We start from the raw sequence: 71,463 nt of genomic DNA on the forward strand, positions 1-71,463 counted from the left end.
GCATGATTTGCCACACTTGTGCACATTGTGATATAACACCTTGCTTGCTATGGGTTTTGATTTTTTGGAGTTGGTGGCATGGTGTCCTCATGGTGGACATGTGTCGAACGAGGGGTTTTCGGACGAAAAGAGGGGGAAATCGCCAAAAGCTGACCAAACCACCATGGATTTGGGGCATGATTTGGCACCCTTGTGCACATTGTGATATCACACCTTGCTTGCTATGGGTTTTGATATTTTGGAGTTGGTGGCATGGTGTCCCCATGGTGGACATGTGTCGAACGAGGGGTTTTCGGACGAAAAGAGGGGAAATCGCCAAAAACTGACCAAACCACCATGGATTTGGGGCATGATTTGACACCCTTGTGCACATTGTGATATCACACCTTGCTTGCTATGGGTTTTGATTTTTTGGAGTTGGTGGCTTGGTGTCCCCATGGTGGACATGTGTCGAACGAGGGGTTTTCGGACGAAAAGAGGGGAAATCGCCAAAAACCGACCAAACCACCATGGATTTGGGGCATGATTTGACACCCTTGTGCACATTGTGATATCACACCTTGCTTGCTATGGGTTTTGATTTTTTGGAGTTGGTGCCTTGGTGTCCCCATGGTGGACATGTGTCGAACGAGGGTTTTCGGACGAAAAGAGGGGAAATCGCCAAAAGCTGACCAAACCACCATGGATTTGGGGCATGATTTGGCATCCTTGTGCACATTGTGATATCACACCTTGCTTGCTATGGGTTTTGATTTTTGGAGTTGGTGGCATGGTGTCCCCATGGTGGACATGTGTCGAACGAGGGGTTTTCGGCCGAAAAGAGGGGAAATCGCCAAAAGCCGACCAAACCACCATGGATTTGGGGCATGATTTGGCACCCTTGTGCACATTGTGATATCACACCTTTCTTGCTATGGGTTTTGATTTTTTGGAGTTGGTGGCTTGGTGTCCCCATGGTGGACATGTGTCGAACGAGGGGTTTTCGGACGAAAAGAGGGGGAATCGCCAAAAGCGGCCAAACCACCATGAATTTGGGGCATGATTTGGCACCCTTGTGCACATTGTGATATCACACCTTGCTTGCTATGGGTTTTGATTTTTGGAGTTGGTGGCATGGTGTCCCCATGGTGGACATGTGTCGAACGAGGGGTTTTCGGACGAAAAGAGGGGAAATCGCCAAAAGCCGACCAAACCACCATGGATTTGGGGCATGATTTGGCACCCTTGTGCACATTGTGATATCAAACCTTGCTTTATATGGGTTTTGATTTTTTGGAGTTGGTGGCTTGGTGTCCCCATGGTGGACATGTGTCGAACGAGGGGTTTTCGGACGAAAAGAGGGGGAAATCGCCAAAAACTGACCAAACCACCATGGATTTGGGGCATAATTTGCCACACTTGTGCACATTGTGATATAACACCTTGCTTGCTATGGGTTTTGATTTTTTGGAGTTGGTGGCATGGTGTCCTCATGGTGGACATGTGTCGAACGAGGGGTTTTCGGACGAAAAGAGGGGGAAATCGCCAAAAACCGACCAAACCACCATGGATTTGGGGCATGATTTGGCACCCTTGTGCACATTGTGATATCACACCTTGCTTGCTATGGGTTTTGATATTTTGGAGTTGGTGGCATGGTGTCCCCATGGTGGACATGTGTCGAACGAGGGGTTTTCGGACGAAAAGAGGGAAATCGCCAAAGACCGACCAAACCACCATGGATTTGGGGCATGATTTGACACCCTTGTGCACATTGTGATATCACACCTTGCTTGCTATGGGTTTTGATTTTTGGAGTTGGTGGCTTGGTGTCCCCATGGTGGACATGTGTCGAACGAGGGGTTTTCGGACGAAAAGAGGGGAAATCGCCAAAAGCTGACCAAACCACCATGGATTTGGGGCATGATTTGGCACCCTTGTGCACATTGTGATATCACACCTTGCTTGCTATGGGTTTTGATTTTTGGAGTTGGTGGCATGGTGTCCCCATGGTGGACATGTGTCGAACGAGGGGTTTTCGGACGAAAAGAGGGAAATCGCCAAAAGCCGACCAAACCACCATGGATTTGGGGCATGATTTGGCACACTTGTGCACATTGTGATATCACACCTTGCTTGCTATGGGTTTTGATTTTTTGGAGTTGGTGGCTTGGTGTCCCCATGGTGGACATGTGTCGAACGAGGGGTTTTCGGACGAAAAGAGGGCGAAATCGCCAAAAACTGACCAAACCACCATGGATTTGGGGCATGATTTGGCACACTTGTGCACATTATTATATCACACCTTGGTTGCTATGGGTTTTGATTTTTTGGAGTTGGTGGCTTGGTGTCCCCATGGTGGACATGTGTCGAACGAGGGGTTTTCGGACGAAAAGAGGGGGAAATCGCCAAAAACTAACCAAACCACCATGGATTTGGGGCATGATTTGCCACACTTGTGCACATTGTGATATCACACCTTGCTTGCTATGGGTTTTGATATTTTGGAGTTGGTGGCATGGTGTCCCCATGGTGGACATGTGTCGAACGAGGGGTTTTCGGACGAAAAGAGGGGGAAATCGCCAAAAACTGACCAAACCACCATGGATTTGGGGCATGATTTGACACCCTTGTGCACATTGTGATATCACACCTTGCTTGCTATGGGTTTTGATTTTTTGGAGTTGGTGGCTTGGTGTCCCCATGGTGGACATGTGTCGAACGAGGGGTTTTCGGACGAAAAGAGGGGAAATCGCCAAAAACCGACCAAACCACCATGGATTTGGGGCATGATTTGGCACCCTTGTGCACATTGTGATATCACACCTTGCTTGCTATGGGTTTTGATTTTTTGGAGTTGGTGGCATGGTGTCCCCATGGTGGACATGTGTCGAACGAGGGGTTTTCGGACGAAAAGAGGGGGAAATCGCCAAAAACTGACCAAACCACCATGGATTTGGCACACTTGTGCACATTGTGATATCACACCTTGCTTGCTATGGGTTTTGATTTTTTGGAGTTGGTGGCTTGGTGTCCCCATGGTGGACATGTGTCGAACGAGGGGTTTTCGGACGAAAAGAGGGCGAAATCGCCAAAAACTGACCAAACCACCATGGATTTGGGGCATGATTTGGCACACTTGTGCACATTATGATATCACACCTTGGTTGCTATGGGTTTTGATTTTTTGGAGTTGGTGGCTTGGTGTCCCCATGGTGGACATGTGTCGAACGAGGGGTTTTCGGACGAAAAGAGGGGGAAATCGCCAAAAACTAACCAAACCACCATGGATTTGGGGCATGATTTGGCACACTTGTGCACATTGTGATATCACACCTTGCTTGCTATGGGTTTTGATTTTTTTGGAGTTGGTGGCTTGGTGTCCCCATGGTGGACATGTGTCGAACGAGGGGTTTTTGGACGAAAAGAGGGGAAATCGCCAAAAACTGACCAAACCACCATGGATTTGGGGCATTTAACGTCACCACATTACCCTACAACAGAAGTTTCACTTCGAAAAAGGTTTGACAACCTCTTAGTGCAATTAGGTCAACCTAGGTTTCACCAAACACTCAAACTTTCATATAAAATTGAAAATTTGTTGAAATCTTTCCAAACCTTGTGTATTGGCCAATGTGTGGCTAACACTTTCCATGGAAAATAACAAACTAGAAATTTTTTTGGCATAAGGGTGCATCAACATGTGGGTAATGACGCTAGCATGCTATCTTGGCAGTTTGGTTTGAAAATTTTCAAAAATTCATCCCCTAAACTCAAGAAGAGGCTATGTGTGATCACTAATTCGTATTTCAAATATTTTAGAGTTTTTAATACCCATACTGAAAATTCTGTGCCAGCCCATCCGTCATGCGTGGGACCCATGTCAAAGTAATGGGAAAGTGGACTCGACTACATGCAGCAATCCACGTTTTCACACCCACGCGTCAGACAGAGGAACCCAAACGGCTGCACGTACTGTATATCCATCGGCCCCATCGTCTCTCCCACCCGCAACTTCTATTCCCCAATCTCTGGCGAAAAACCCTGCTTGCACCTCCACCAGCGCAACACCGACCTCCCCTTCCACCGAAGATCCCGAAGATGAAGCGTGTTCGCGGAGACGAGCCGGAGGCGAGTGCGGTCGTCAACGTCGACAGAGGCGACGGCGATGGTCCGGTAGTAGTCGACGTCGCGGAGGCGGGATCTTCTTCCGCAACTGGAGCCGCTCTTCGCCGCGCCGTGACCGTGGAGGGCTCCGCCCAACCGGCCGTGGTCGCCGTCGCTGATGAGGCCACGGGAGACGTCCTCGCTCCCGCGGCACAAGCAGATGACCAGGGCTTCGATCCGAATGACCCGTTCTACCGCCACTCCAGGCGGTACCGCGAGCTATATGGCCCCGAGAGTGCGACGAGTTCGAAGAGGAGGCCTCCAGGCAAGCTGCAGCGAGGTACTCTACTATTCCGATCGATCCCCTGTTTTTCTTGATCTTCCTGTTCACCATAGGGTTTGCTCATAGGGTAGATTGATTTGCCCTGTCAACGACTTCTTGTACAAATTGATGATTACGGGGTTCTTGCTCATCTGATTTATGGTTTGTAGTTAGTAGATCTGTAATATTTGATGCCCATCTTGATTCAAGCTGTAATGATTCCTTTTGTGTGATGAATGATACCTGCTTAGTGTAACGCTCATTGCATTTCAAACTTAAATTCATCCGAATATGAATCATACCGAGTGATTATGATTACAAGAATTATATTATAGGTACTATTAATTGATCTGATACATGGATTTTATAATCACCATTTGTCTTAAACTGGTGCTTATTTATACGATGAAAGCATAGTGTGTACATCATTTTAATTTGGGGAACAAGTGAATTATCGGTTGCATGTAATTTATGACCATAATTTTTGTTCAATTCCTGCTTATTGACGTCATGAATCCATATTGTTTTATGAATCGAGTACATCTTCGGGGAACAAATGATTGATCCCCGATCCATGAAATTTATAATCACCATTTTCTCTTAAATTGGTGCTTACTTATAATACTGAAATAATGATTGGACTACCCATGAACAAGTTGTGACAACCGTTTAAATTGGTGGTTATTTATATTAGTGAAGTAATTATGTATGGTTGGATCTGGATCATAAATGTTGATTCTACATGATTAATTCTTAATAATGTTCATACAAAAATATTTAATGCTTCAATTGTATTTCGAGTTAATTTCCTTCTCTCACTTCTTCTTTACTTTCAAAATCGCAGGAAGACTACGAGGACGTTGACGAGCGACAAGGAGGACCGGGACCGGAAGAGCCGCTTCGTTCGAAGAAGGCGAAGGCGCGCGGATCCCTTTCGTCGTAACGGAAAGCCACATTGCCCGATACTGCGGCGGGGTTTTCCCGAACGATCTCGTGTGTCCGATCCGGCACGCGACGGGAGTTGGAAAAGGTAGCAAGCGAAGCACAATCCTGCTAGCAAGGCGAAGCACGCTGCCTTTGGCAAGTTCCTCGGGGACTACGTCGGGGCCGGCCTCATCCCGCTCGTCGGTCCGAGCTGTTGGCCCTCATGTTCTCCACTAAATTTAGTTTCTGTTTAGTTGTTCCCCTGGAGGTTCATGGTTAAACTATGTCATGTTTCAAAGACTATGTTCTACTTTTGTTATTTGGAACCTGGGCAATCATACCCAGTTGTTTAACTTCCGGCCTAGTGGGCTTGTTACTGTTTTTCCCAAGGCCCGGGGAAGTACATATTAATTTGCAAAAAATGAACAATCCCTTCACACTATACAATGCAGGACCAAATCAGTGAAAATTGAGCTGCGGTAGAAAAAATGCGGGACCAAATAGTCAATCGTAAAGTTTACCCCCTACATAATCCCACTATACAATCCCTTCACACAAGAGCGGCCGGGGTAGCGATATGACATAAACACACAATGGGCACACACAAATTGTAGACTAAAACAATTATATCATATGATAAAGATTATATCATAGGATATCAAGCTGAAACTTCAATACCACCACGGCCGCCCTGGTTGAAAAGAATGAGAACAACATTCCCAGATTCAAAGTTGTACTCCTTAGTAAACTCCGACCAGCAGGAATCGAACTTCATCCTTCCATCAGTAGTAGTGTAGTATGCACCATGAGGGTGGTAGCCATAGTCATCAACAAAAAAACATGCCTCCCCGCTTTCGAGAGATATTCAAGGACCTAACAACTTCCTTCGGTATACGCTGAATAATAAAAATTAAATTATATATGGGAAGGATATAAAGGATAACTAAGATTACATAAAGAAAACGAGAATTATACCGGTCCATTGCCCTTCAAATCGGTATTCGTCAAGGTGTGCACAAAAACAACACCAAGACCAAGACCACGCTCACGGAGAAGTTGTTCCTTCTTCAATGTTTGAGCGGTAGTAAGCATAACACCTTTAGTGTGGACAAGCTGCAGTTGGAATTTCTGCATACAAATTTAAAATTAATAAAAGAATAAAAAAAGAGGAGATATAACATCGAGTTATATTAAAAAAATGGGCAACACATGGTAAAAGATAAAACAGAATTACCATCGACACGATGCTTTTCGGTGCCATCGGGACCCTACTGCAAAAATCCCAAACAGTTCGGGAGCACTATCAAACCCAAACATGATACGGTCACCAACTTTCGGGTCGTAGTCATGAAGAAATTTTTGGTATCCGGTACCAAAAACACGTGTCTTCGAACTGCCTTTCTTAACATGAAATTTGTACTTCACTTCATCCGATGTAACGACAAAGAAGATATTACCAACAAGGTTGTTGAGCTGCCTCCTCACAAAACAAGGCACGGTCTGAAAAAACGAGTAGAACAAAAATGCGAGAAAATAAGGATATAGTCTAGAATGCTGTCAACAAAAAAGATACATTCTAAAAAAGGATATATACCATAAAGTCATCAAATCTGCTTCCAAGATAACAACGAAATGAGCGAGAGTCTCCCGCCTCTGTCGACAATGATTGCCCATCGAACCACAAACAACACGGTTCATCCTGTGTATATTTAGCAATTACCAAAGCTAGTAAAAAATACAGGTAGGTAGGGCATATTCATAGAAATCTATCCATAGATGCTGAAACCATACACACATATATCCATAGATGCTGAACAAACAAGATTATTCGAGAGGACAAAAAGGATTTTCAACAAACGAGAGAAAAAGGAGGTGAGGTGAAGTAGTGACATGTAAAAACATATTTTCCTACCTCTCAAAACAAACGAAAATCTTCGAGAGAGAAAAGAGTTTTTCGAGCGAGAAAAGAGAGAGAAAGAAGATGAAGGAGACTTGCTTCACCGCATGAACAACGGAGGGCGGAAGGCAAAACCAACCAGGGGCATTATAAATACAATAAGTAGTAGTAGCTGCCTACAACCGCTATTTAATGAGGTCTGTGGGGTAGATGGTGGTTGCTATCCTTTAAGTTATTCAAAAGTCAAACACAAAGTATCTCATGCAAAAATACATTGAATCATAAAGTTGCACTTCAAAATTATTTAAAACCATATGATTTACAACTTCAAATGTACAACAACATGTTGACTACATGCCTTTGTTCGGACTATAGGTTAGGTCGGAACAATTATGGCATGTTAGTCATTTTTTCAACATACATAAAAAACAAATGCTCATTTGTGGACGAAGTGCACAATTATACCAAAGTAGGCATCACTTCAACACATCAAACTACACCAAACCTCATGAAAAATTTAAATTTGAATTTTGCACATGAATGTCACAACATTTACTCGGTCCCACTAGTTACTGATGATTTTACATTGAATTTAGCATTTATTATGAGTTTTACTCGTTTTTGTCATTTTTTAATAAAAAAATCAACAAACACCTAAAAATGTCAGAAAAATCTGAAACTCCTTAGGCACACATACCTACCCTTCATGACCACTCACAAAAATTTGCAGCTCAATCCGAGTATTTGAAGTGCGAGCTTGCTTGAAAAAGAGCCCTTCACCGACATGATCGATGTGGGTCCACACATGGATCGACCCAACCAACATGAGGTTCCACAAGTGTTTTCGAGACAAAATCTCACATGTGTGAACAATAACATGTATATGTGGGATGTGTTCTCACATATACCTCACATGCAAAAGGTTTTACAACTTCGGGGTCGACGATTCGACCAGTTCTGCGAAAATGTCCTCACTTGTGTAAATTCACATCAAACTACACCAAACCTCATGAAAAATTTAAATTTGAATTTTGCACATGAATGTCACAACATTTACTCGGTCCCACTAGTTACTCGATGATTTTACATTGAATTTAGCATTTATTATGAGTTTTACTCGTTTTACGTCATTTTTTAATTAAAATATACATGTACGAGTTCCATTTTCGAGTAATATTTTTTCTTTCACGGCAAAAACTTGTTCCCTCCAAATTGTAGTACGCCGGCTGCCAAAACGCCCAAATTTTTTGTTCCCTCCATTCCTCCCGGGCACCCCACCTATCAAATATTTCGCCCTCCCTTATATACGTCGTGCCTCTACCCCATGATTTACGAGCATCTTAACTACCCACACACCCGACCTCATCCTCTCGTGCTCACCCCGATCCGGTGTCTTCGCCGGACGTTCATCCATCTCGCATCTATCTCCCGGCCGGTGGTCGCCATGGCCGGCGGTCGTCGAAACGTCGGGGTGAAGGAAAATCGCACACACACGCCGAAGAAGGCGCCGGCTCGAAGAAACGCCAAGGTAAATCTGTCGGTGATCGGCTTGTTGTTGTGTTTTTCGGATGGTTAGATCCGAGAGATCGGTTTTACATGTCTACCACGCCGTTTGACCTATATCTAGATCTTGCATATTTGATAGATCCAATCCCGACATCATACGTATAGGGTTTATCGTTTTTATTGCGGAGACAATCATGCCGTGCTATACAATCTTTGCCATCCCGCTGCTTGTACAATCTTTTGCATAGACAATTGTTTGCCGAAACACTTAGCTGAACTAATTCCAGCCGTTGCCGAAAACAGCCTGACGAGCTACAGTGAACAACGACATTGCTTCGGACTTTTATTCGTCGGTTTCGGAGGAAGCAGAGTTTGATCTAGAACAATTGTTTGCTTGTTTTCTATGGAACTAGTTAGTTTGCACGTGCAATGCACGTCTTAACAATGTAATGAAGTTTTTTTAATCATGTACTTTGTTTCATCGGTCTATTTATTTCCACAATTTTTGTTTATCTATGTCTTTCAAAAGTCAAAAATCAATTTTCAGCACATATCTGAACTTCTATCAGCACATATCTGAACTTCTATCAGCACATATCCGAACTTCTATCGGTATAGGACTGAACTACCGATACCTCATTATGTGTCAATTATTTGTTACGAGTAGATATCTAAAAGCACATGATGTCCCTTAGCCTGCCATATGCCCCCTCTTATGTTTTGTTCGCCGACATCATACGTAGACTCTTATGTTTTCAATCATTTGCTTGCTTGTACAATATTTTGGAAAGACAATTATTTGCTGTTTTCTATGGAATTGGCGCCCTCTTATGTTTTGTTCACGCTCAGCTCTTCCGATTATTTCAGCGGAGACACAAAACCCCGTCAAGCCGGCATATGAGCTTGCCAAGGAGAAACAAATGCAAGAAAATGTAGTACGCATGGAAAAAAATTTCGCTGAAAAATATGGACCTGCCCACAAATTTCAGAAAGATTTCTCTGGTTTTGCACGTACATTAGTGTATGGTGGGGTACAAATAGGAACTAGTAACAATCTAAAGGACTCAGTCTGCGAAGAGATGGAGGTCGAAGAGGACCCTTCGTATGAACCGAATCCAGAAGAGATAGCTACTGCTGATGATGATCTTCATTCAGATGAGGATCAGCGCAACGTCGGCAAAACTTCGGCTCAGGTCCGTGGAACTATGTCCGAACTATGATAGGAAATACGTACATGCTAAATGTTTCCTACTAATGTAGCCTCTACTTTGCTTGCGAGATAGTTGCTTCTTCCGCAATAGTTGCACGGAAGAAGCGATCCATACCTCAAGTTGCACCATCCAACATTGCAACAAGATCAATGGCAACAAGCCGAACTCGAAGCTGGGTCATCGATGAGCCGATGGCCACTGCTGGTCCGAACAACGAAGGAGCACCCTCACCTAACCGGATCATGACATCCGGAGGCAGCACCTCATCTCCCGAGGACAATCAAATTGTAAACTTTGAGCGGCAAGGTATGAAAGTTTGTAAAAACTAAACAACCGTACCGCATATTTTCATATAAAAGAGAATCATTTCATATCTCTTATTTCGGAGACATTGACAACATGCGGCGGTAGTAAGAGAAAGAGAGGTGGACGCGGACGTACCATGGGCCATGGACTACATGAGTACACAAGAAGAAATGGTGGCAATAAGATGCCAATTGAATTCACTCCTGGTGTCGGGAGACCCAAGGATTATGTCCGGTCGGCAAAGCTGAGCAATGAGGTTGGTATTCACATCCGTGAAAAAATGCCGCTTGCAACACAGCTGGACACGAGTACAAGAAAGATGACACTCTCAAACATGTCATTCCTCATGCTATAAGTACGATAGCGGTGAGTCCTGTACAATCTTGGTTTAACCTAATTAGTATGCTACATGATCATCTATCTAAGAATCTACTTGATTAATGCATCACTATTTTGAAGGGAAAGTTTAATATGGACAAAAATGATGAGGTGGCTCAAGATGTGTGCACTCGATATGCTTGCAAGTTAGTATTCGGCGGTTCCGATATAGGCTTAAAAAGGAGTATTGGCCGAAAATTAAAAATCTCACACTGGAGCAAGCATATCTCAAGAAGCCAGGTCATGTAGAAGAGAATAGCTGGAAAGAAGCTGGTGAAAAGATGGTTTGATGAGAAGTACCAGGTACATAAACGTTATTGCTTTCGATAACAGCTCATCGAATTCTTACATTTCTACGATCCGGATAAATAAAATGCATGTACTTGAACATAGGAATCTGTGTGTAATAAATGGAAAGAACAGAGAAGGCTGTGAAACGAGTTCCATACCACTCGGATCTCGAAGCTATGTTGCTCACTGGGAACATCTAGTAAGTGTTCGAATTTCCCAATACGAGTTCATACTTCGTCATACACGGTGTACAATGGTAATGTGCATTCTACATTTTTTCAAGCGAGAAGGCTAAGCGACGGGAAGAAGAAACCTCTCCAATTGAATTTTTTAAAATCACACACACTAACAAGGATAACATTATGAGTGCTTGAAGCAAAAAGTGCATATGTAAGAAATATTTCTTATTAGCACAATATAATATAATCCAGTTTTGTATGTTGTCCATGCAATGATTGTAATCTTTATGCAGGATCAAATGGTGGCAAAAAAGCGGCGCCACGCAATGAAGATGAACCTGATTTGAGCTGATTTGCAAATTGTTCAGCTAGTTCGAGCGAGAAAAGCCCATCCACCACCCGCAACAGCACATTCCTACCAAGATTGGGCGTCGCAACAAGTTCCGGGAAGTCTTCTGTCTCGGCTACACGCATCGAGAGCTACAACAAAGGCGGCGAGATCAAGAGCGAGAACTCCATACGAGCGGTGAAACGTACCACGGTGACATGCGGGCAAGGCTGCAAGAACAAGATGAAAAATTTGAAGAGATCGGGGAAGAAGCGAGGAGGAAGAACTTGAAGGCTGTGAAGAAAGCCCAAGAAGAAAAGACTACGGCTTATGAAAAGAGGTGACGAGAAATGGATGCCGTGCTTAATTTGCTCTTGAGGACATCCCAGCCACCATCCATGTCTCAATCCCGGGGCAACTAATCTATTGCACCACCGTCCTACAACATTATTAATCATAGGTCTTTTAATTTCTTTGTGTTCCAATTGTAATTTTCTTATGAATCTTTCGGTTCAGTGAGAGACATATATACTTCTTGTGCCACCATTTAAGTATGATATTTATTGTCTACTTTTTGATATTTCGCCGGTTTTTTGTTTCCCAAATTTCGCAAATAATTCAAATGCTCTCAAATTTTGTCAAATTCAAAAGGTGACGGAAAATGTCACAACGTCACTATTAAATGAAACCACGTGGCACCAATTTCTGGTCCCACTTGTCGGAATTTGTGGGTCCCACCGATCGAGCATTATTGGGACCCATATGTCGGCAACAACCTGGTCCCACTTGTCTGAATTTTGTGGATCCCACCGGTCGAATATTGTGGGTCCAGACTTGTCATAATATTTTGTGGGTCCCACCGGATATCCATGTCAGCGCCGTCGGACCCATGTTGTCAGAAGCCAAATGGACCCACATGTAAAGCCACGTATGCTTTTTTTGGACCAATCGGAAGCTTCCCAAGATTTAGATATTGACGAAAGTTGCAATTTTTCGTGACAAACCTGTCTATCAACAATGAACCTTTGATGTTGACGAATTTGTAGGTCGTCACCATCAAACATTTGACGTTGACGAAAAAATGCATACCGTCACCCCGATATTTTATGACGGAGCTTCCTTGACGAACCCCATGACGATCAAATTTTGTCACCGCGAAGTAATCCTTGACGAAAATTGGCCTTAATATGACGAAAGTGATTTGTCAAAAAAAATGTCTTCCTTTGTAGTGAGAGTCTAGATATTTTCTGGTTGAGGTGTTTGAACAACAAGGAGACAATGTAAAGTCTTATAATAGCTACAATATGTTTATATGTGAGCTTTTCTGCACCTTTTATACTTGAGTTTGCTTCAAACAACCTTGCTAGCCTAGCCTTGTATTGAGAGGAATTCTTCTCGTGCATCCAAATCCTTGAGCCAATAACCATGCCATTTGTGTCCACCATACCTACCTACTACATGGTATTTCTCCGCCATTCCAAAGTAAATTACTTGAGTGCTACCTTTAAATTTCCATTCTTTACCTTTGCAATATATAGATCATGGGACAAATAGCTTAAAAACTATTGTGGTGAAGAATATGTACTTATGTGTCTTATTTCTTAATAAGTTGCTTGTTGAGCGATAACCATGTTTTCTGGGGACGCCATCAACTCTTTTACCTTTGTTGAATATCATGTGAGTTGCTATGCATGTTCGTCTTGTACGAAGTAAGGGCGGTTCTCACAATCAAATGGTTTGAGTATGCATACTGTTAGAGAAGAACATTGGGCCGCTAACTAAAGCCATGATTCATGGTGGAAGTTTCGGTGTGGACAATTAATCCTCAATCTCTTATGAGAATTTTAACTGTTGTTGTATGCTTATGCATTAAAGAGGAGTCCATTATCACGTTGTCTATGTTGTCCCGGTATGGATGTCTAAGTTGAGAATAATCAAAAGCGAGAAATCCAATGCGAGTTTTCTCCTTAGACCTTTGTACAGGCGGCATAGAGGTACCCCTTTGTGACACTTGGTTGAAACATATGCTATGCAATGATAATCAGTGTTAACCCAAGCTAATTAGGACAAGGTGCGAGCACTATTAGTATACTATGCATGAGGCTTGCAACTTATAGGATGTCTTATACATAACACATATGCTTTATTACTACCGTTGACAAAATTGTTTCTTGTTTTCAAAATGAAAAGCTCTAGCACAAATATAGTAATCAATGCTTCCCTCTGCTGAAGGGCCTATCTTTTACTTTATTGTTGAGTCAGTTTGCCTATTCTTTCTATCTCAGAAGCAAACACTTGTATCAACTGTGTGCATTGATTCTTACATGTTTGCTTATTGCACTTGTTATATTGCTTTGTGTTGACAATTATCCATGAGATATACATGTTGAAGTTGAAAGCCACCGCTGAAACTTTATCTTCCTTTGTGTTGCTTCAATACCTTTACTTTGAACTTATTGCTTTATGAGTAACTCTTATGCAAGTCTTATTGATGCTTGTCTTGAAAGTATTATTCATGAAAAGTCTTTGCTATATGATTCATTAGTTTACTCATTATCTTCATCATTGCTTCGAATCGCTGCATTCATCTCATATGCTTTACAATAGTATGATCAAGATTATGATAGCATGTCACTTCAGAAATTATCTTTGTTATCGTTTACCTACTCGAGGGCGAGTAGGAACTAATCTTGGGGATGCTTGATACGTCCCAAACGTATCTATAGTTTCTTATGTTCCATGCTACTTTTATGATGATACTCACATGTTTTATACACATTATATGTCATTATTATGCATTTTCTGGCACTAACCTATTGAAGAGATGCTCGAAGAGCCGATTCTTTGTTTTACTGCTGTTTTTGGTTTCGAAATCCTAGTAAGGAAATATTCTCGAATTGGACGAAATCAACGCCCATGGTCCTATTTTTGCACGAAGCTTCCAGAAGTCCGAGGGAGAGACGAAGTGGGGCCACGGGGCGCCGCCACACTAGGGCGGCGCGGCCTAAGGGGGGCCCGCGCGGCCCTAGCGTGTGGGGCCCCCGTGACTCTCCCGACTCCGCCCTTCCGCCTACTTAAAGCCTCCGTCGCGAAACCCCCGGTACCGAGAGCCACGATACGGAAAACCTTCCAGAGACGCCACCACCGCCAATCCCATCTCGGGGGATTCAGGAGATCGCCTCTGGCACCCTGCCGGAGAGGGGAATCATCTCCCGGAGGTCTCTTCATCGCCATGATCGCCTCCGGATCGATGTGTGAGTAGTTCACCCCTGGACTATGGGTCCATAGCGGTAGCTAGATGGTTGTCTTCTCCTCATTGTGCTATCATGTTAGATCTTGTGAGCTGCCTATCATGATCAAGATCATCTATTTGTAATCCTACATGTTGTGTTTGTTGGGATCCGATGAATATTGAATACTATGTCAAGTTGATTATCAATCTATCATATATGTTATTTATGTTCTTGCATGCTCTCCGTTGCTAGTAGAGGCTCTAGCCAAGTTGATACTTGTGACTCCAAGAGGGAGTATTTATGCTCGATAGTGGGTTCATGCCTCCATTAAATGCGGGACAGTGACGTAAAGTTCTAAGGTTGTGGATGTGCTTGTTGCCACTAGGGATAAAACATCGATGCTTTGTCTAAGGATATTTGTGTTGATTACATTACGCACCATACTTAATGCAATTGTCCGTTGTTTACAACTTAATACCGGAAGGGGTTCGGATGATAACCTGAAGGTGGACTTTTTAGGCATAGATGCATGCTTGGATAGCGGTCTATGTACTTTGTCGTAATGCCCCGATTGAATCTCATAGTACTCATCATGATATATGTATGTGCATTGTTATGCCTTCTTTATTTGTCAATTGCCCAACTGTAATTTGTTCACCCAACATCTGCTATCTTATGGGAGAGACACCATTAGTGAACTGTGGACCCTGGTCCTATTCTTTACATCTGAAATACAATCTATTGCAATTGTTCTTTACTGTTCTTCGCAAACAAACATCATCATCCACACTATACATCTAATCCTTTGTTTACAGCAAGCCGGTGAGATTGACAACCTCACTGTTACGTTGGGGCAAAGTTACGTGATTGTGTTGTGCAGGTTCCACGTTGGCGCCGGAATCCCTGGTGTTGCGCCGCACTACACTCCACCACCAACAACCTTCAACGTGCTTCTTGGCTCCTACTGGTTCGATAAACCTTGGTTTTTTTCTGAGGGAAAACTTGCTGCTGTGCGCATCACACCTTCCTCTTGGGGTTCCCAACGGACGTGTCATCTACGCGCATCAACTAGTATCAACGTTGTGGTTCATGTTCGTAGGTGGATTGGATCTTACTCGAAAATCCTAAACCACGTAAAATATGCAAACCAAATTAGAGGCGTCTAACTTGTTTTTGCAGGGTTTGGTGATGTGATATGGCCATGATGTGATGATGAATATGTATGAGATGATCATTATTGTATTGTGGCAACTGGCAGGATCCTTATGGTTGTCTTTATATTTCATGTTGTAGTATTATTTCAAAGTAGTTGTAATAGTTGCTACATGTGGTGAACAACCATGAAGACGGCGCTATGGACCTTGACGCTACACCGACGATGATGGAGATCATGCCCGTTGATGATGGAGATCATGTCCGTGCTTTGGAGATGAAGATCAAAGGCGCAAAGACTAAAGGGCCATATCATATCACATATGAATTGCATGTGATGTTAATCCTTTATGCATCTTATTTTGCTTAGATCGCGACGGTAGCATTATAAGATGATCGCTCACATTAATATCAAGATAATAAAGTGTTCTCCCCTCGTATGCACCGTTGCTACAGTTCGTCGTTTTGAAGCATCTCGTGATGATCGGATGTGATAGATTCTATGTTCACATACAACGGGTGTAAGCCATGTTGCACACGCGGAAATACTTGGGTTTGCTTGACGAGCCTAGCATGTACAGACATGGCCTCGGAACACAGGAAACCGAAAGGTTGAACACGAGTCATATGGATGATATGATCAACATGTTGATGTTCACCGTTGAAGCTACATCATCTCACGTGATGATCTGTTTTGGTGTAGTGGATATGGATCGTGTACCACTTAACAACTATCAGGGATGTTGTATTAAGTGGGAGTTTATTAGTAATTAGATTAAAACATGAACTAATTATCATAAACATAGTCTGAATAGTATTTTGAATTAATTTGTAGAATTGGCATCCATTTTCTACCATGCGCTAGTCTTATAATTGAGATAGAAATATTGTTAAGTCTGACAAGTAAATTTACGGACTGGTACCGTATAATTAAAGAATCAAGAAACTATTAAGTCCTATTGCAAACTTTTAGTAAACCTCACATTGTTGATTCAAAGAGCAATGGTTTCAATTAGTACCTAAAGTCATCTTGTCTCCGTGAAACTTGAAGTTCAAATCCGTTTGAAAAGTAAGGAGCTGGAAATTTTGTTTTCAGAAATAAGCAAGGTATGAGATATATGTGATATCTAAGACCTTATTGCAAGATGATAGAATATAATTTAGTGAGACTACATGAACTCATAAGTTTTATGGGAATGTACGAAGGTTGAAGACGCCAAGCGTCCCAATCCTCCAACTAGTTGGGCACTAACGATATTCGCATATCCATGAAGTGATCGTCCTTAGTATGCACCGTTGCTAAGACTCGTCGTTTCGAAGCATCACGTGATGATCGGGTGTTATAGATTCTACGTGTACATACAACGGGTGCAAGCCAGATTTGCACATGTGAATACTGAGGTTAAACTTTACGAGCCTAACATGTACAACATGGTCTCGGAAAGTCGTCATGATATGATGGATAAAATTATGAGTGAAATTGTTCATCATATTACAAAGTTACTAATAGTGAAATCTGGAACACTTGTCATATGATGATCAACTTCAAAGTAAGAACCTCAAGGTTATTGGTATTTTACCAATGGACCTAGAAGTTATTGAAGGTGAACTGTTTTCTGAGAATGAGGAAAGATAAAAGAGAAACTACAAAAGATATTTTGGCAGAAAGAAAGAAAAGACTAGAAAGTCTAGCTCAGGCGTATATAGATGATATACATGTTATGGATGTATTCCTTGTTTGGTCACATAATGAAATTCTTGGGTATTTGTACCAGATTGGTTGGTATGAGATGTCATACAACACAACGCAATACAAGAATACAATATCCTAAGTGACTGATAAGGAATATGGTAATAATGCACGTCTGGAACATAATAAAGTGTTGTTATGGTTATCGTTGGCATTCTACCTAGCCCTTAGGATTTATAATAAAGAACTTAATAATTATTATTTTGCTCTGGTCAAATGAAAACAATGATTTGTTCAAATTATGACCATACTCCATGTACATGGATAAGTTATTGTAAATCTTAATGGTGAAACACACATGCATAAACACTGACGCTAAAATGCCATAAGGCAAATGATTTGAATTCCACTCATTTGTGGAACCGCCATTTAGGTCATGTTAGAAAGGAACGCATGAAGAAACTCCATGCAAATGGATTTTTGGAGTCATTTGATTTTTGAATCGTTTGGCGCTTGCAAATCTCTTCTTAAAGGAATGACTGAAATACCGTTCATAGGCCAAGAGTTGAATGGGAAACTGTTATCACCAGATTTTGGCCAAATCAGGAGATAGGCCGTAAGTGAGATGGGCTTAAAGGATCTACGCGTGGAGGATCTCTGAAGCGGCCTTGCACGAGACTTTGGGCTAAATTGCCCGTGTATCTGTATTATAGTAGATCGTATCTTAGTTTGGAAGTTAGAGTTTAACCCGTGCACGGTTCGGTGCACGCCTGAATTAGAAAGTCCCCGGACTATAAATATGTATCTAGGGTTTATGAAATAAACAACAATCATCGTTCAACAAACACAAACCAGGCGCATCGCCACCCCTTCTTCGAGGGTTTCCTTCCGGGTAAGCATCATGCTGCCTAGATCGCATCTTGCGATCTAGGCAGTACACGTTTATTCGTCTACCTTGTGCTACTCGTGCTGAAGCGTTGTTGATGGCGAGTAGCACTACCTATCTTAGGTGTCTTGGGGCTTGCATTGATGCTTTTCTTATGCATATCTGCTTAGCAATGCCGTCCCTTGACACCTAGCTGCCCTTACGCCTATCTGGGCGTAAGGGCAGCATCTTGCTTGTTCGGTACTTAGTAGATCCGATCTGTTATAGTTGCTCCTTGTTCTGCAAGGATTAGTTTAATATCCGCATGATTAGGCCTTATGTTGGGGTTGGAGGATCCGGTAGTGCGTTAGGTGTTGTTTACCGTTCCTAGAAGGGATGTTTCGGGAATTAACGTAATGTTGGTTTTTAGGCCTCTTCTAGGGATAGTTTGCATCATCTTTCGTATCTGCTAGGCCCAACTACGCGTAGGATGTTCCGGTTATGCGGTGAAAACCCTAAACTGTCGTAGATTGGTTTAGCTTTGTGTTGATCAAGCAGGATCCCCATGTCATTGCAAATCCAGCGTGAACCATGGGGCGATCGGCTCTTTGAGCCGATCCACGAGGCAACCTCGAGAGCCGATAGGGCTCGTATTTAATGTTTACGTGTCTACCATGCAGGAACAATCGAAGCAATCTAACACCTTCCCGATCGGGTCTAGGTCGGGTGGCACGCCCTTGCAACCGCCGGGACGTGTGCAGGAAACTTGCGGGACGACGCGAGGTGCCGGGGTCCACTAAGCGGCCTTGGGAGCCTCCCGGCTCTTCGTGTTGCTTAACCACCGCTCGCCGGTGAGTTTTGGCAGGCAACACATTCTGGCACGCCCGGTGGGACAATCTTCGACAACATCCACGTCAACACCTGCGTCCGAGATGGCGGACGAACCGATCAAGTACGAGGATCTCCCTGCGGAGCACAAGAAGAAATACGATGAGCTGAAGGCCATCTGTGAAGCCGAACTCATCGGCTCCTTTGAGAAGACTCGGTCGCACGGCATCAAGTTTAAAGGATTCACTCCCCAAGGCGTTCTTGACGGTATGGATCTGTCTCTCCCTTCGGAGGAACGTACCAGGGCCCTGCGGCAGGAAATCAACTACGTTGTGGCTCATTCGCTGCATCGGCATTCCGAGATCCTGGTGAATACTTTGGAGCGCGTCGCGCTTCATGTGGTCCAAGAAATCATGAAGCATCAGTACTCCCCCTCAGGACCTGTGCTAGGGACTCACCAGGGAGAGATGCAACTCCACACCAGGCCACCATTGCCGTACGCGATGGCAGCTCCACAACAACAAGGTTCACCGGCATACGTTGTCTACAAGGTTGGAGGTGATCCTGGCGACTATCAATTCCTATATGAGCCGCCCAAGGAGACCCCACATGGATACGTGTGCACATACGTGCCGGACTGCAACAACTGGACGCAAGCGATCCAGACTCCAACAGGAGGGATTGCCGGAGCAGGAGCAATTGTTACGGCAGGAGGGATGGCTGCAGCAGCAGGAAGTTTGGGAGCAGACGCTGAGAAACAAGCGTGGCTAGCTAAATACGCCACTGCACCAAGTCCTGAAAGCTCAACTGCTACAGCTTCCACCGTGGATCAGATCAGTGCAGTCTTGAGAGACCAGTTCGGCATCCTGCCGAAGAAGAAAATAATCGGCTATTCCAAGCCGTACCCCAACGAGTTTGACCTGATCCCGCTGCCACCTAAGTATCGGCTCCCTGACTTCACCAAATTCGGTGGATCGAAGGATCTAGCTCCATCGAGCATGTGAGCCGATACTTGGCCCAACTAGGCATGGTTTCAGCATCGGATCAGTTGCGTGTGAGGTTCTTCGCGCAATCTCTCACCGGTCCAGCTTTTGGGTGGTACACCTCGTTGCAGCCAAATTCAGTTCGATCTTGGAAGCAACTGGAAGAGCAGTTTCACACACAATATCATTCGAAGCTATCGAAGTCGGCATTGCCGATCTGACCCGAGGTTCGGCAAAGGCGAGGAGAGACAGTGTCTGAATACATTCAACGTTTCAGAACTGTCAAGAACCGATGTTATTCGGTTCATTTGTCTGAGAAAGAAGCAGTCGAGCTGGCCGTGGCAGGCCTCGCAGCGCCACTCAAGGATCTGACGTTCCAAGTGGAGTACAATTCGTTGGCGCACATGGTCCAGAGACTAACGTTGTATGAACAGCGCCACCCAGAACTGTACCAAGACAAGTACAAGCGCACGATAGGCCTGGTCGATCGTCGAGGCGGATGAAGATCCTTCCGAAGATCGGAAGTCGCGGTGGCTGAATGGGCTCGGCCGGCAGTACCTGTGTCCTGCAAATGGGTGAATCAACCAGGGCCGCCAAGAGGGTTTGACTTTGACTTGAGCAAAGCTGAGCAGATTTTTGATTTGCTGCTGAAGGAGAAACAGTTGAAGTTACCCGAAGGCCACAAAATCCCCACGTCACAGGAGGTGAACGGTAGGCCATACTGCAAATGGCATCACACGTTCACTCACGCCACCAACGGCTGCAAAGTATTGCGCGCACAGATTCAAATGGCGATAGAATCAGGCCGATTAACTTTCGGACAATTTGCTATGAAGGTTGACACACGTCCGTTCCCTGGCGTCAACATGGTGGATCTTAGCCACTCCATAGGGCGCAAGCCGAGTTTTCCTTTGATGTCAACATGGCAGGGCTTGTGAATCGCCATAGCAAAGAAAAAGCGAGAGCAGCCACTCCCATGGCAAGGATAAAGAGGAGGCCGATCCACGCGACCGGCCCCATGATGATGATAGACGGTACCTGACCGAGGAGGAAGTGAGAAGCGTGCGGTATCAACGTCCACTCTCCGCGCACCTCCTTAACAAATATGAACAGCAGTATGACCGACGTCGGCGCTACGACGTAGATGATGAGAGACATCGTCGGTCTGATGAAGAGGTCAGGAGGTATCGTCGGCATGACAGAAACAACAACGGGTACGAGCTTCACGCTAGAGGGAGGTCAAGGGAGCCAGATGACATGGATAGGCATTGGGACTGTCCTTTCTTTAAACATTGCTGGGACTCAGGAATGAGCCGATTGCCAACAATCGAGAATTGCCCAGAATGCAGACAGCAAAGGAAGAGGACAAACGAGGTTTCAGTGTTCAAGCGTCTAGGGCCTCTCCCACCTCCGAACAAGCAAGCTGAGTCATCTCAAGAAGAAGACTTTGAGGAGTCAGATGGTGAAGAAGATAGGTATCACCGGCCAAGGTGGTGCCCTGATGGACTCAGCCATTCTCAGAAGCGTAGGGTGTAGCGGCTACGAAACCTGGAGGAAGCCGAGGCACGCACTGCACACGTTGAGGAAAGCACGGCCCGATCTGGCCGTGAAAATTCAGCAAACATTGGAGACGGTGGTGCGCCCACCGAAGAAAGTGTGGCGCCCTAAACAGACAAAAGCCGATACAGAGGCATCGGCTGATACAAACATAGTGTCCATGAGCTTAACAGAGTATCAAAGTCCAAGACAATGGACGTACGTGGCGAGGCCGATCCCAGCGATCGGCCCCAAAAAAAATGGAAAGCAGAAATCTCATCTCAAGCATGCCACGTAGCTACAGTAAGAAATCAAGACATGGTAAAGCTTCACTAAGCATTGCACATGAAGAAGGAGGCCGTTTCTAGCAATCGGCCAAAATTATCCTCACCATACATTCTGCCTGGGTTCAGCATTGATCTAACAGGAAGGCCTGAAGAGCCGATACCCTCAATTACTTGAAAGAATCGGCTCGGGGGGCACATAGGTGGATAAAACACGAGGATATGAAGTTTGAAGTGGCTTTCAAATGCCCAGCAGCCCAAGATATATTCTTTGATGATGATGGGTATTGAAGTATGGGGGCCGATACATAAATCGGCCGTAAGAAATTCAAAAAAATTTAAGCACAGCTGATGCGCAGACATCGACTTAAGGATAGAAAGCCGATGCATGGCCATCGACTCAAGAGGAACAAACTGTTATAAGCAGAAGCCCAATGGAGCAGGTATCGAGTTACATGAAGAGGCTCCACTGGAAGAACTCCTTAATGGAATTGTTTGGTGGCTCAGATCCTCTCTTCAAGGACCTCCAATTTCTTTTGCAAGTCTTCAAGTTCAGCGCTGGGGCAAGGTTGAGGGATCACAACCCTGACCAACAACAAGGACAACATGAACATGCAGATCAGGTTAAGGGAGGGTTGCGTCAGTCTACTAAGATGATGAGCCAATCTGAGCAGCAAGGCGCAAGAATTAAACTAGGAGGAGTTGGAGAGCCATTATAGTTGAGGCTTCTTAGTTCAAGGAATGGATTTGTTGATCCTTCCAAACCCTTTGCGGTGCGTCGGCCCTTTGGGCGTAAGTTTTCTCGCCACGTTTCGATGGGGGCTGGAGAGACTCAGGGGGGCAGTTCACCCGGAAAGTTTTCCGCTTTGGGAAGCCGATTTTGTTGGAATCGGCTGGCTCTGCGTTGCAACTTGGAAGCCGATGGTGGCACATTCGGCTGTCTCACTACTTTTCTCGCCTTGACTGAGGCTCGGGGGGCAACTGATTTGGTAGATGCTCTGCTCTTGAGAAGCCGATTGAGATTTTATCGGTTGGCCCTCCATTATAATCTTCTTCAAAGGAACAGAGCGGTTGCGAGCAGGTAACGTCTGTTCTGCGGAAGTATCGGCTTCAGTGTCGAGTCGTTTCAACAACGGTTCTGGGGCTCTCTTGAAGGCATTGGTCTTCCACATTGTCCACCAGAACTCAAAGTCATCGGTCGAAAAAAAAAGAAGGACTGAGGCGTTGACATCGGCTTATTGGACATTGACCGAGTTAACGGTCACTCCTTAGTCAAGAAGATGGAGGGCGGATTATGAGGGACCGATGCGTTGCCATCGGCTCATTGAGCATTAGCATGAAAGAAATCGGCAAAATCAAATTGGGGAAATTCTTCATTGATAAACGAAATTTCTTACAAAAGAAGAGCCGATTGCTCAGGGACTATTAATCCTACATCGCTAATCCTCGCTAGCATCATCGTCGGCATCGGAGTTGCCGTCGGCGCTACTTCCGGAGAAGTCCTCGTCGCTGCTGCCCAAGCCTTCGGCCGGAGCTTCTTCTTCCTCGTCATCATCATCATCCTCGCTGTCCGCCCAAGTGCGGAGGCGCTTCGTCGGCGGATACCCAGCGGAAGAGGAGGAATCATCCTCCTCCTCTTCTTCTCCTTCCTCGTCCTCATCATCGTCCTCGCTGTCCGCCCACATGCGGGAGCGCTTCGTCGGCGGGTGCCTGGTGGAGGAGGGGGCCTCTTTCTTCTCTGCTTCTTCTTCGTTCTCCTCCTTGTTGGAGGGGATGGGGTTCGCCCCGGAGTGGAGGTCGTCTTCACTTTTGCTCTTCGGCAAAGATTGGAGGGAGAGGCCTGAGGAGGTGGAAGAAGGGGAAGACATTGCTACAGGGGAAGAGGGTTTTTTGGGTGCTGGTGGACAGAACAGAGAAGGGGGATGAAGCGGCGAACCGTTCGGCGCAGATAAATAAAGGGGTTGTAGTGGAGATTTAATGCCATAACGGTTCTCGAGGACATGGTGCCAAAACTGTCAAATCGTGCAGAGAAGTTGGGAAGGCAAGTCGTCATGATGAAAAATACTGCGACGGCTCTGCTCTGCCATGACATGACCCTTCGAAGGAAAAACAGAGTGGTTTTGAAATTATCATTACCAAAACCAGGGGGGCATGTGTTATCACCAGATTTTGGCCAAATCAGGAGATAGGCCGTAAGTGAGATGGGCTTAAAGGATCTACGCGTGGAGGATCTCTGAAGCGGCCTTGCACGAGACTTTGGGCTAAATTGCCCGTGTATCTGTATTATAGTAGATCGTATCTTAGTTTGGAAGTTAGAGTTTAACCCGTGCACGGTTCGGTGCACGCCTGAATTAGAAAGTCCCCGGACTATAAATATGTATCTAGGGTTTATGAAATAAACAACAATCATCGTTCAACAAACACAAACCAGGCGCATCGCCACCCCTTCTTCGAGGGTTTCCTTCCGGTAAGCATCATGTCGCCTAGATCGCATCTTGCGATCTAGGCAAGACACGTTTATTCGTCTACCTTGTGCTACTCGTGTTGAAGCGTTGTTGATGGCGAGTAGCACTACCTATCTTAGGTGTCTTGGGGCTTGCATTGATGCTTTTCTTATGCATATCTCGCTTAGCAATGCCGTCCCTTGACACCTAGCTGCCCTTACGCCTATCTGGGCGTAAGGGCAGCATCTTGCTTGTTCGGTACTTAGTAGATCCGATTTGTTATAGTTGCTCCTTGTTCTGCAAGGATTAGTTTAATATCCGCATGATTAGGCCTTATGTCGGGGTTGGAGGATCCGGTAGTGCGTTAGGTGTCGTTTACCGTTCCTAGAAGGGATGTTCCGGGAATTAACGTAATGTTGGTTTTTAGGCCTCTTCTAGGGATAGTTTGCATCATCTTTCGTATCTGCTAGGCCCAACTACGCGTAGGATGTTTCGGTTATGCGGTGAAAACCCTAAACTGTCGTAGATTGGTTTAGCTTTGTGTTGATCAAGCAGGATCCCCATGTCATTGCAAATCCAGCGTGAACCATGGGGCGATCGGCTCTTTGAGCCGATCCACGAGGCAACCCGAGAGCCGATAGGGCTCGTATTTAATGTTTACGTGTCTACCATGCAGGAACAATCGAAGCAATCTAATACCTTCCTGATCGGGTCTAGGTCGGGTGGCACGCCCTTGCAACCGCCGGGACGTGTGCAGGAAACTTGCGGGACGACGCGAGGTGCCAGGGTCCACTAAGCGGCCTTGGGAGCCTCCCGGCTCTTCGTGTTGCTTAACCACTGCTCGCCGCTGAGTTTTGGCAGGCAACAGAAACTAACTTAGTGGAAACATACATGATGATGTATGTGGTTCACTGGGCATAGTTGTGTGCGGGAGATTCTTCTACTTCATGAAAAACTTCCAACAATAAATTGAGTATATATATGTGGATATATTTATTCGATAAGGAAGAAGTTTGAAACATTTGAATAGATTCAAATAAATTTCAGCATGAAGTGGAAATCATCGTAATAGAAAAGTCAAATATCTATGATTGGATCATGGTGGAAATATTTGAATTACGAGTTTTAGCGAACATCTAAGAGAGTTATGAAATTGTTCTACAACTCACGTTTCTTGGATTATCATAGTAATGATGGAGTATCCGAGAGACGTATCCAAATCTTATTGGATTAATGGTGATATAAAATTAATTGACGCCATTATATTTTTGTGGATTATGCTTTAGAGACTACCGCTTTTACACTAAATAGAGCATCATCATAATCCGTTGAAATGACACCATACGAGTTATGGCATGGGTATAAACCCTAATGGTCCTTTCTTAAATTTTGGTATGCATAGCATAAGTAAATAAGTTTACAACCAAAATCGGATGAATGTCTTTGTTGGTTATCCCAGAGTATGATTGGGAATTCTTTCCACTTTGAAGTCAAAGACAAAAGTGTTTGTCGATGTGTCTTATTTCCAAGAAATTGTTTCTAGCGAAGTATTTGAGTGGGAGGACATTGGAACTTGATAAGGTTTATGAACCTGAGCATGATCAGAGTAGCGCAGCATCGTAAATGGTTCCGGAAGCGGCCACGAAGATCATAGCTCCCATTTCTACAAAGTGTTATAGTCATGGAGATCAAAGTACCTATTAAACCTTGTAGATATGGTTTACTTTGTGATCGGGTGGCCTGGTCGTCGTGTGTCGCCATGTAAGCTACTCCGGGCGTCTTGGGTGTTATGTGCCGTCTCGAATCTATGGACATGAAAGACATGTCGAGATTTTTCACTAGATGCTCTCCTCGTGCGGCTTCAGGTATTTCTGCCATTCGAGACCTGACTCTTCCTCCGGGTGCTCTGTTGTTATTTGCCGAATTCCCCGACTGTGCGCTAAGATTTGCTCTGCGTTCGCTAGATGTGTGCGCCGCACGCTTTCTTTGATCTAACTTCTCATGCATATTTTCTAACTCACGCCTCGTGCGATTTAGTTTATGCTGATACGCTGTTAGCTCTTCCCCTGATGCTTGCGTTTTCATTGGGTCTCCTTTTAGAGCCCTTGTAGCTCTATCCCATGCAGTTTGAGACAGTAGCACCTACTCTCTTGGCTGAGCTCCAGCATACTTGTTTCCCGTTCCTCTAGTAAGATCTGCGGGATCGACCAATGGATTACCCAATGGATTGAAAGCCTCAGATTGCTCATCTTCTTGTACCTCACGACCCGACGCTGTGAGCACGCATATATAATGATATGTCAACTCTATGCTATCTCCAAGCTTAGGATCCTGAATCCTCAGGTTCCTTCGTGGTACTGGGCTTGACACCCCCATGTTGCGCAAAGGATAGGTCACACCATCTTATAGATTGGCGAAGACCTCCTCGCTCTCACTGGAAACATAGCTATTGGTGAAGTCAAAATCAGTGAAGCTGTCGGAGACGTTGCTCCAACATAGGTTGGCATCAGCAGCCGACCCGAAGGTTAATCCGCCGAATTGGTTGGCGACCTTGCCGCTGTCAGCAGGCTTGGTGATGCGTGGTGGCGAGACCTCCTCGTCGCCTGACTCAACGGATGAAGCTGATGATCTCGAGTAATCAGGCTCGGCCGCCAACGGTCCCGAAAAAATAGGTGCCGAAAAATGGTGCGATCCCTCTTTCCCGATGAGGAAACGGAAGCTTCCGAACATCATCTCCATTGCTTCTTCCAAGTTGGCATATGCATGCAAACGAGCAGGAACAAAATCGATAAGGCCAGATTGGATATGTTTACCTCCATCCATCGCGTTGCTTGCTACCGATGATGATGATGACGATGCCATCAAGATCAGGACCTTCCTACCTCCAATTCCCACAGATGGCGCCAATTGACAAGAGATTAACTTGTCAATGCCTACGAATTGTAGACTTAGGGTTTCGGAAAAATAGAGGGCACAAAGAACTCGAAGGTTGCTAGACGAACAAAGACGTCCAACTCGAAATATTACGGTGGCTAGGGTTTCACAATGATTCGATCTTTATTTCGACCTCAGCTTCCCCTTTACATAGGAGGTGAAGCTGAGGGTTTTCCGTGTCGTACAAGTATAGATTATCGCGCCGCGCTGGACCTTTCTGTATATTGATACAAGTTTCCTATAATAACTCTACCTTCCTAATCCAAATATCTTCAACCTTCTGGGCCTTCAAGTCTTCGAATCCATGGGCCTTCTATGCCAATTATGAACCAGGGGTATTCATGTGACATGCCACTTAGGCATACCTATGTCACCCGACGACCGTGGATCCGGTTGCAGCGATGGAGGCCGCCGGGGCTCACCGACGATGAGGATGTCGTCGAGGTTGAGCCGCCCTTGACCCCCTTCATCTGATCATTTGGCCTGCAAGCCAAAGTTGTTTTTTGCAGCCAAACTACAATGACGATTTGGTGGCTGTATATTGGCCCAAACTTTATATTTAAAAACTTATTTGAATTTGGTGGCCGAGTGTTGGCCTAAACTTTATATTTAGAAACATATTCGAATTTCTATGCATTTTTTTCAGTTTTTAATTCAAATGATCTATCGGAGCTATCGTATGGACGGTATCGGTGTAGAAGAAACACCTCAAATAGAGGATGTTATACCGGCATCCCAAAAAAAATGCGACTTTGGGGGTAAGAAGCCCTCCAAGCAATTCAACAGATGATATTTTGGTGTGTACAATGAGAGCCTCGAACTCAGGATCTCACGGGTAGCACAGGTATCAGCACCCGGCAACCATCCGGGCTATGCCTTAGTTTACTATACCGGCATCCCAATACAGCTGAGCCAACGCTCCTGCCGACATTCCCATACAGCAAAATCGACGCTTGTGCCGGCGACTATTGCGGCGGTAGAGATGCTCTAAGTTTGTGATTATCTATTTCCGCATGCGCTGATTCTCCAAATTTTGTCCTTTCATCCTATCAGTAGCACTCACCACCACGCCACCGCCTAGTCGCTCGGCTCAACTCGCCTCCTTGGATGGATACTGCCGCGGCGCCTCGCGTCCAGGCGCTCGCCGACGCCGGCGTGCCCCACCTCCCGACGCAGTACATCCAGCCGCCGGACCTCCGCGCGGACCCCTCGCACCTCCGCCCGCCCCTCTCCCTCTCCGTCCCCGTCGTGGACCTCTCCGCCGCCGCCACAACGACCGACGCCGTCCGCCGCGCGTGCGCCGAGTGGGGTGCCTTCAACGTCGTCAACCACGGCGTCCCCCCGGGTCTGCTCGACGCGGTGCGGGGCGCGGGGCTTGCCTTCTTCCGCGCGCCCATGGCGGAGAAGCTCCGGTTCGGATGCGACCCGGCCAGCGGCGCCGCCACCGAGGGGTATGGCAGCCGGATGCTCGCCAACGACGACTCCGTGCTCGACTGGCGCGACTACTTCGACCACCACACCCTCCCCGAGTCCCGCCGGGACCCCGCCCGGTGGCCCGACTTCGTCCCCGGATACAGGTGGTTGGCCCGACACCCAAATATTTCCCCATCTTCAGTATCGACTCTTCTCTGGATGCTTCGTACCTTTTTAAGTCCTTTGACCAGTTTATGAGCACTCTAAGAAATATACATTCAGATTCAGGGATTAGTAAAAATTGGGTAAGAGAACACATGACATACTGATACTGATCCTGCATTTGCATGCTGTAGATCCATGTTCAGGTCCAAGCATGGCTTGCTAGTTGTGCAGTTGACCAGTTTTTCTCGAAAATTGTGTAGTCCTGAGATTTAACTTTCTCCGTTTTTAGTATTACCTAGCCGTCTCCGATGAATTCCTATATAAAATTTGCATGCTCCAAATATTTTCAAGACTTCTGAATGATCTTGCCAGGCAGTTCATAAGCACCTTGGTAGATAAGAGAAAGTACAATTGTATGCTCAGATACAGGGATACGTACATAGAAAGTGTGTAAGGAACCACATAATGATCCGTCTGTTGTAGATTCATGTTCAGGTCCACACACACACCTTAATCTTGGGAAGCGTATAGTGGACCAGAATTTTGCACAATCCACGACTTAATTCAACCTACCATGTAGAAATGACCATGTGACTTTCTAATTACGTATAAATGCTCTTTCAGAGAATGACTCCCACTGAATCTGCTATTTTTTTATTTTATTTTCCAATGCAACAGTACCTGTCATTATTGCAGCGTAGAGCCGAAATACTTATTTTATAGTACAACTTATTTCTATCAGCCCTACCACATGAGCTATCTTTGCTAGAACAAATAACCTGATATATCTGCAATGTCTACAGGGACACTGTTGTTGAATATAGCAACAACATGAAAGCCTTAGCCGAAAGATTGTTGTGCATAATATCCGAGAGTCTAAACTTACCACCCTCTTATCTACAAGAGGCGGTGGGAGAAGCTTATCAGAACATCACCATTAGCTACTATTCCCCTTGTCCACAACCAGATCTTGCTCTCGGATTGCAATCTCATTCTGACTTTGGTGTAATAACACTTCTAATACAAGATGATGTGGGTGGGCTCGAGGTATTGAAGGATGGGATGTGGATACCCGCACCTCCTTTGCCTGATGCAATCCTTGTAATTTTGTCTGACCAGACAGAGGTAATATACCTTCACATCCTTCATGTGTTCGTTACTTAAGTTATATGCCTTCTAAAATCCAACTAACATATATTTACAATTCCTTGATAATTTCTTGTTCTATTATGGACGACTCAATTCATTATTCTCATTTATGTTACAATTGCTTTACCAGATCTAAACCAGCTTGTATGAATCTGATGAAAATCTGCAGTTGTGATAATACTGGTAGGAATAAAACCAACTAGTTATGAACTTACAATGTGCTGTTTGGTATTTCATTAGTCAAAACTTAGTAAACTATCAGAAACGATTTGTCAGTTAACTCCAGTACACCAATCACCTCAATTGCCTGGCTTGTCACCACATAATCTAATGATTCAGAATCATGATAAAGTTTCCTTCTTCTGGTTAGATGCCCTGAACAGTTCGAGTTTCTTTGCCCTTCATTTTTGATGCTTCTTGTCCACTGTTTTGTTGAGTAAACGCAAATCTCATCATATGGCCACACTTCTTTTATATACACATTTTGTTATCTTATCACTATATTGACTAGGTCTGTGAACAAGGAATTCATTCAAAATCTGAAATTTCCTCCTGCACATGTTGCTCATTTTTATTACCCTTCCTCAGATCATGACCAACGGAAAATACAAGAGCGCTGTGCATCGAGCTGTTGTGAATGCCGAGCATGCCCGCTTGTCGGTAGCGACATTCTATGATCCACCTAAATCTCAGAAAATATGTACCGCTCCCGAGCTTGTGAGCAAGGACCATCCACAAAAGTATCGGGACGTGATCTATGGTGACTACGTCTCATCCTGGTACAGGAAAGGGCCAGAGGGCAAGCGCAACATTGACGCCCTCCTGATCGAGCAATAAACAGGCCATTGCTGAGCGCTGCAAAGCTCGTACTAATACATGCTTTGCGCTGACAAACTTGATCAATAAAGAGAAGAAAGATAAATGTTGTAAATAATGTGATTTGTTGCAGTGTGAAACTTCATTGCAGACTTTCTCACAATCAGATGAGAAAACCTAAGGCCTTGTTCAGTCCATGCACTTGGAAGGGATTGGGGAGAATTTTTATGTAGGTGGAATTTAATCCTCGTCAAACCATGCCAATGCCCTCCAAAATCTGTGAAACCGAACAATGCCTAAAGCATATTCGTGCAGTAGAATGATGTGAATAAGGCGTGCCCCTTTGACTGGCCTTTGTCATGTTCCCGACAACCCTTGCTTTGGTTAATTTGCTAGAGAAAACAAGTAGACATCCTCCCAAAAAAGAAATGCAGCTACAAGCTACCAGAAAGAACAAGTCCAGGTGAGCTCCTAAACCACTCCCAATATATTTCTTTCAACTCTAGCAGGACCCCTAACTGTCAACATGGTTTCACTGATTTAATCATTTGAAGCGGCAATCATACTTTGGTTTATTGTTGGAGGATATAAAACACACACACATACTTCATTATATTGACACACAATACAACTGATCGTGTCAAAGAAAAAAGCTACACCAATGATTAATCGAGGAAGGGGTAGTCGGTGTAGCCGACAACAGGGTCCGAGATGTAGAAGGTCATCCTGTCGTAGTTGTTCAGCTCTGCCCCGACCTCAAACCTCTTCGGCAGGTCCGGGTTTGCCAGGAACAGCCGCCCGAATGCCACCAGGTCAGCATACCCCTCGGTGACCACCTTGTTCCCTTCCGCATATTCAAACCCACCATTGGCGATGAAGGTCCCCTTGAACGCGTCCCTATACGGAAGCAACCGCTTCGGCACCACCCGCCGTCCCTCCGCCATGGCCAACCTTGGCTCGATCATGTGGATGTAGAGGATGTCGTGGTCGTTGAGCTTAGTGGAGATGTAGAGCGCGAGGGAGTGCGGGTCCGAGTCGTGCGACTCCATGTAATCGGTGAAGGGGGAGAAGCGGATGCCGACACGGTGGCCACCGATCTCCTTCGCTATGGCATCAACCACCTCGAGCGCAAAGCGACACCGGTTCTCGAGGCTGCCGCCGTACTCGTCGGTGCGGTCGTTGACACCGTCCTTGAGGAACTGCTCGATGATGTACCCGTTGGCACCGTGAATCTCCACGCCATCAAAACCTGCCACACCCAGCAAAGCAAATGAATTTGCTCTATCATGTTCGAGAATACATGACCTTTTAGATGTGGGTATGGTCTTTGAGTTTGAGTTTGAGGCCATGCTTTGCCCGTTGTTGTATTTTGTACACATAGTTGTTAATTTGAGTAATTAAGTTGTTCAAGAAAGTGATGTTTGACTGAACATTTCTTTCAGAAAAACTCGCATCTTGAAATATATCATCAGCTCGTGCGTGGTACGTACCGGCGTCGATGGCGTTCCTGGCGGCCTTCCTGAAGTCATCAACGATCACGGGAATCTCCTCCACCGTGAGCCTCCTCGGCGGCGAGAACTCCTCGATCCTGTCATCGAATCTTATCTGCGGGCTCACCCCCTTGTCCGTGCTGGAAACGGGCGCCTTCCAGCCGGGCTGGAGCTCGCAGCTTGACACGCGGCCGCAGTGCCAAATCTGGCAGAAGATCACGGCGCCCTTAGCATGGACGGCGGCGACGATGGGCTTCCACGCCTCGACGTGCTCCGGCGTCCAGATACCCGGGGTGTCGCGGAACCCCTGCGCCGTGTCGGAGATGCCCGTGGCCTCCGTGATCAGGAAGCCGCCGGCGGTTGCCCGCTGCGCGTAGTACACGGCGGCGTGCGGCTGCGGGACGTTGCCGTAGGAGCGCTGGCGGGTGAGTGGGGGCAGCACGACTCTGCATTTCATGTCAGCGAAATTTGAGTTGTTACGCAGGTGGCGGGGAAGTGGACTGAAATTGGATCGTTACCTGTGGGAGAGCTCGAACTGGCCCATCTTGTATGGCGTCAGGAGAGGGATGGGCTCCATTGCCGCACACTCGCACTAGCTTCTTGAGCTTGAGCTCTGATGAATGGCAGCTGCTAGCTAGCTTGAGTGGGCTGCAGGAGGAAGAAGGTCTGTGGGGTCGTGGAATGAAGGTTATCATGAGGCAGCACATCCATTTATAGTTATAAAGATGACGGCTTGGACGGATATATCAAAATCAGATCCATGCTAAAGTCCACCAGCCTTGCTCTGTCCCGTTCACGAAAGTATCCATGGGTGTGGATATCGCTCCAAATGCAAATTCATTGGATATCCATGTGTTAACGCACTATATGCATGAAAATAACATATTTGAGCATAACACCAAAATTTTAGCAGCATTTCGATAATATTTTCGTAGCATTTCAGCAATAATTATATAGGCAATGAATATGAGGAGGAAGAACGACGGGATGAGAGCAAGCCCACTCCTTGCCTGTGCGTCTCCTAGGCAGAGGAGATCCGGATTACTGGAAAGGTGGAAGAGAGGGCCACCGGCCAAGCCCTCTCTCACACCGTGCGAGGGAGTCAAGGGGGGAGGCCATGAAAGAAGTGGTAATCGGTGGTTATTGTTAGACTCATTGATTTTGGTCTCAAGGTAGGGGCAGTTAGGCCAGGTGAAATCCCATGTCTTACTGACATGTGGAACCCACACGTCAGCCGGATATCTATTGGATATCCATGGAGGAAAACCTCTATCCATGCCCGCCCCATGAGTTATCGGATATCCGCCCATGAAATCCGTGGGCATAATCAACCCTCCATTCCCGTGCTTATTGGGCCGAATATCCGTGGATATCCGGATCCGTGGATAAAATTGCGACCACTATTTATACTACTCCCTCCGTGTTACCAAACATGTCAAATGTTTGCTAAAATTTAAATGTACCACTACTATTTAGTGTATAGATACATCTAAATTTTGATAAAACCTTTAACATGTTTTCGTGAGACGGAGTGAGTAGGTGATATGGAATCGTGTGAGGTTGATGGTATGATACTATAAGGGGTTATTATACTAATATGAATATGAAAAGTGATGTACTGAGAGTGGGATTTCACCTTAGACTAGCCACAATGGGAGTATCATGCATGGCATGTTGGTAAAAATCTGATGTGGCACACCAATTAATAATGTGAGAGATGAGAGTGGTATCATAATATGATATTGTATCTAGCATGTACAACTAGAAAATGTAATGGCAAACACTTTATGTGCACAAATTTGCATTGAGATTCTACAAAATATTAAATATGATAATACTATGATACTATCTTATAATACTATGTATTATGGGGTAGTATCATAAACTAGTATAATTTCCTTGATACTAGTGTATCATACTTCCCATTGTGACTAGTTTTAGTAGCCACTGGCTCAAGAGATCCGGCTGCTAAGCCGCCTTAATTATTTAATTTGTTGATCGCAGATACCGCAGGCAGGCCGTTGAGGTCGCTAACTTTGTCCCGCTGACTTCATGGTGACTTTGGATCACTGCCACGTGGATCCTACATCATGTGGACCTCACTTGTTAGTGACTCAAGTCAGCTGACTTGGGGGCTTGCAAAGTCAGCCAATCTCTGCCCGTAGGCGGGGTAAGCATGAAAGACAAAAGGGCATTTCATACATTGTAATGGATTGTGCACCGATCAGGATGCAGCAGCAATTAGTACTGTATCACAGTTGACAAGGGGACATGAAGTTACGTTTTTTTTTTCTTTCCCGTCTTAGTTTATGAGCTAAGACTGAGAGAGACAACCACGAAGTGCTCGATTGTTTTGGCGTAAATGACAACTAATTGATATCAAACTGGTGGAAAGTAGACTCAGTCTCTACAACAACGCGACAACTTATGGTAATTGTAGTATTAACTTTTTTTACAATCAATACTATATATATTTATAGTAGTAAATAGTACATGGTAAAGATGCATGAGATGTCTTGAGCCATTATAAAATAAAGCCTAAAGAAACTAGCAAATCTTCGAGGTCTTCAAAGTATTTTTTCTTTCATGCGCAATTTTATATTTTTCTGAAAGCAGCCGAACGTAGAAAACTAACACACCTTTAGATATCAATGAATGTTCTCCCATAATTTATTGAGCCGGTATACCAAGCCTACATGCATATGCGCAACCATTAAAGTAATCAACCAACATCAGCAGCAGCTGGACATGGGAAGCCCAGCCCGGACAACCCGAACCCGAAAATCCCGGGCCGGGTTGGGCTTAGGCTTGCAGTTTTCGCACTTTAGGTAAGATTTGGGCCGGGCTTCTCAGGTTTGGGCTTAATTTATAGACCCGACAGTCGGGCCAGGCCGGACTCGGGCTTGACATTTTAGGTTCAGGCTTTTTCGGGCTTGGCCTAAAGCCTGGCCCAGCCTGAGTTTTGCCCAGGTGTAAGCAGGAGCACCAACGGCAATATTCCAAGGAACAATGACCGAATTTCCTTGTCAATGTCATTGAGGAGACGATTATACGAACCACCATTGTTGAAGACGTAGCATCTGGGAAAAAAGTTGCGAGGACCATCCTCCTCTTGATAACCTTGATAGAAAATCCAAAACGGATCCGGCGAATCAAGATTTAGAAAACCATACCTATGAAACTTTAATCTTCCAACACCATCATCGACGTCGCGAAGGAGATCTCTTCGTCTAACGAAGTGGAAAAGATTGTTTATTGTAAACGATGCTATCTCCATTGACACGGAGGCGAAAACAAAGACATCTCCAAAACCCTAATCTAATCTTTTGAAACAACTACTTTTATTGAAAACACAATACAGCTGACCGTGTCAAAGAAACAAGCTACATCATCAACGATTTTTCGAGGAACGGGTACTCGGTGTAGCCGATGACAGGGTCTGAGGTGTAGAAGGTCATCATGTCGTAGTTGTTTAGCGCTGCGCCGACCTCGAACCTCTTCGGCAGGTTCCGGTTGGCCAGGAACAATAGAGGCCATCAGGTCAGCATACCCTTCGGTGAGCACCTTGTTCCCTTCCTCATAGTCAAGTCCACCATTGGCTATCAAGGCCCCCTTGAACGCCTCTCTGTATGGCAGCAACTGCTTGGGCCATGGCCAGCCTCGGCTCGATCATGTGCACGTAGAGGATGTCGTGGTTTTTGAGCTTGGTGGAGATGTAGAGCGCAGGGAAGTGAGGGTCTGAGTCGTGCGACTCCATGTAGTCGGTGAAGGGGGAGAAGTGGATGCTGACACGGTGGCCACCGATCTCCTTGACGATGGCATCGGCCACCTCGAGAGCGAAGCGACACCGGTTTTCGAGGCTGCCGCCGTACTCGTCGGTATGGTCGTTGACACTGTCCTTGAGGAACTGCTCGATGATGTACCCGCTAGCGCCATGGATCTCCACGCCATCAAAACCTGCCACATTGCTCTATCGTGCTCGAAATACGTGACCGCTTAGTTATGGACATGGTCTTTGAGGCCTTTGGCCGTTGTTCTATTTTGTACACATAATTGTTTTTTGATAAATAATACACATAATTGTTAGAAAATGGTGGTAAAAATTGCTTTTTTACTATAAACAATTCTATTTTTTGAAACTATTTCATATGAAAATTCCAATGGTACAAAATTTCTTCATATGAACTGTTTTTAACTCAACTATTATGTTTAACTAAGTTGTTCAAGAAAGGAGTGTATGACTGGCTTAAAATCTGGAGATGTTTGACTGAACATTTCTTTCAGAAAACTACGGATCAGTACAACATATCATCAGCTGGCGTGGTACGTACTGCGTCGATGGCATTCTTGGCGGCCTTCCTGAAGTCCTCCACAATCACGAGAATCTGCTCCACCGTGAGCCTCCTCGACTGCGAGAACTCCTGGAGCCTCCAATTGAAGCTCATCTGCGGTCCCACCCCCTTGTCCGTGCTGGATATGGGCGCCTAGCTCCCCGCCGGGCTGGAGCTCGTAGCTGGACATGCGTCCGCCGTGCCAAATATGGCAGAAGATCAAGGCGCCCTTGGCGTGGACGGCTGCTACAATGGCCTTCCACGCCTCGACGTGCTCCGGCGTCCAGATCCCCGGTGTGTCGTGGTAACCCTGCGCCATGGCGGAGATGCCCGTGGCCTCTGTGATCAGGAGAGGCCGATGGCGGTTGCTCGCTGTGTGTAGTACACGACGGCATGTAGCTGCGGTACATTGCCGTAGGAGCGCTGGCGGGTGAGTAGAGCCTTTCTTGTCAACAAAATTTGAATTAGTATTACACAAGTCATCCCGGCACGCTCTAGCCATGACCGTCGGTTGGGCTTGGGGAGGCAGATCCCGCAGTGCCAGATAGTGTTGTGGGGATGCCGGCTCGGCTTGAATAAAGGTGACTGTCTTTGGATTCCTCTTTCACCGTGATGAAGAACTAAATGCCGCCTATCGTCATTGATCTTGGGCGGACTGTCGAGTCCAGAAGACTCCGCCGACGAATTCCAAATGGACCACATGCCTGGAATTTGCCAGAGAGAATGGTGTTTCGATCGAGCGCAATCGTATTTTTTCTGGCCGTTTGGTTTAAGAGAGGACGCTGCGAAGCTCTGCGGTTTGTTGCCATCATGTAATATGTCTTAGTTCCACGGTGAAGTCATGCACGGAGAATGGCATGGAAGCCGAGAACTAAGGACTGTCAATGGAGGTTTGAGTCCTGGTGAAGTAGAGATTCTGACTTGGTGATTCGGGACTTGTAGCAGTGGAATTGGCAAGTGGGGATGACAACACATGAGAATTTTAGTGTCTAAACTTACAGGGTGAAAACCAAGGTCTGGCCTTACTTAGTTGAGCCTCGCAATGATTCTGTTGAAGGCATTGTTTTGTGTGTGCGGATTTTCTTCAGGGTGAAAATATATGGCCATTGATCAGGGTGATGAAAATGCTTATGCGCTGCTCCCTTCTTGGAGGTATCGTTTTTGGAGTAGATGGATTTCTGGTGATGTTTTGGTGGTGTTTGGTCCGCTATTACAAGGAACTAGTCACAAAACTTTTCTTTTCTTTAATTTTTCTTTCTTTTTAGTTGTGTGCATCCATATGGGCATTAGGGCACTACATTATTGTAAAGGCTAGGTGTAATTAACATATTCGTGATATTAATATATTTCCTTTATGAAAAAGGTGGCGGGAAAGTGGACTTAATTTGGATCCTTACGTTTGGGTGAGGTCGAGCTGGGCCGTCTTGTATGGCGTCTGGAGGGGTATTGGCTCCATTGTCGCCCTAGCTTCTTGAGTTTGAGCTCTGATCAATGGCAGCAGCTGTTAGCTAGCTTGAGGGGGCAGCAGGAGGAAGAAGGTGAGTGGGGTGGTGGAATGAAGGTTATCATGAGGCAGCACACACGTCCATTTATAGATGATGATACAGAATATTGTGAGGTGGATGATATGATGCCGTAAGGGCTCATTTGGTTCACAGGGAAAATTCTGGAAACAGTACCCAATCCTAGGGACAAAAAGGCCCGGGCTAAAGTCTCCCAGGGGTTCATTGGGTGGATCGCTAGCCAGGAAAATATCCGCCAATCCTATACACCGACCAGATTGGTGCCTAACAGGCACCGCACACCCTTGTCGGGTATTGGGTGAAAGATCATTTAATGATTTCTAAAATTTTGTGTGTTTGACAAAAACACTGGTGATGATCTAACATGTTGCTAAGTGTGTGACAGATAAAGTAAATGGTCACCGCTGATAAAATTGATCCCCCAAAAAGGAAGAAAAGTGTTGAGCTGAAATTACCCCAAGTCGGCATTGCCGGTAACAGGAGGCCGGCAATTGGATTTAGGGGCACTTGAGAAGTGCCCTTAATTGGATTTAGTGACACTTGACAAATTTTTCTAGGTAGTGACCCAAATACCTTTAGAGACACAAGTAAAGATGGCACTTAAAAAAGTGCCCCTATAGTTAATTAGTAGCACTTTGGAACAAATTTAGGGCACTTTGAAATGCCCCAAATCTTATAATGTGATGTAGTGATCGGTGCTACTCCGTATATTATTCATTAGTTATATCCTTGATCAAGAGATGCATCGGGAACTCCGGTGGCTCATCCTGTCAACAAACACATCGGAGTAAACCTGGCTCCGCTAGCAAGTTTATGAGCCACATGGTTAGCTTCTCTCGAGTAATAAAGCCAGAGGCTTCTTCTCTACAGACTGGACACTGCTCTCTTCCTCAAAAAAAAAAAAAAAAAAAAAAAAAAAAGACTGGACACTGCGCGAGGTCCTTATAGGGTGCTGCAAAATTGTGATACATGCTCGGTGCTATGTATATTCCCTGTATAATACTGCAGAAATAGAAAATTTAAAAAAAAAACAGTTCTGTGGCGCATATGCATATAACAGTGATGCGCCATAAAATCTTGGGCAATATTCTGTCGCGCATCCACATATATGCGCCACAGAATCTGGTGCAAAATTCGGTGGCGCATGCCCGCAGATGTGCCATAATGCGCCACATAATTCCAAAATTTTGTGGCGCACCCAGTGATGCGCCACAAAATTTAAATACTAGTCGCGTGATAACTATGGGGTGACCGGGACATACGCCACAGACGTATTATTTGGTGCGCCACAAAAGAGCTATTTTCCAGTAGTGGAGAGTCCACCCTACGATCTCATTCGCATGCCTAAGAAAAAAAAAGGAACCGCCCCATGGACTCGCCCCCAAGAAGGAGCTCGAGGTAGGGGAGGCCGGGGCTGACGCGACAGCGGGCCGCGCGACTGAGCTCACCGCCGCCGAGATTCACGGGTTCAGGTTCTGGCCTAAAGATGAGGAAAACAATGGTGTATATCTGTGAATAACTTGCTTCAGTCAACAATTTTCTGTGCCATCAAGACATGTAGGTTTCTGGACAAATCTTGTGAGCATACTCTCTTAAACTGTGTTCATCTCAATAATAATGGTGTGCATGGTGTTCAGTACTGGAGCTTCGGCTACTATATCAGTTCCCAGGGGCCTTGCTGAGGCCACAGGTTTTAACTATGACTTTTCTGCGAAGACGCTGTTTTTGTCCCCAGCACAACAAAAACGAGATCAAAATGAAGAGATGCTGCACATTGTACACACTGCTCCACGCAAAGCTGACGGATGTCTAAAGTAGCTAAACTATTGGGGTTTGCCGCTTACAAGGGGAGTAAAATCTGTGAATGCCCATGTATTTTTTTTCCTCTAGCAATTCCAGCCATCAGACAGTGGTTCGGAAAGTGTCATTGTCCAGGTCTTCTTGTGTGGCCGCATTGTGCTAGCTTGCTCTCTCATCTCGAGCTCGTGGAACGAAGCGCCACAGATCAACTGCGACGTCGACCTCCTTTTTATTGTGGAACTTGTAGGTCTGCGGTAGAGCATAGCGCAGCTGTGACAAGAGAAAGAGAGGATATAAATTATCACAGCAGGTGTGGAACACAAGACATGATTTGGACCTGAAATCCCCAATGCAGAATAACCTTTCTTTTTCCTGTTTTTGAGAAAAATAAGAGATGCTAGAATGTTTCAAATAACATTACCTCACACAGAACTTCAGCACTGATGGCATTGCAATTACGGATGGCTGCCTTCTTGATGTACTAAAGATCAAAACACAAAAACACAAGCGGGGAATCAATCAACATTTGCTACAATCAATGTACAAAATGAAAACAGAAAACTATCGACAATTGCTAGGTTTATCATGTATACAGTTGATTAATTCCTTTTGCCAGTACAATAGTCTCTGTGGAAAAGAGATCGAAATATTTACATAGAAGAATCACATTAGATCAGAAAGCAGGGTTGGATAAACCACAGCTGTAGCTCTGAAGGAAAAACTTACTTCTCTCGTGGAAGTCTTGTGTAGAGAATAGACAGCTTGAGAGGCAACCTGTGAATAATAAAGAGATATTAAAAAATTGCAACAAAAATGTCATCGTTAATGAATTGGTATTATAGCAAACTACTGCTTTGACCACCTTCAAGCCCATAGAAAGGAAATCCATGTCAGCTCCTTTTCTTTTTGTCCCAAAGGGAGGGTTCATGACAACAGTATCAACAAGAAGGCCTGCACCATATCTCTTAGTAGGCACCCAAATGGTTATGGACGTTTTTCAACATTGCAAACATCTATATTTGTGTGCAAACATGATTCATTTCAAGAACTACATTTTGCAAGTGGTTCATTTGCTAGACGAGATTCTATTTCATCTACTATTTTAACCTGCAAAGCGACATGATATACTGGAGAGTGGGAAGTAACCTAGCCAGCTTGTAGAGCATGTTCAGCTAGGATAGTAAATCCATTCTAGACATTATTTACTTACGGATTAAAAATACAAAAGGGGCAGTTGAGAAGACGATGTTGAAAAGAGCTTCCATAATGATAAAAGACAATGGTGTATTATAACCAGAAGAACATTGAAGTTGCACTGAGCCTGCACAATAGGCTGCCACTTCAAAAAAAATACCTGTTAAATTTAAGTTCTTTATGTCACACTGAATTAAGTCGATATCCAGCTGCATAACCAAACATGTAATAAAAAGAAACATGTCATTCCCATGATAAAATATAACAGATCTAGAAATATCAATTACTGTGTCAATTCTCTCACATACTACTTTCAACTCTACATCACCATGTACTTGATCATGCAAGTTTGATCACTGGTACCAAAAGAGTAAAAATCATGCAAGAAGACCAAAATATGAGCCAACAACACCAAGATTGTTGATGTGGACAAAAGGCAGTGAATATAGGGATATGACGGCATAGAATAGCACATCCATGGTGTAGTAAATGCAACAAAACTGAAGTGAAAGGTTCTCAGAGTTGAGGGGTGTGTTTCTTAACCGGCATTGGAGTTCCAGGCAAGAGGTAGTGCACCTATCTCTTGTGTAGATACTATATTTAAATGACCCAAACTTCGATTTCTACAAGCTTACCCAACAGCTTGGTCAACTACAGAATTACATTCTCCTTGCGCAAAAAAAAGAACTATTTGGAATTGCATTTGGTATATGCTAAGGCCCATCACCCTCCACGGAGGTGTGACTTGTAACAAACTCTCCTTTGCAATGAAAAGAAACACAATGTCATCGCGTTTTCTCGGAAAAAAAAAATCTGCTAACTGAACTTGCAAGTTGTCATCCTTTGATCAACTGTAGTAGGTAGTCAATTAGTTATGCCACATACTACTGAGATAATAGATCAAGATAGTCACTATGCAAAAGAGTTGCAAAAACAGCTTACTTAAGTATGCTGGAGTAAACCATATACTTTTAATAATCAAATAAGAGGCTGTATGCATCGATTGATGCAGTGGCCGGGGCTGCCCCTTTGGAGTAAAACCTTTCACAGAGGTGTTCAACAGGAAGTTATTGATTAGCGATTTGCTCAAACTACATATACATGAGAATTATAACCAAAACTACTCCAATATCATGCAGAATTTCCACAGGTGAAAAAAGAGGTGAATGAATTGTTATAGTGGAAACTAAAGCAACAGCATACCTCCAGATCAGTAGCATTTTCTTGAGCAAGTTCAAGGGACTGCAGGTCAATATCAATACCAGTCACATGCCTGTCATGCCGCAACCATTGTGAATAAGATTAAGAATTATTAAAAACAGAATTACAACAAAATCATAAGATCCTAAGGGCACACAAACACGCGGATTTCTAGTTCATGATACTGATGGATAACCAATTAAAGTATACTATGTTATTATCCAATATGCGTACATGAGTTTGTGCCTTGCCATGGGAATGATAGTGTAACATAGTCAGTTAGACAAAACTATGGAATTCTAATATGCAACATATTTTTTTACCATTAATACAGAAATTTCAAATAAAAATGCGGTAAATTAGTAAATAGTAGTATAGACAGTTTTATTTGCTTAGCTCTTCACTATGAGTAATTAAGTTGCAGATGAGGCACTAGGGTTTCGTAAGTAATGTTAAATCAGCACTGCCAACAAAACAAAACCTTAGTTTCCTCCCTATTCTGCACAATTAATCAGCATATCATGGAAGAGGTGGCCACTATTCAGTTCCTCGTTGAGATCGAGGAGTGTTAAAGTAAGCGTGCAAATGACGGGACCGGAGTTATAATAGTGACAAGCTTTTCCACCGTTAAGGGTTGTAGACCTCTGATGATATCAGTCTAGAAGAAACAACTGTAAAAAAGAACTCCAGAACACAATCCCCAATATATTAAGAGTTTAAACATACTCACTCAGCATCCAGCAGAGCACTCGCGATAGCCAGGGTACCGCAGCCACACCCAAAGTCAGCTACCACTTTTCCAGAGATGTCATCGAAGCTGTTCTCAGCCTGATTGATGTACCAAATCACCATGAGAAAGATAAAACAGAGGGAAGATCACGAGTCACTGGAATTTTAGCATACACCCACACCTGGCAAGCCTACTCTACAATTTTTCTACCTGATGGTTTCAGATACATTCTTGAGATAAATAGCCAAGTGAGACATTCCCAAAATCGAAGTATAGGTTGCAACCAGCTAAAACTCGAATATTCCAAAAAATTACTGAACAGGTGGTAGCTCACAGACCTAATAAGAAATTAAATTCTGAACAGGAATATCTATATATATACAAGCCTGCCCCGGAAGTAGCTTGTTAGTTTGGGCATGGAACCGAGGCTGCAGATGCACTTGGCCTCCTAATTCTACAACAGAGAGCGGAATCGCATCCACATGCAGCTCGCATAAAGCAACAAGGCATCAGAATCGGGAGAGGGTACTACCGTGTAGAGCATCCGTGACGCTATGTGGGGGCCCGTCGCGTACTGCTCCAGCTCCACCTGCACCCACCAGCGGCGGCGGCCGTAAATTTCATATAAATTCGTCGTCTCATTTCCCTCCTTGTTCTGGAGGTGAACGGGGAGACTGTGGCGGAGACAGTACCTTGGGGTCGGCGAACTGGGTCAGGCCTCCCAGGAGGCCCTCGAGCTGCTTCAGCTTCATCTCCTCGTCCCCTCGCCGTTGCCGTCGCCGTCGCCGTCGAGGAGCACGCGAGAAGCGCCGTCGAGTTTGGGGATTCGATTCTCAATTGCTGCCGGCGAGCCACTGGCGCCTCCGACGGCGAGAGGGCAGCCTTTTTCTTAGGGCCGGCGCTGGACGGGCCAGACAACCGGGCCGGACCGGCCCACGTAGACCTCTCAGTACCAGCCCAAGAGCCCATCACGCACCGACCAAAAACGAGCCTTTGATGGCGCATGGTCTTCTTCCTTCTTCCTTCTCGTCCGGTGCGGCTGCCAGTGTAACCCAAACCGGCCGTCGCCATCGCCGCCGGTTGCTTGCCGCTCCCTTTCCGCGGCCAGGAGAGAAGGGCGCTACCCGTTGGCTGGGTGCGTAGAAGGTACGCGCCGCTCGTCCTCGTCTCCGTACTACCGTTGTGCTTGAGCAAGCAGCATTCTCCTTGTCGGCTAGGTTTGTTCAGTTCCTTTGCTTCACAAAAGGGGTTCCATTTTGTTTGTCTGGGTGATAATATTGCTCGTAGTTTCCTTCATCTCGACCGATTCTACAGTTTAATTACGACACGAGTCTCTTATGAGACTAATCAACTATCCTTCTCTGAAAAATATTCAGTTCAAATTGGTCGCATACATGCCCCAGCCAGAACCAAATGTCTTTGTCACTTGCTAAAGATCCTACAAGTGCTCAGACATGAAAAAAGTATTCTTGATCGCACTTAGGCACAGTTCCATACTAGATAATGTTTGCATAAACTCGCGGACATATGTTTAATTTTGCATAATTTATTTACTTCCTAAATAAATACTTGTGCTTTACTTCAGATCACATAAAGAAAACGAAACGACTAATAGCGTCACACGCCATGCACTCCGATGTCCGATGTTAAAATATCTTCATGGCCAAACATGTTGCCATGGGTGGTGTGTGTGCCACGTTTGGGGGAATAATGCTTGCTTAATTAACTAGGTCTCTCTTGCATGAAGTAATCTATTTATGAAAGTTAAATGTCCCATTAACAATGCCAATTAATAAAACCATAAAACTCCCTTAACTTGTGGTCTTTAAGTGCCATGGGTTCTTGTCTAGATATAATGTGACATGCTATGCCAATGTCTCCTCCTCCGAGAGATGCAGGTAAACAGGAGCCAGCATCCAGTCTCTGTAGATCTCCCCCTAGCTAGCTAGCTTCTGAAACCCACCCATGGATTTCGGTTACTTCCAGCCCCATGCAGGGAGCTGTGATGACATGCCGCTTGATTTCCATGTGCAGCAAAATGCTCACTACGACCTCCAGCCTGTTGATGGTTCATTCGAACCTACCGGTGGATCGATTGTTCCGTTTACATCCTTCTATCAGGACTACTTTCCACAAGGCGCAGCGCAGAAGGCTCTCCTCGACGACGCTTCATCGATCGTTCATAATTCTGGACCTTTCTTGCCTCTGTTGACGCCAAAACTGGAGGTTTCACATCTCATAGGAGGAGGTCGCCTTGGATCATACAAGGCTTATGAGATGAGCCGCAGGTTTCTTCCAAGAAAGAAGGCATCGAGTAAGGCTCTCAAGAAGGCTAATGTTGTCAAAGGGCAATGGACACTGGACGAAGACAGGTAAATTGGATTTCTTGATGCATGCTTTGTTCAGTATTTTCTCCATCCAAAAGTAAAACTATGGCCGTACTGTAAGTTGAAGTTATGAGTTGCTTCATTTGCAAGGTTCTCACTGAGTTCATTCTTGTAAATTTTAACAGGAAGTTGGTAAAGTTAGTGGAACAGTTTGGACTGAGGAAGTGGTCTCAGATAGCACAAATGCTGCCTGGAAGAGTGGGAAAGCAATGCAGAGAAAGATGGCACAACCATTTGAGACCTAACATCAAGGTTTATCTCCATAACTTCTGCTTGACCCACGGAGTTAAATCTCTTTGATGTCTTCTAGTCTATAATGACATGCTGACAGTTATATATTTTACTTTGACCATGTTTAATGAAATAGAAAACTAATTTGAACACGTTCAGTGAGATTTCGAAGTCACTAGGATCACATGCAATTCATTATGGGTGCACTAATTTTTGGGAGCTTAGATACACGAAATATTGTTTAGTATTAGAATGCAAGTTGATCTTTTTTTGCTGAAATAATGCTCGTTTATCAATCAGAATGAGTAAACACGCAAATTTCAGTTTATTTTCTACTTTCCTGTCATCCACCCTAAAATTAAAAGTTTATATTTTGATTGTCTCTTCACTGTTTAGTAGACCAACTGTCCAAAAGGGAATAAAACAGAAGGAAAACAACAATCCTTCGAATAAGCAGAAACAAAGAAAATTGAAACCATCTGGTTGACCAGAGTTAGACAATTTATGTATCCTTTGTACCAGTTAACTCAAGTATCTTGAAGTTTTTAAATGGCTAAATATCATTGTGAACCAAAAAAAATGCCATATTTTCAGAATTAAACATGATTTGTGATAAGCTTTTCCCTGAAAACAATAGGCGTGAAAATATCCTACACGTGTGTATGATATTTATGCTTGTGGAATGAACTTTTAATGAATGGAAAAACAAATGCAGAAAGATATTTGGAGTGAGGAAGAAGACATGGTTCTAATACAAACACACAAGGAGGTTGGCAACAAATGGGCTGAGATAGCTAAGCGCCTCCCTGGGAGAACAGAAAACTCCATAAAAAATCATTGGAATGCAACAAAGAGAAGGCAGTTTGCACGGAGGCGGACCCGCACTAGTGCCAAGAATCCCAAATCTGGTACCCTTCTGCAAAATTACATCAAAAGCCTTGGAATTGGCTCTAGCAAGGTCATTGCTCCTGTAGATCCAAAAGAACCTCCATTGTCACCATCTTCAACAGCACCTCCAACACAAAATATGGTACAGGTGAATGATAACTGGGCAGAATCCAACCCGTCCAACACAATGGTTACTGAAGGAATATTCAGCACAGATGACGGACAAACTCACTCTTGCGAAGAAATTCTAGTTCCTACCTGTGATGATTTTTCCATTGACATGTGTGATGGACTATTTGACACAAAGGAGGAGGCACAGTACCAAGTTTACAGCATAGATGATGATGTTGACATGGACTACATCTTCAACCATATTGATTACGCCATTAAGGTTGACCATGAGTTAGATATGGAGATGACATGGGATGATGACGCACTCGTAAGCACTGACTCTGCATTATCACCATTGGTGACAGCGTTTGGTCCAGCAGAAATCAAGACCGTACATGTGAAGGAGGAGGTGGATCTCATTGAGCTGGTCAAGCATACACAAGCTTGCAGCTAGTGGACAAGAAAAAAAAACAGCAATATTATTATATATTCATGCTATTTATAGTTAATATGACGACCTTTTGAATGTATTATGGGACATGCTATTTATAGATAATATGACGACCTTCTGGATATTTTATAGATAATATGACGACCTTTTAATGTATAATGGGAATATATATATTTACAATAAATGTGGTAAGATCATGTGTATGTATATGGTTTTCGAAGTTAAGTGTTTGATTCTATATTGCATAAATGTCCTAAATATGTGTTTCTCATTTTGTAAAGACATATTAGCCATCTAATATTTTCAATATGAAAGTGGAGTAAATCAATGCTATTCTTATCTGTGTTCTCATCAACTAATCTTAATTTATATGGACAATAATTATAAACATCAAATAAATCAGATGGAGTTACAAAATGCACATATGTCTATTCAGGATGAAAATTACTCTACAAACATATGCATCATCTCGTAACATGCTAGCCACTGGTCAGTGCCTCAAGAGGTGAGTAACACGGTGCACTTTTCAGTAGATAGTTAATTAAAATTGAGAAACTGTGTTCATTTAGCATCCGGCACACTTAGATAGTTCTATTACAGTTCATAATAGCATACAACTTGACCTCTTGATTAGTACACAATAGGCTAATATAAGCTAGATGTCCCCGCTAAGGAGTCACCTAAACCATTCACTCAGTTATTGTTCAGTTGATCCAGGTAAGAATGATGAAACCTGCAAAACATTGTAATAGCTAATTACACAAAAGTTCAATAGCCGGTAATTTAAAAGGGTATGGTTTCCTTCAATTAATTAAGTTATGTACAAGCTAGCTAGGTTTAGTACGTGGGTGGCAGTCTTCAATCTTTGCTGATAATACTGAAATAGAATTCATTTAATTTACTCTTTTGCATGTTGACGATCCAGTTCAAATATACTGTATTCTGTTCAAAAATATATTTTTATATGCACTTCATATTTTTCTAACATTGCTAAAAAATGCATACATTAAGTATTAAATAAACAAGAAATACTGGTTCACATTAAATTCTACTAAGTACCACTATATCATACTTGTATAGTTGTATATTAGTATTTTGAGAGAAACAAGTACAGTACCCTATATGCAGAGTCGGGTCACAAACTGCAGAGTGAAGTAGTTCCTGCTCGTTCGCTTGATTAGCCTGTCCACTAGACCCACTAGGTCCAACATCCTGGCAAGACATATGCAGCACATTTTCTGCACTAGTTTCTTGTATCTGGTACAAAAAAAAGATATAAAAGTTGAAAACACACATATATAGCTCACCCTTTCTTTGAACATATAGCGACCTTAGCCATTAATTTACGGTTTCCAAAAAAACTACTCCCTCCGTTTCAATCTATAATGCCTATAGATTTTCTGCACGGTAATTAGCGCAAGTCATTTTTTAACACAAAACCCCCTAACGAGTCCAACCACAATCTCTGAAATAGGAGAGAAATAAGGAAAGTCAAAACAGAATCTCGGAAATCTCTCTCTCGTTAAAGAAAATCTCCCGATCCCTCCATCCCGCGTATCCCCGCCATAATTTTTTTTAACTATTCTGCTACTTTTCGTGGTTCAGCCTTAATATTAGTGCATTAGCATTAACAAGCATATACACAGATTCAAACATCTGTTGAAAGGGAAAGCCATTATACTAATTATGCACTGTCTCTGTAGGAAAATAAATTACTATTTATAACATATTTTTAGTTGTACCATCTTCTTAAGATAGTCAAGAGAAACTAGATAATTAACAATTAATAGAGCTAACCGAATAAAATATACCAGCCAGTGCTAACTTTCGCTATATTTTTTTTTCTATTTTTCATCGATTGAAGCTTCTACATATTTTGTATGGAACTACTGGATCTGCCCAAATGAGGATTAGCCGAACGAATATGTGCATGAATGGCACATAATACTGTGTTACCTTCCTTCTTAAGTCTTTGTTAACATCTTGCAGTTGTTGTTCCTGCACAATTTTTTTGGTTAATTATTCAGGCGTCTATTTGACGAAAGATGTAAACACCAAAGCAAGGCAAATTAAAAAGATGCATGTGTTACCTTACGCTTGAGCTCAAAGAGCTGATCAAGTGACTGCTGGCTCTGTACATATGTAGACAGAAATTGACAGTCAGAAACTTACGACCATATTTGTATGTAAGATGTTATAGCTTTAACATTTATATATACTCGACTATTATATAGTGCATATATCTGTATTCCGGACCCTTTGAAGTGTGAAGGTCATAACCACACAGTTTATACATAAATATATGGTCAATAAAATTCGTTACATCTTACCTTTGTCGACCTTATATTTTTGAGAGATATCTCAATTTGGTTCTCAAGTTGCTCAAGCTCCTTCATGCTAAGTGGGCCCAAGTCTTCACCAAGAAGATTTCTGTAGCGACCAATTAGGCACTCCTGGTAACTAATTAATGGCATAGTTTACCCAACATTTTGTTGAGTTTGTTAGAGACTACATACCTCTGAGTTGTCTGTAGGAACTCAACTCTTGTCTTCATCTTTAAATACTCTTGGTAATTGCTCTAGTTTTAATAAGAGAATATGAACAGTACACTGATTAATCAAGGGAAATCATGATTATACTATAGAGCTACATTATACACAAAAGGTATATATGTAAGTGTTTATAAGGTTATTGTAACTTGCTAGGAGACAGTAAGTAACACTGGAAATAAGTGGGCATGTCATACTATAGTATTTTTTTTGTCATACTATATTCTTTTACAGCAAGGCATACCATAGTAAGATACTGCAGTTTACATCCACATATCCAATTTGATAGAACTGTGTTTGTCTATTCATACTTGATTCACCACGACTCATGAGATTAGATTAAAAATATTTCTATCACCAGATTGCCATCATCGATCCTGACCATGAAATGAAAGTACAGCCAAGCCCCCACAGTTCATAAAATGTATTTTAGATCACCCCCTTTATTTTTTATTTTTTATTTTTTCTAAAAAACTGCAAAGCTTCATACTGTACATGAAATGTGTAGGAGATAGTAGTGTTGAAGAGGTATTACTAATTCAGTCTCCGGAGTTGCTGTTGCTTTGGAGTTGTAGTTGCAGCTGCGGTACCTCTCAAGCGTCTTATACATGCTGTTGGCACAACACAAGAAAAAATGATTATGTAATGGATTTTAGCAATAAAACAAAATCTGGAAAATATGTAACCTAAACATCGTGCAGTTTATTTATGGCTGTACTCTCTCTCTCTCTCTCTCTCTCTATCTTCCCCATAGGAATTATGCAGGCTTTCTATCCATAGGATTTTTTCTGCAGAGATCTATTATGCAAAAGTAATGAGATCAAAATGCGGTCTACAGCAAATAGAGCTTGGCTCTGGTGGTTAGGTCCCTTGTGGTGGAACCAGCCCACCCATGTTCAAGTCCTAGACTTGACATGGGTGTTTGCATTTACCTGGATTTATTCTAGGATTTAACCGGCGCTATGCTTTCAGTGGTAGGTGACGTGTCCGTCAACAGCGAGGCGCCAGTGGTGACTTCGTCAACCTCAACATATGCCGGCTCAGTCCCTCGGAGGTGCTCATAGGGGTAGGGTGTGCGTGCGTGCGTTCATAGGGGTGTTTGTACGTGCGTGTTTGTGAGCATCTGCGTTGTACTGTGTTCTCAAAAAAAAAAATGCGGTCTACATACTTGTAAAATACATCAATGAATATTTTCATTTGTCTATGCACAGAAAGCAAATGTGTGTATCTATAACAGCAACAAGTGCATCTATTATAGATTCACGTAGTTGTCAATTTGGGTAGCGCGCATATCAACATATTTCATCATGAAATTTTACAAGCACCTAGTTTATCATCTATATCTATTTATGCAAAAAAATAAGATCGTTTTGACTTTTGAAACACTGAAGTGAGTTTTTTAGCAATCTTTTTTAGAATGGGATCATTTTGTGATGTCCGTTTCCACAACAATTACATTAGATTTCTACAATGAGGTTACACTAGCAAGAACTTCACCCTGCAGCTGGGGTCAAGCTTCCCAGCGACCTCACGCAAGGGCACTTTCTCGGCGATTATGCTTGCAGCTTGGTGGGTACGGAAGCAGTGTAACGCAGTCATCTTCGATGGCAGGCAGCCTGATCTCAGTGGCTTGATCGACATGACAAATGCGGAGGCCAAGTTGTGGGTGACAGCCAGAGCTTCAGGTCTAGCGGCGCTGCTCCCCCTGGCTTAGTGTGTAGGTGTTGTACCCAAGTGTTGCCTATGTAGGCTTGTATCATAATCTTTCAATCAATGAATCAAAATGCAAAGTTTTTGCGTTTTCTCGAAAAAAAAGTTAGACTTCAACGGGAATTTTATTTGGCTTTCTCACATGAACCTGCACATAATCTCTCTTCATACGCAAATTTCCGATGAAGTATTCCAAGAGCTTGCCCTGTTTGAATTTTTAGTTTTCGAAATCCTGAAATCAAAATCCTACATTTTCTTATTCCTTTGTTTTATGCTCCTCCTGTATCAAAGAGGCCTAGGTCTAGAAGTGGGCAACTACCTAACTGTACCATTTTTAGACTAAAGTTGGATATAATGTATAAATATGCAACTAATTATCAATTTGATAAATGGTCAATGTTCGGGATCATAAAGTTAGGAATACCCATTTTGAAAGTGCCTGGTATATAAATATCATAAATGTTCTTTACATGTTTTTCTTTCAGCAGGGAGGGTTCTCTCCTTAATCTTGAATAATTGTTTAGGTAATGATATATATTTTACTTCAATTAGCATCTAGTTCATAAAATATGGTGTTACCAATGCATCTTTAGCCATTAGTTTTTGTAGTACCATGGTATATTAGAAAAATATGAGATCTTAAAATACGAAAATATTTTTCATAGCAAACCTGATGATATTGTTAAGAATTATGGAATGGAGGGAGTAGCTATTATTGTATCTAGCCAAAGTTAAATAAGTTCGGTTGCACATATGTTTACCTTCAAATGGGCCGTTACATTTTGAATAAAACTGCACCTAAATGGACGGAGTACACACAAAATGGGAACCATTTTGAGAATAGAACTTAAATTTGACACTAGAGTTTTTTTTTTTTGCCTCTTGTATTTAGCCGCATGGCATCTTGTAGGGGGTATATTTTCCAGCCTGGTGAATCCAATTAATCCGCTCTGACCGACTCGATCCATGTCCTTGTTCTTGCATACGATTATGACATGATGACGCATGCTCAAAGCACTAAAGCCCAACATCCCGGAGGACATCACTCTAGCTACCACGGTACGTACGTACGTACTACGAGGTGTACAACGCGAAGCAGCAGCAGCAGCCTCTCAAAGTTCCGATACGCATTTCACGTTTGCTTCCTCCAGTACTTGAGCTGTCTGTCAAATGTCTACGGCTATCGGTGGACTCACATGCGAAGAACAACATGGGATGACAGGATAACCCCTGACGAGCACATCGATGCATAACGTTTTTTCAATTACTTTCCTCTCCCCAGTAGTACTAGCTGGCTCCCCTCTGCCATGGCCGCGTGCACGTACGGTGCCTGCTTAGCAACCCAGCCAAGAGGTAGAGAGAGAAAGAGCTTGGAGACTGGAGAGAGGCCTCAATGGAACAGTAGAATCTAGTGAAACAACACATACCATGTAGCTTGGACAGACAGATACTAGATCTATCAAGAACTCGATCCCCAATGGAACAGTAATCATTGCCTGACCGGATCGATAGTGCTTTGCTAAGATTTTGCTTACAGAAAATTAATTTAGTATTGCTTCAAGCATAAAGATGCAACTGAACTCCCAAAGTACTTGCTCGATTCCCCCAGAAGAGAGAAAAAAATGTTTGTGTTTGTGCGGATCTTCTCCTTAGGTGGATTGTTTAGTGCAGATCTGAAGAGCGCAAAATTAGATCCGCAAAATTAAGGCTCCGACTTGGTTGAATTAATGGAAATTAGTTTGTATGGAGTAGTAGAGAGTTCATATTGCTCTGATCTATGCACATGCTGTTAACAACACAGAGAGAAAATAGTCCAGAGTCCTCTAGCCTACAGATATAGGAACTTGGATATTATCAACTGCCTATGTCTTATAGCGACTGAAACTCACATAATAAACACCAAAAGAGGAAAGGCAAACCACCCAGCTGATGTATGACGGAAAGACCCAACAAATCTTTCCCCAAAACAGCAAAAGAGATAAGAGGAGCTAACATCTAGGTAGTAGCTAGCCTCTGCAGATGCATGCAATTGCAACGCCACATGCAAGAAATCGATCTTCCCGAAACAAACAAAAAAAATCCCCAAAGAAGAAATGCTTCAGATAAAAAAATCAGCATAAATCAGTACCAACATACTAGTGACAAAAGAAACTTGCAATTAACGGAACTTGAATCGGCCATTGTTAGGCAAAAATGTGCATTGAAACTAGCTGGCCCGAAACTAATTTACAGGGCCGGGGATATAGGTATTTACCATGATGAGGTAGAGAACTCAAAGAGGCGGCCGCGGGTGGAGAAGATGATGAGGGCGACCTCGGCGTCACAGAGCACCGACAGCTCGTACGCCTTCTTGAGCAGCCCGTTCCGGCGCTTGGCAAAAGTCACCTGCCGGCTGATCTTGTTGTCGATCCGCTTCAGCTCAACCTTACCACGACCCATCCTTCCTTCCTAGCTGCTTGCCGGCCGGCCAGCCCTTTCGCCTGACCTAGTCTCTCTCTAGATCTCTCTCTTCTTCTCCTGCTCCTTCTCCCTACTCAGATAGCACTACCAAGCCGAGGACTAGCAGTGCTACTTTCCCTCTCTTTATGATATGCTAAGATGGATGGATGAGTAGATGGATGTAACTTCGTGGTTGCTACCCTACACATGCACGTACGGTACGTCTATCTGTCTTGGGGTTGCTCCTTCCCTTTCACCTCTGTCTTGGGGTACGTAGATGCTCTAAGATTTTGTGTAGCCGTTTGATTTCCCAAGTGAGATCAGAACGAAAAGAGTCTACGTATATGAGTTTGAGCCAACAATTTGACCTTCATTTTATTTTTTTGTTACACTTCGGCCCTTATTTTGCAGATTAGACCGTATACATACGCTTGAAGTTAAATAAGTTAAATAAAAAACATACTACGTTTTTGGAGGTGGTGTTTTGGGTCATACATGCATATAAACCAATTATTAAAAAAATTAAGCAAAAGAAAGTTCAAAAATGTAAAAAAAGAATAAAAAACCGCATGTACATTCGTACATTCTATACTCCTACACAAGATTTAGTGGAAAACGAACATTTTATGTGACCTGTGTAAAAAAAATGTTCCATAACTAGCCATGTTGGAACATCAAAACTTATCTTTTTTACACAGAACATAGGATACTTTTTTCCCAAAAAACTTATGTTCGAACATAGAATATCTAGATATATGCAAAATTTTATTGCAGAAATTTTTAACACTTAAAAATATTACTCCCTCCGTTCCTTTCTATAGTGCCTATAGATTTTTGGCATTTGTTTCAGAATATAAGGTTGTAGCTTGGCTCTTTTTCAATTACCCCCTCCCCCGTTCAGCTCCCACACAACATGCGTGAGAAAAATCGATACAAAATTAGAAACAATTAATTGAGATTCCTAATGCATGGCCCAACGATTCCTTAAAATTAGGCAGCAATGTCTTACTTTCCTTAATTGAACGTGGTTGCATACATATGGAGAATCAACAAGAGATATTTGTGGGATTTGTTATGGTAAGTTAGAAAGATATGGATTTCCCAAATTTTACGTTGATCTCAAATTATTCAGCTAGGAGGTCTTGTGTAAAAAATACTCGTGCGCTAATTTCCGTGCCAAAAAACTATAGGCACTATAGAATGGAACAGAGGGAGTATAAAATAAGTGTATGCATATGTGGGCCGATTTGGATTTCCCTATCTCATTTAGCAAACCAGACTCCTCTCGCTGTCATCCAAAAGAAAAATGGCATCCTTCTTCATTTCATTAAGGCAAGAGTACCACGTGGTGGTGGGCCCGTGCGAAATGTCAGATTGTGTATCTTGCAACATCACTCGGGCCCCACTGTAGTGGACGTTTAAGTAGAAAACATCAACCAATTAAACAACAGTCGCCAAGAAAATCTCATGCAATACAAAACGTGTGTATCCTATGTGTACCATGGTGGTACAAAAAGAAAGAAAAAGTACATTTTAAACGCTAAACTTCTAAAGATCTAGTGATTTGAACCTCCCTCTCGAAATCCCTGACATTTTCACCCTAAACAAACAAATTCCGGTCTAACCCTGGGCCACTTGCCAAACATGGATTAGGTGGCAAAGGGATCGCTGGGTCTATGCAGTGCGCGAGCGAACAAAACATCGGGCTAGCCTAGTGAGGCCCGGCAGTCCACTTCGTTCTCTTTGTGTCCCCCCGCATTCTACCATCTCTATCGACGGCAATGCTGGCGACGGGCGGCTTCTCAGTAGGGCTGCGAGGATCGTGATGACGTGAAGAAGCAACGAAGAAGAAGTAACATGGACAATTCCCTCCTCCTCTGCTCATCATAGTTTACCCTCTTGTATACTCATTGAAATATGGCATGATTTCTTACTAGGGAATTCAATTTCTTGGTTGCCCTACCTAGACTTCCATGTATGCCCTAGACGAAGCGTTTTTCCATTGTCTAGTGCTTAAGCATTCTAAAGCATCGCCTTTTCCAAGTAGTAGTTTTCATCCAACAAACATGGAGCATAACTCTCTTACATTATTTTGTTTTTGGCTTTAAGGATATCGTGGTTCTGTGAAGTTGTTCTTTATACTATTGTTAAGGTGTTGTTCATGCCATGTTGAATGTATTGTTTACACAAAAAATCTATGTTACATTAGTCCGTTTACCTTAATGTGAAGTTGTTGTTCATGTCATGTTGAAGGTTTTGTTTATGCTATGTTGAATGTTATTGTTTATACAAAAATTTGTGTTAGATTTATATGTTCTAGCTGACTGTGAAGTTGTTGTTTATGCCATGTCAAAGGTGTTGTTCATGCTATGTTGTATGTGATTGTTTATGAAATATTGAGGGTGTTGTTGTAGCGATTCGTAGCATAGAAAATAAAAAAAAAATCCTACGCAACAACGAATAAACCACCAAGATCTAATCTAGGAGGTGCATGTAACGATGCAGTAGCATGTAACAATGTGATAACTTGTTTTGCGTACCACTGCAAATCGGGTGTGGAAGCTTAACGGTTGGTGTCGATGTAGACGATCACGATCCGTTCAATCTTGGCAATCCAACTCAATCAACTCCGTCGCTTGTGCGGCGGCTCTGAAGTGATGCACACGTACGGCTTGATGACATCGGCTCCTTCTTGTTCCAGCGAGTTGGAGTCGAGGTAGAGAGATAGCTTCGGCGTCATGACGAACTTCGTGCAATCCGGCATGGCTTCCCCTGAACTATCTTTTCAGAGCTTGCCGGTATTAGGGTTCCGGCGAGATTTCGGCGATCATCGGCGGAGGTATGAGGACCAATGGAGGTAAACGGCAGAGGACGGAGAAGGGCCCCGACGAGGACAGGCGATGGACGACGGTGGCGAGGAGGCCGGCGAAGGGCAGCGGCAAGGCGGCGGCGCTGGGCGTGGGGAGCTCGGGGTTGCATGGCTCTTGTTGACTTGTGATGTTATGGCCAGCCCCCGGGCTCCCGTATATAAAGGCTCGGACCCAAGAGGTCGTAGGATCTCCGAATCCTAACTGGACTCTCGGTCAAACCTTGTCAAACTCATTTTGAAACCAAATAAGGAAGTCCCCAAGTGAATTAGAATAGGAAGAGGGGAGATCCTCCCTCCCGCTCCCGAACTGTGGGACCCCTGGCAAGTAGGGTGCCATGGACCTACGGTTGCTGGGCCCATACTGGCTACTTGGAAACAATCACCCGAGGAGGCTACTCCCGAGTGAGGCTCCACAGGGCATAAAACCCTCTTGGAGACACCAAGCTGGAGCGGAAAACAGGCTCGGGGAGGAACTCCCTCGCAGAGGTCCTCGAGCCACTAGCCTCTCCAAGTCAGAGAGCCCCTTTTTTTGGGACGATAAGATCAAGCAAGGGAGCATTGGATTCCATCCTCACAAGACCTGCTGCAAGGACGAAGAGTAGGCTCCGAAGGCTACAAGACAAGCCGGGCTGGCATCACGCACGTCATGGTTGAGCTCAAAAGCTCAATCCCGAGGAGGCGTGACGCCATTGCCTCTGTCGTGCTAAAGCGGGCTCGAAGAGGACCAAAGCACCAAGGCCATGTCCTTGCCACTTTGGTGCAAGGCCGGGTGGACTGCACAAACGGCCAAAGAGGAGTCATCGACGACCTCAACACCTGCCATGGACCGAATCTTTAATCGACCATGGACAAGGTCTATCTTGTAAATGGAGAGGGTGATTCCCGCCCTCGGTAGGGAAATGTGGAAACCCTTCCCCCTCAAGATATTTCGGGGGAAGAGGACCAGCTCCTCTATATAAGGACTAGCCTTCCTAGCGTAGAAGGAGATGATCCAGAGCGATCGCAAACCCTAGATACTTGTACGGACATCTTCACCATTGTGACCTGCAATACAACCACAAAAGCAGGACGTAGGGGTTTTACCTCTCCGAGGGCCCTGAACCTGGGTAACTGTCGTGTCCATCTCTGTAGTGCCACCGTCGGGAAGGCGACAACGTGATCTTTAGTCCCTTGCATTCGAAATCTCGGGTTCGGTGACACCCGTGTTCCTACGCGGACAAGAATCTCTAGCATTTGGCGCGCCAGGTAGGGGACTCAGTCCGTCGTCGTTCTTATCCGACAGCCTTTGGCTGCATCTTCATTGCCAACCCGACGGAGTCCGCTGCGCTGACTGACCGTCACCAAGAGTTGTTCGTTGAGATCGCTCTGAGGATGACGCAGGAGCTTCTCCGGCTCCTTCCGGAAGGGACGAGCTCCGACCAGTGGCTGGCCACCATCTTCGGGCTCACGCGCGCGATGGCCGAAGTTGCGACAGTCGCTGGGGGCTCGCCGGTTGCTACAAAGAGAGGCGCTCCACCTGTCGGGCATCCCTTCTTGCCCCTCGCCCGAGGACGAGTCAAGGTGATGCCCGGCAGCGTCGGACGCGCCAAGCACTCAGGCAGCAAAAGGAAAGAAGTCTCCACCTCAACGGAGCACACCTCGCGCCCACCTGCGCTGCGGGATCTCGAGTTTCTGAAGCAGCGTCTGGGAGAGCATATGCGTTCCTTCACGCAACATTTTACCGACCTCTACCTCAGGCTGCCTCAGGTCAGTGAAGCACAAGTGGTGGATGCATTTCGTTCTGGTACCACCAACCATCAGATGATTGAGCAGCTGACTCTCCCCGTGGAGCCGGTAACCACCGCTAGGCTCCTTGAGTTGGCACACGAGTGCGCCAACCAGGTGCCGAGTGAGGATAGTTCGTCAAGTCCTTCGCGGTAAGGAAGGCCGATCCGTTGGTACCGATCTAGGTCTCCTGCCTGGCACCCCAGGGGCACTCAGGCTCCGGGTGAGTCAGAAGGAGGATCACCAGCGCGCCAAGAGTAGGTGAGGCTCGGGGGCTGGGGGATCGCGCCATCAACGCGCATCCCACATGACGTCGGCTCGCCCCGCAAGGGATAGCCAGAAGCTCTGTCAGGAAAATAACAGCGGATGGCCGAGCTATGCACAGTCAGAGGCTTATTGTGCCACCCCCTGCGGGGCACGCCGACTACGAAGCACTCAGGCCAAGCTTATTTTTGAAAAGGATCAGTGGCATCATTGTAAGCAAACAATCGTCAAATCCTTCAAGAATGTGCCATGCACCTATTACTCTCAGATTGGTATTCATGGGGTTCACAAACTGGTCTCTCATATTGGTCTTTATGAGTTTCAAAAATTGGTCCCTCAGATTGGTCATCATGGGATTCAAACACTTGTCTCAAAGCGTTCCCTGAGTTCTCGATTGTGTGCGCCACGCGAGCGGGGGCTGGGCACTGTGCCTTAGTCGGGGTAACCAATCAGTCCTACACTTGGGCACTGATGTCTACGCACGCTTCTATTTCTGTAGACAGTGTTAGGCCTCCAAGAGCAGAGGTTTGTAGAACAGCAGCAAGTTTCCCTTAAGTGAATCACCCAAGGTTTATCGAACTCAGGGAGGTAGAGGTCAAAGATATTCCTCTCAAGCAACCCTGCAATTAAGATACAAGAAGTCTCTTGTGTCCCCAACACACCTAATACACTTATCAGATGTATAGGTGCACTAGTTCGGCGAAGAGATAGTCAAATACAAGTAATATGGATGATTATAAGTAGTAATTGCAATCTGAAATAAAAATGGCAGCAAGCAAACATGTAGCAGAACTTGTTGGAAACGGTGTTTCAATGCTTAGAAACAAGGCCTAGGGATCATACTTTCACTAGTAGATACTCTCAACAATGATCACATAATTGAATAAATAAATGCTACTCTTAAACACTCTCTTGTTGGATGACAAACACCATTCATTGTGTAGGGCTACAAGAGCTCCCTCAAGCCGGAGTAAACAAGCTCCACAACGTCATAAACGAAACACACACGATGCGCACACTGTCACCATCACACCGTGGAGTGAATCCGGAGTTCATATTAAAGTAACCTCTAGAGTGCATAATAGACAAGAGTAACATCTACATATTCAACTAGAATACAAAGCTCGTGATCACATAAAGATCACACCATGGGAGAGAGAGATGAACCACATAGCTACCGGTAGAGCCCTCAGCCTCGGGGGAGAACTACTCCCTCCTCATCATGGGAGACAGCAACGGCGATGAAGATGGCGGTGGTGTCGATGGAGATGGATTCCGGGGGCAATTCCCCGTCCCGGCGGCGTGCCGGAACAGAGACTTCTGTCCCCCGAACTTGGCTTCGCGATGGCGGCGGCTGCGTAACTTTTCTCGTATCGTGGCTGGATCCTTTAGGGTTTTCGCGACGGGGAGAGTATATAGGCGGAAGGGCGGCCTCGGAGGGGTCCCGAGGGGCTGTTATCACCAAATTTTAGCCAAATCAGAAGATGGGCCGCGATTGAGATGGGCTTGAAGGATATACACATAATGTGTTTCTAAATCGGCCTCGTGCGAGGATTTGGGCTAGATTGCCTGTGTATTTGTACATTATGGTAGATCGCATTTTAGTTTAGAATTAAGAGATAGAGTTTGGTTCGTACACAGTTAGGTTTATTCCAAAGATAGAAAGTCCACGGACTATAAATATGTATCTAGGGTTATTGAGAAAGGAGGACGATCACATTCACAACATACACAATCTAGGCGCATCGCCACCCCTTGTTTCGAGGGTTTCTTCCGGGTAAGCGTCATGCTGCCTAGATCGCATCTTGCGATCTAGGCAGTATCTGTTTATTCGTTGTTTCGTGTCGCTCGTACTGAAGCCTTGTTGATGGCGAGTAACACTGTTATCATAGATGTTTTGGGGCTTACATTGATACTCTTCTGATATGTTTGCTTAGTCATGCTGCCCCTCAATATCTAGCTGCCCTTGCACCTATCTTAGGTGAAAGGGCAGCATCTTGCTTCGTCTTTATTTAGTAGATCTGATCTGTTATGGTTGTTCCTTGTTATTCAAGGATTAGTTTGATATCTGCATGGTTAGGCCTTGCAAACGGGTTGAATGATCCAGTAGTGCATAAGGTACGGTTTGCCGATCCCAGAAGGGATGTTCCGGGAATCAACTCTGTGTTGGTTTTTAGGCCTCTTCTAGGACTAGTTTTCTGTTATCTTTCGTATCTGCCAGGCTCAACTACGCGTAGGATGTTCCGGTTATGCGGTGAAAGCCCTAAACTGTCGTAGATTGATCTAACTTAGTATTGATAAATCAGGATCCCCATGTCATTGTAGATCCATTATGAACCATGGGTTAATCGGCTCTTTGAGCCGATTCACAGGGTAACCTGAGAGCTGATCGAGGCTCATTTAATGTTTACGTGTCTGCCATGCGAGAAACTAATTGAAGCAATCCAACACCTTCCCGACCAGGTATAGGTCAGGTGGCACGCCCTTGCAATAGTCAGGACGTGTGCCGGAGCATTGCGGGCCGTCGCCCGAGGGACCAGGGCCCACCAGAAGTCCTGGGAGCCTCCCGGCTCTCCGTGTTGCCCGTCGCTGCTCGCCGGTGGGTTTTGGCAGGCAACAGGGGCCCACACCATAGGGGGGCGCCCCCCCTTGGCCGCGCCGCCGTGTGGGGTGGGGCCCCCTGGGCCCCCCTCTGGCCCCTCTCCGGCTCCCTGTGTCCGTCTCGGCAAAATAAGAGGTTTGGCTTTTGTTTCGTCCAATTCCGAGAATATTTCCTGTGTAGAATTTTTGAAACCAAAAACAGCAGAAAACAGGAATTGGCGCTTCGGCATCTTGTTAATAGGTTAGTGCCGGAAAATGCATACAAACATCATAAAGTATGAACAAAACATGTAGGTATTGTCATAAAACTAGCATGGAACATAAGAAATTATAGATACGTTGGAGATGTATCAGGCACTGAGCTCTGGCAGTGGGGTCGCTACCCGCACTAAGCCACCTCACCAAATCATTGGGTGTCTAATCTCCTCGAACGACAAAGCATCCGAGAAACACATCACACGAGCAAAACAATGCGCAGAACCTTACGTTTGCCTCTCTGAGGAACCAACAAGGTGTCGCGGTAAAGCCTAAGGCGCAGGTCTACGGTTATCTCATTGAGGAACCAATAGAATCCGCTGACAGGATAACTCTTATACATGTGAAACATTATGGTCGCCTCCCCGAGGGACTTACAAGGAGACACATCAGAGTCTACATGTGAATCTTATGGTTACCTCCCTGAGGAACCATCAAGAGAACGCATACAGGAAGCCCCCTACGTGCAAACCTTACAGTCACCTCCTCGAGGGACTAACAAGGAGTCACGTCAGAGCCTACATGTAAAGTCTTACGGTTACCTCCTCGAGAAACCAACAAGAACATGCATACAGGACGCCCCCCACGTGCAAACCTTACAGTTACCTCCCCGAGAACTAACAAGGAACACGTTCAGAGCCTACATGCAAAGTCTTACGGTTGCCTCCTCGAGGAACCAACAAGAGAATCTACCCAACTTTCTAGTGCAACTCCGTTTTCATTATAATAGAAGAAGTTGACACTCGTAAATCACATATGTGGTGTAAAACCACGTGTCTTGTCAGACCAGTCTCGCGTAAGCGTACGCGTAAAGTTGGTCTGAGCCAGCTTCGATTCCGCTATACCGCAAAAACGAGAATTGAACTAAAAAGTAGCAAGCAGGGAGATCCAACGCCCATGATGTAACGATGCATAGAATCGAAAACTGTAGAGATTCGTAGCATAGAATATACGCATAGAAGGAAGATCCAACGCCCACGATGTAGCAAGCAGGAAGATCCAACACCCACGATCGTGTTCTAATCGAAAAAAGAATATACGCATAGAATCGGTTGTGATACCACTGTAGAGATTCGTAGCATAGAAAACAATAAAATCCTACGCAACAATGAATAAACCACCAAGATCTAATCTAGGAGATGCATGTAACGATGCAGTAGCATGTAACAATGCGATAACTTGATTTGCGTACCATCGCAAATCTGGTGTGAAAGCTTAACGGTTGGTGTCGATGTAGATGATCACGATCCATTCAATCTTGGCGATTCAACTGGATCAACTTCATCGCTTGTGCGGTGATGAGTGCAGAGCACACCGTTGGGGAACCCCAAGAGGAAGGTATGATGAGCACAGTAGCAAGTTTTTCCTCAGTAAGAAACCAAGGTTTAATCGACCAGTAGAAGAAAGAAATCACTTCTGAAGGTGTTGCTAGCTGACTTTTGGTGGGGCGCACTACCGGCGTCAGCAACAACGTGGAACCTGCACACAACACAACCAAAATACTTTGCCCCAACTTACAGTGAGGTTGTCAATCTCGCCGATTTTGCTGAAAACAAATGATTAATCGTATAGTGTGGAAAGAGATGTTTGTTTGCGGTGAAATAAAGAGAACAGTGCTTGTAGTAAGTAAACAGAACATGTGTTTGCAATAGATGAATTTATCAGTGTAAAAGAAAGGACCGGGGTCCACAGTTCACTAGAGGTGTCTCTCCATAAAGATAAATAACATGCCGGGTGAATAAATTACAGTTGGGCAATTGACAGAATAAATACCATACATGACAAGATGATTACTATGAGATTCATTTGAGCATTACAACATGATACATAGACCATAATCCAACTGCGTCTATGACTAATAATCCACTTTCCGGTTAGCGTCTGCACCCCTTTCAGTATTAAGTTGTAAGCAACATATTATTGCATTAAGCAAAGTGTGTAAACTAAACAATAGAATTATCCTTAGACAAAGCATTGTTGTTTTCTCCCTAGTAGCAGCAGGGCATTGATACGTCTCAAACGTATCTATAATTTCTTATGTTTCATGCTACTTTTATGACAATACTTGAATGTTTTATACATACTTTACAGCATTATTATACATTTTCCGGCACTAACCTATTAACAAGATGCCGAAGCGCCAGTTGCTATTTTCTGTTGTTTTTGGTTTCAGAAATCCTAGTAAGGAAATATTCTCGGAATTGGACGAAATCAATGCCCAGGGTCCTATTTTTCCACGAAGCTTCCAGAAGACCGGAGGGATAACGAAGTGGGGCCACGAGGTGGCCGGACAACGAGGCGGCGCGGCCCGGGCCCCGGCCGCGCGGCCCTGTGGTCTGGGCCCCTCGCGTCGCCTCCTGACCTACCCTTCCGCCTACAAATATCCTTCGTCGCGAAACCCCCTGTACCGAGAACCACGATACGGAAAACCTTCCAGAGACGTCGCCGCCGCCAATCCCATCTCGGGGGATTCAGGAGATCGCCTCCGGCACCCTGCCGAAGAGGGGAATCATCACCGGAGGGCTCTACATCATCATGCCCGCCTCCGGATTGATGCGGGAGTAGTTCATCTTTGGACTATGGGTCCATAGCAGTAGCTAGATGGTTGTCTTCTCCGCATGTGCTATCATTGTTTAGATCTTGTGAGCTGCCTAACATGATCAAGATCATGTATTTGTAATGCTACATGTTGTGTTTGGCGGGATACGATGAATATAGAATATTATGTCAAGTTGATTATCAATCTATCATATATGTGTTGTTTATGTTCTTGCATGCTCTCCGTTGCTAGTAGAGGATCTGGCCAAGTTGATACTTGTAACTCCAAGAGGGAGTATTTATGCTCGATAGTGGGTTCATGCCTCCATTTAATGCAGGACAGATGTGAGAAAGTTCTAAGGTTGTGGATGTGCTCTTGCTACTGGGGATAAAACATCAATGCTTTGTCTAAGGATATTTGTGTTGATTACATTACGCACCATACTTAATGCAATTATCTGTTGTTTACAACTTAATACTGGAAGGGGTTCGGATGATAACCTGAAGGTGGATTATTTAGGCATAGATGCATATGCTGGATAGCGGTCTATGTACTTTGTCGTAATGCCCTGATTAAATCTCATAGTAATCATCGTTGGTATGTATTGAATCTTTATTTGTCAATTGCCCGTCTGTAATTTGTTCACCCAGCATGTTAGTTATCTTATTGGAGAGACACCATTAGTGAACTGTGGACCCCGGTCCATTCTTTTACATCTGAATACATTCTATTGTTCTTACTGTTCTTTGCAAACAAACATCATTTTCCACTCGATACGTTTAATCCTTTGTTTTCAGCAAGCCGGTGAGATTGACAACCTCACTGTTACGTTGGGGCAAAGTACTTTGATTGTGTTGTGCAGGTTCCACGTTGGCGCCGGTTTCACTGGTGTTGCGCCGCACTACACTCCTCCACCAACAACCTTCACGTGCTTCTTGGCTCCTACTGGTTCGATAACCTTGGTTTCTTTCTGAGGGCAAACTTGCCGCTGTGCGCATCATACCTTCCTCTTGGGGTTTCCAACGGACGTGTACATCTACGCGCATCAGGCATCTACAACCTTAGAAGTTATTATCACTCTCCCAGATTACTAGATGCATGAACCCACAATCGAGCATAAATACTCCCACTTGGAGTCACAAGCACATACTTGGCCAGAGCATCTACTAGCAACGGAGAGCATGCAGGATCACAAATGACATATGACAAGTATATAATCCATCTCAACCATAGTATTCAATATTCATCGGATCCCAGCAAACACAATGTAGCATTACATAAAGATGGTCTTGATCATGATAGGCGATCACAAGATCTAATCATGAAGCATAAAGTGGAGAAGACAACCATCTAGCTACTACTACGGACTGATACGTCTCCAACGTATCTATAATTTCTTATGTTCCATGATAGTTTTATGACAATACCTACATGTTTTGTTCACACTTTATGATGTTTTGATGCATTTTCCGGCACTAACCTATTAACAGGATGCCGAAGCGCTAGTTGCTGTTTTCTGTTGTTTTTGGTTTCAGAAATCCTACAAAGGAAATATTCTCGGAATTGGACGAAATCAACGCCCAGGGTCTTATTTTTCCACGGAGCTTCCAGAAGACCGAAGAGCATACGAGGTGGGGCGACGAGGCGCCCAGACCACAGGGTCGCGCGGCCTGGGTGGGGCCCGCGCCGCCCTATGGTGTGGGGCCTTCGTGCCGCCACCGACGCTGCCCTTCCGTCTACTTAAACTCTCCGTCGCGAAAACCCTATTACCGATAGCCACGATACAGAATAAGTTCCAGAGACGCCGCCGCCGCCAATCCCATCTCGGGGGATTCGGGAGATCGCCTCCGGCACCCTGCCGGAGAGGGGAATCATCACCGGAGGGCTCTACATCACCATGCCCGCCTCCGGATTGATGCGTGAGTAGTTCATCCTTGGACTATGGGTCCATAGCAGTAGCTAGATGGTTGTCTTCTCCTCTTGTGATATCATGTTTAGATCTTGTGAGCTGCCTAACATGATCAAGATCATCTATTTGTAATGCTACATGTTGTGTTTGGTGGGATCCGATGAATATAGAATACTATGTCAAGTTGATTATTGATCTATCATGTATGTGTTGTTTATGTTCTTGCATGCTCTCCTTTGCTAGTAGAGGCTCTGGCCAAGTTGATACTTGTAACTCCAAGAGGGAGTATTTATGCTCGATAGTGGGTTCATGCCTCCATTGAATGCGGGACAGTGATGAGAAAGTTCTAAGGTTGTGGATGTCTCGTTGCCACTAGGGATAAAACATCAATGCTTTGTCTAAGGATATTTGTGTTGATTACATTACGCACCATACTTAATGCAATTGTCTATTGTTTGCAACTTAATACTGGAAGGGGTGCGGATGCTAACCTGAAAGTGGACTTTTTAGGCATAGATGCATGCTGGATGGCGGTCTATGTTCTTTGTCGTAATGCCCTGATTAAATCTCATAGTGATCATCATGATATGTATATGAATCTTTATTTGTCAATTGCCCACCTGTAATTTGTTCACTCAGCATGCTATTTATCTTATTGGAGAGACACCACTAGTGAACTATGGACCCCGGTCCATTCTTTTACATCTGAAATACAATCTACTGCAATCTCTGTTCTTTGTTGTTCTTGGCAAACAAACATCATTTTCCACACCATACGTTTAATCCTTTGTTTTCAGCAAGCCGGTGAGATTGACAACCTCACTGTTAAGTTGGGGTAAAGTACTGTGATTGTGTTGTGCAGGTTCTGCGTTGGCGCCGGAATCACTGGTGTTGCGCCGCACTACACTCCTCCATCAACAACCTTCACGTGGCCTTCATCTCCTACTGGTTCGATAGCCTTGGTTTCTTACTGAGGGAAAACTTGCTGCTGTACGCATCACACCTTCCTCTTGGGGTTCCCAACGGACGTGTGCTTCACGCGTTATCACGGACCCGTAGTCCAGAGATGAACTACTCACGCATCACTTCGGAGGCGGACATGGCGATGTAGAGGCCTCCGATGATGATCTCCCTCTCCGGCAGGGTGCGGTGAAGAGCTTCAGAAACCTCCCGAGCTAGGGTCGGCGATGGCGGCTGCGACGGAACTTTTCGTGGATGGAGGCTCGGGTATTTAGGTTTTCCCGATCAGAAGAATAAATAGCCGGAAGGGCGAGGTCGGTGGGCGCCCGAGGGGCCCATACCATGCCTAGGCGCGGCCAGGGGCTAGACCGCACCTAGGGGTGGTGTGGCCACCTCCTGGCTCGGCTTCGTCTCTCCTCTGGACTCCGTCTTTGTTATAGTAAAATAGGAACTTCGGCTGTCGTTTCATCCAATTCCAAGAATATTTCCTGTACAACTTTTCTGAAATACAAAATAGCAGAAAACAGGGAACTGGCACTGTGGCATCTTGTCAATAGGTTAGTTCCAGAAAATGCATAAAAGTGCAATGAAGTGTAAACAAAACATATAGAAATTAGTGTAAAACAAGTATGGACATAAAAAATTATAGATACGTTTGCAACGTATCATGCGACGACTCCTAGGTGATGTGCACATACGGCTTGACGATGTCGGCTCCTTATTGTTCCAACAAGTTGGAGTCGAGGTAGAGAGATCGCTCCGGCATCACAACGACGCGACGATGAACTTGGTGCAAATCTGGCAGGGCTTCGCCTGGACTATCTTTTCGGAGTTCGTCGGAATTAGGGTTCCGACGAGATTCCGGCAATCACCGGAGGAATTCCAAGGACCAACGGAGGTAAACGACGAAGGACAAAGAAGGACCCCGACGAGGACGGGGATGACCGAAGGTGGCGAGGAGGCTGGCAATGGGAGGCGGGCGGCTGCAAGGCGACGGCTGCAAGGCGACGGCGGCTTTGCGGCAACACTAGGCGTGGGGAGCTCGGGGCTGTGTGGCTCTTGTGGACTTGTGATGTTATGGCCAGCCCCAAGGCTCATGTATATAAAGGCTCGGACCCGAGAGGCCGTAGGATCTCTGAATCATAATTGGACTCTCGGTCAAACCTTGTCAAGCTCATATTAGAACCAAATAAGGAAGTCCTAAGTGAATTGGAATAGGAAGAGGAGAGCTCCTCCCTCCCACTCCCAAAGCGAGCGGAGGGAGGGATCTCCCTCTCACACTCGGCCACGGCGTCCACCCGGCCCTAGGCTAGGTGGGTTCCCGCTTCGGAACTTTCTGGTACAACCAAAAAATCCGGAACTTTACAGAACCGTTCTGATACTTCCCATATATGTTCCCATACGGTTTTTGCCCTTCCGAATCCATCCGTGATATCCCTGAATCCACTCAGGACACCGAAAATACTGCACTTGACATCTCTCTATCCCTAGCGGCGTCGAACCTTAAGTGTTTAACCCTACGGGTTCACGATTATGCGAACATGACTATGTACATAGCTAATGGTTAATAGAGGGATCTGGAGATCCATATTAACCCCCACATATTCAACGATGATCTTATCTAGTGAACCACTTGTGTCATTCATATATAATTCACATGTCTTGTGATATCTTAGTTATCCGAGATTTGATCATTGGTACCTTCATACCTTGTTCTTATCTCGTTACTGGTAAGTACTCTTTTCTCATCATAATAGCGTACCCTCATGTGACCTAGTCACAAGATTGCAAGCAATTGAGTGTGTATTACCAAGAGGGCCCAAAGAATATCTTTCCGTTACTTGGATTAAAAATCCCACTCGTGATAACATAGAACACAACAAGTATCTTATATAATTCATGAGAGATAGCTTTATGATCACCCAATAACGAAGTGACATTTGCAACAAGTTATGCATTCTTCCAATACCCGAGAGTTGTATAATTTTATGGTCAAATGAATAGTATAGATGACAACGGAAAAGTTTTGCAATTAGATCTATGTAGCGCCATCATATGCTTTGAGTAGGTCAATTTCATCATATTATTCTCCTTAATAATATGACCTCGCTAATAAGTGACACTATGTCCATGTCTATGAAAACCAATAACCAACATTTATTTCACGAACTAGTATAGAGGCATACTAGGGACACACTATGTTCATATTTCACATATGTATTATGTTTCCGAATAATACTGGTATATAAACATTATCATGAACATGGATTGGTGATAATAAATATTATTTTATTATTGCCTCTTGGGCACCAAATCCCTTCAGTTCTTTATATAGAGATTTTTGTTATATTAATCTGTTTTAGGTTAGGGTGAAGATGTTATTTATTCTATTGTGAATGTGTCGTTAATGCTATTGCTATGGTGTTGTTCAAGCTATTGTTAAGGTGTTGTTTATGCTATTGTTAATGTTTTGTTTACGGAGATATTGGTATAGTTATCAATCTAATTAAGTAAGTCATATGTTTTATCATTGAACTCCACTTTGCCAATACTACAAAAGCAACTAGGCATTCTGTTAGTCTACCAATCTTTTATTTTCACTTCTTGAGTTAAAACAATTAATTTTATGGCTAACTTGGAAGTCGTTTGAAAATATGTGGTATATTTCGGTCACACCACATAAAAGGAGTTTAGCTAAAAATGTCGCTCAGACAAAAATTGATATCTAGAGGAGCTAGAACAGTTTCGACCACGCTTCCTGCATGCCAAGGAAAAAACTAAGCGTTAAGCACATGGTGTTATCAAACCGATGAGTCCAATGGTGGTTGAGAGAACTTGTGGTGTTGGATGTTGTTCGCATTGGTGTACCTCAATTGATGCATTCAATATATTCTTCCACCCTTCCGCCAAGAAACGTAAGTTGCATTGGAGCATCTCCATCGACGCCTCTCAAATAGGTGCCGGCAGTGTCCTATCAGTGACGCTGACACCTGCTCCCCAATTTGGAGAGCCGTTGCACGCACTAGCAACCCCATAGAATCCCCCAAAATAATTTTAAACAAGTAAATATAATTAAACTGCAGAATTTCATTCAAATTTACATTACATTTCATTTAAACTAGACTTAAACTCTAATCTACTGGCCGTCGGTTGGGGCACGGGAAGGGCCTACCACGTCGTCGTACTTCCTCTTTGTTGCCGCATGTACCTATGCCCGCCTCTTCGCCCTTGCGTCGCGCATCTGGCGGTGGAGCTTGCCGGTGGCGCTGCCCTCTCAGCATCGCCAGCCATTGGCGAGAGTCCTCGTTCTGGGCGAGCCTCGTGTAATATCCCAGGTTTAGAGGGTACAAAATGAGAGAAGACCAAAGTATGCATTGCATTCATGCATAGAAAATTCGGGAAGTTTTCGCGCTTTCAAATAAAACTTATCACAGTAACTTAAGTTTCACTTGACTTGCTGGAACTGAAGTAGATCATCAAGCCAAGCGCTATAAACTTCACTGTGATCTTTGCTAAAACCTTGTTTTGGGTAGAAATGATTTGATCTATGGGCTAGATCAAATGGAAGTAGGTCTATAATAACAACACCTTAAGTAAGGGTCAAGTACAAGATCTTATAAAAGATCTCAACATGACATTCCTTACAACAACCCCTGAATATTTATTCAACTATAAATCAAAGAACACAATTAATTAAGAAACTATTCTTTACTTATCTTTTCCATGTACTTTCTACTAAATCACTATTCCTACCATGATGCACATGGTATATATTCTCAACTACAATATTGAACTCATGTCAAGGACATTCACATTAATTCCTTATCCAACCTTGACTATCCAATCTTGTTTCTCCAAACTCATTTCCACTAAACCTCAGAGAAAGGAGAGGATTAACTATATATGTTTACACCATCCATTGGGTAGAACCCTAGGTTAATATTCAAACCCTATCCAAGTGAGGTAAGCCATTGATAATAACTAATGCTATAAGAAATACAAGTTAAGTATTAAACCCTACTTAACCTTTCCAACACTTGGTGGTAAGAAGGAACCTATCTCACTAGTGATTCAGGTGAGGCCAATGTTATGATCATTACAACTTGGTAATGCTCATAAACCCTAAGAGTTTAGAATGAGGGTGATGAGAGGAATAGTGAAGAGAGATTAGTGAGGAATAAGTTGATCATGTCTAATGCATGATCATGTCTTGTAAATTTAGATGATAAGTTAAACTTGATGTGATAAGTAGATATCATCCATCACATAAAATGATAGGTAGATCACTAGAAGTCAACCCTAGATCATTCTCATATCTTGAGTGGAGGAGTAATGGCATTAACCTAAA

The 71,463-nt window shown here is 44.3% G+C and overlaps 5 protein-coding genes and 1 pseudogene across 5 annotated transcripts; 2 read left to right on the plus strand and 4 right to left on the minus strand.

Annotated features, from left to right (window-relative positions):
- The first annotated feature begins 28,484 nt into the window (after positions 1-28,484).
- LOC124669703 (jasmonate-induced oxygenase 4-like) lies at positions 28,485-31,117 on the plus strand. The gene is made up of 3 exons (XM_047206268.1): positions 28,485-28,954; positions 29,759-30,080; positions 30,693-31,117. The coding sequence occupies exons 1-3, from the start codon at positions 28,485-28,487 to the stop codon at positions 30,939-30,941; spliced, it is 1,041 nt and encodes a 346-aa protein (XP_047062224.1). The 3' UTR covers positions 30,942-31,117.
- A 393-nt stretch (positions 31,118-31,510) lies between these two features.
- Positions 31,511-33,028, minus strand: LOC124669709 (12-oxophytodienoate reductase 1-like). The gene is made up of 3 exons (XM_047206279.1): positions 32,929-33,028; positions 32,411-32,856; positions 31,511-32,169 (listed from the first exon to the last, which is right to left on the minus strand). Exons 1-3 carry the CDS (start codon positions 32,985-32,987, stop codon positions 31,586-31,588), a joined length of 1,089 nt encoding a protein of 362 aa, XP_047062235.1. The 5' UTR covers positions 32,988-33,028; the 3' UTR covers positions 31,511-31,585.
- Positions 33,029-35,793: 2,765 nt separating this feature from the next.
- LOC124705649 lies at positions 35,794-38,197 on the minus strand (annotated as a pseudogene).
- Positions 38,198-39,826: 1,629 nt separating this feature from the next.
- Positions 39,827-44,002, minus strand: LOC124685087 (rRNA N6-adenosine-methyltransferase METTL5-like). Its single transcript, XM_047219390.1, has 9 exons — positions 43,881-44,002; positions 43,721-43,777; positions 43,189-43,286; positions 42,462-42,531; positions 41,419-41,467; positions 40,927-41,015; positions 40,791-40,838; positions 40,486-40,545; positions 39,827-40,334 (listed from the first exon to the last, which is right to left on the minus strand). The coding sequence occupies exons 1-9, from the start codon at positions 43,938-43,940 to the stop codon at positions 40,224-40,226; spliced, it is 642 nt and encodes a 213-aa protein (XP_047075346.1). The 5' UTR covers positions 43,941-44,002; the 3' UTR covers positions 39,827-40,223.
- Positions 44,003-45,153: 1,151 nt separating this feature from the next.
- Positions 45,154-47,259, plus strand: LOC124705661 (transcription factor MYB3R-4-like). Its single transcript, XM_047237365.1, has 3 exons — positions 45,154-45,560; positions 45,701-45,827; positions 46,522-47,259. Exons 1-3 carry the CDS (start codon positions 45,154-45,156, stop codon positions 47,257-47,259), a joined length of 1,272 nt encoding a protein of 423 aa, XP_047093321.1.
- Positions 47,260-47,949: 690 nt separating this feature from the next.
- Positions 47,950-53,954, minus strand: LOC124669722 (MADS-box transcription factor 5-like). Its single transcript, XM_047206288.1, has 8 exons — positions 53,770-53,954; positions 50,341-50,416; positions 49,773-49,834; positions 49,587-49,686; positions 49,347-49,388; positions 49,213-49,254; positions 48,374-48,513; positions 47,950-47,989 (listed from the first exon to the last, which is right to left on the minus strand). The coding sequence occupies exons 1-8, from the start codon at positions 53,952-53,954 to the stop codon at positions 47,950-47,952; spliced, it is 687 nt and encodes a 228-aa protein (XP_047062244.1).
- Between the last annotated feature and the right edge of the window lie 17,509 nt (positions 53,955-71,463).

The sequence above is a fragment of the Lolium rigidum genome, chromosome 1 (genome assembly GCF_022539505.1).
Source record: "Lolium rigidum isolate FL_2022 chromosome 1, APGP_CSIRO_Lrig_0.1, whole genome shotgun sequence".
In the NCBI taxonomy this organism is placed as follows: Eukaryota; Viridiplantae; Streptophyta; class Magnoliopsida; order Poales; family Poaceae; genus Lolium; species Lolium rigidum.

Coding starts and splice junctions, on each gene's coding strand:
- LOC124669703 (XM_047206268.1), top strand. CDS start 28,485: ATGGATACTGCCGCGGCGCCTCGCGTCCAGGCGCTCGCCGACGCCGGC. Junction 28,955..29,758: donor GACTTCGTCCCCGGATACAG/GTGGTTGGCCCG, acceptor CAATGTCTACAG/GGACACTGTTGTTGAATATA. Junction 30,081..30,692: donor TTTTGTCTGACCAGACAGAG/GTAATATACCTT, acceptor ACCCTTCCTCAG/ATCATGACCAACGGAAAATA.
- LOC124669709 (XM_047206279.1), bottom strand. CDS start 32,987: ATGGAGCCCATCCCTCTCCTGACGCCATACAAGATGGGCCAGTTCGAG. Junction 32,857..32,928: donor CAGTTCGAGCTCTCCCACAG/GTAACGATCCAA, acceptor CATGAAATGCAG/AGTCGTGCTGCCCCCACTCA. Junction 32,170..32,410: donor CAGGAACGCCATCGACGCCG/GTACGTACCACG, acceptor TGGGTGTGGCAG/GTTTTGATGGCGTGGAGATT.
- LOC124685087 (XM_047219390.1), bottom strand. CDS start 43,940: ATGAAGCTGAAGCAGCTCGAGGGCCTCCTGGGAGGCCTGACCCAGTTC. Junction 41,016..41,418: donor AAAGAACTTAAATTTAACAG/GTATTTTTTTTG, acceptor GATATGGTGCAG/GCCTTCTTGTTGATACTGTT. Junction 40,546..40,790: donor ACAAGACTTCCACGAGAGAA/GTAAGTTTTTCC, acceptor TTTGATCTTTAG/TACATCAAGAAGGCAGCCAT.
- LOC124705661 (XM_047237365.1), top strand. CDS start 45,154: ATGGATTTCGGTTACTTCCAGCCCCATGCAGGGAGCTGTGATGACATG. Junction 45,561..45,700: donor TGGACACTGGACGAAGACAG/GTAAATTGGATT, acceptor AAATTTTAACAG/GAAGTTGGTAAAGTTAGTGG. Junction 45,828..46,521: donor ATTTGAGACCTAACATCAAG/GTTTATCTCCAT, acceptor AAACAAATGCAG/AAAGATATTTGGAGTGAGGA.
- LOC124669722 (XM_047206288.1), bottom strand. CDS start 53,954: ATGGGTCGTGGTAAGGTTGAGCTGAAGCGGATCGACAACAAGATCAGC. Junction 49,255..49,346: donor TCTTTGAGCTCAAGCGTAAG/GTAACACATGCA, acceptor AAAATTGTGCAG/GAACAACAACTGCAAGATGT. Junction 48,514..49,212: donor ACAAAGACTTAAGAAGGAAG/GTAACACAGTAT, acceptor TTTTTGTACCAG/ATACAAGAAACTAGTGCAGA.